Raw genomic sequence first — 72,089 nt, forward strand, 5'->3', positions numbered from 1 at the left:
TTCCAGTGCACGACCGCATCAGCGACTTCTGCGAGAGCTGCTGCACGCCGGCCGCTCAGAGCTTTAGCTCCCTTTGCATCTGGATTGATGCGGAGAAGAAATGAGCGTTACAATAAGCGCACAAGAGCATAGTCTATGCTCAAAATCTTCTCAGTTGAACCTGTTGTGTAGTTTGTTAAAAAAAGCCAATCCCTATGTAAGTTTGGTGTTAAAAGTTTCTGTATCGTGTTCACGCACATGATAACTTGTCATGAAAAGAACTATGGATTTTTGGAGATGATTTAACTGGTTTAGGAGGTACTCCCTCTGTAAACTTATATAAGAGCACTTAGATCACTACATTAGTTTACAGAGGGAGTACTATTTTCCAGTTGACAAAGTCTACATACAGGAAAAATCTCACAAAAAATAGTAATTAAAACCCACTATGGAAGTAAGGAATTCATGTATTTAACCTCACGTTTACCCCTATGGATGTTCACTGATTTGTGCGAAATTTATGTAGTGATTTAATTAGGAAAGTCACGCTATGCAAGCCGGCGAGCTTAATCGGACGCACAAACGGATGTGGAACCCAAGTTTGCAACATTTTAATAGATAGGTGTACTTAACGAACAAAGTTTGATAGGTTGACACATGGCAAAACACATATGGGGGCAATAATTGGGCTATGTTGTGCCTATGCTTGAGTGTGGCTTCCGATTGGGTTTCATAAGTGCATGAGTGTGGCTTATTTTTTTCCTTTTTCTTTTTCCGAAATGGGGGAAGATCGCCCCGCCCTCAGCATCCAAGAGATGCACAAAACCTTTTTATTAGATTATTCACAGCACCTTACAGGAGGAATTACAAAGATCAGGCCGAAGCCACGAAAACTAGCGACAGCTCGCTAATCCTAGAGCACTTATGAAGGCACGAGTCGTCGAATAGGACCAACACCCTGACATAACAACAACGTGCCTCATCTAAAAACAGAAAGCCTCGGCCAGCAGCGAGCAAGTGGCACAACCGGTCCGACAGACCGTTAGCGCATACCGGCGTACACGCTCTAGAAGTCTTCGCCGCCGCCATGTTCCGCATACACATCTTGAGGAAAAATCAATGTAATAACCTTGCGAGGCCCGCCATCAACACCACCATGACGCCAGACGGCACCACCGCCCTACACGCGTTCATCATCCCGCGTCCTTCGTCAAGACCCCGCTGCACCATGTCGCCGAGACTCGGCGTCGTAGATGGTAGATGCCACGCCGCCCCACCATGCTCCCCACCTGACAATCACGTGGAGACCGATGCCCAGCCACCAAGCATTCCACATGACGGTCCAACCGATGAATGTCTCCAAGGATAAAGCCCCCAAGGGGGTGACAACGAAGACGTCGTCATCATCCGATCCAGGAGGCCCCTTCAACGCCTCCAACGAGGGCTAGGACGCCCACGGGCGCCGTCGTCAATGGTGGCCTCCCCCAGATCTGAGGTTTTCCCCGAAAACAATGGAGTGAGGGACACCCCCACCGTCGCCTCCAACGAGGAAATCGACACCCACGAGCGCCACTGTCGATGGTGGCATCCTCACCCACTTGTACATCTAGGCCACCATCTCCTCCTCAACTTGATCCGCCGCCGGGAAGCCACCGCGAGGCAACACCCACCGTCCAGATCCCTTTGGACCGGCGATGAAGACAGCCAATGGTAGAGGAGGTCACATCGCTGCGTGATCAGCGCCATGGCCACACACATGTCGTCCCGAGGCACCCGCTCAAGATCCACCGCCACAGCCATGCCTTCAAGCCGCGACGGAGGGACGCCCCGCCACCGCCATTATCCCCCCACATGGGCTTTTCCCAGCTGGGATCTGGCGGTGGCGGGAGGGGTGGCGGCGGAAACCCTAGGGAGGGAAGAGAGGCGGCTTCTGATTGGGCTTGATGGAAGTGTGAGGCCTGTGACGAAATGAAGCCTCCGCAACGACCTGACATCACTATCATTCAACAACACTGAAGGGCAGAGGCCGTGTGAGCTCACATGAATGGTGCAGATACATTATGCCTATTGTCTACGTGCTGGTAACACACAATAATATGGTGCACGCTTTAGTCAGAACAGAAAATTAAACAACACCCTCTCCTATGCGCATAAACATCCGGAGATGTTACAATTATTTTTCAACAATACAGCTGGTAGCACAAGGAGTCAATAGGTTTTATTTATCATGTTCCAACAACAAAAAGAGACCTACTTTAAGACTTGATTTTGGCAAATTAACATACTCCGCAATGAACAAATAGTGTCTTCATGAGATTTACACACGGAGTTGTTTGACAGATGTCAACTCCTATGCATTTTTCACATGGTGATATTTCACAATATCATCTCATCTTATAAAGATGTCTCGTCGTAATAGAAAATATCAATGGTCATCTGGAACAGACCAATAATAAACATCAAGATTAGGATTAAGAGACGTGGCCTAGTAGGTGGCGCACAACGACACCTACCCAGCCTTGCTACCCTCCACCTCAGAACTCGTCGTGAGGAGAGGGGAGGTGGATGGCGGGGCTAGCTGATGACATGTGGGGCTCTGGCGGAGCGTGAGCCGTGGTGTTAATGAGGGTGGGTGGTGTGGTGTGACGCGGACGGGAGTGAGCATCGACAACGTGTCGCGAGGAAGGGAAGTCATGAGCGCATCAACCAACCAGCACTCACAGCAGCCTTCTCTCCTAGGCATGGGACCCGAGGCTGGGCAAAGACCTGAGATGGGAATCCACTAGTAGAAAATTGGGCTTTGGTCACAGGGCAATATTCACATTAGTCCCGGTTCAGTCACGAACCGGGACTAATGTGAGCATTGGTCTCGGTTCGTGCGGCCAGGGGCCTGCCGGGCCTCATGGGGGCATTGGTCCCGGTTCGTCCGGACCCGTTGGTCCCGGTTGGTGGGACAAACCGGGACCAATGGACCACGCTCCTGGCCCACCACCCTTTAGTCCCGGTTCCTACCACAAACCGGGAATAAAGGGCTGGTCCTAGTTGCGGCCAGTGTTTAGTCCCAGCTCGCCAACCGAAGGGCGCTCACACCAGTTTATAAGCCCGTCCCTCTCTGCCTTGTTGAGCTTCTCTTAAAGTGAAAATAGATGCCCTTATACAGGGAATTTGACCTAAATTCACAGTAAATTTCATAGAAATTTATTATGAATTTAGGTTGAATTTTCTCTATAAGCGCATCTATGTTCATTTTTTATATTTATAAAATAAATAAACCTTAATAAAATAAATAAAACTAAATAAACCTTAATAAATAAATAAATAAACTATAGTAACTAAATAAATAAACCTTAATAAATTAAGTAAAAATAGCAGCAGTAAAATAAATAAAAATAGCAGCAGTAAAATAAATAAAAATAAAATAATTAAAGTAAAATACATAAGTAATTAGAAATAAAATAAATAAGTTTTTTGTTGTAAGTAGAAACAAAACAAAACAAATAAAGCAAAAGAGAAAAAAACAGAGGAAAAAATTATGCCACCTACTGGGCCACCACGGCCTGAATACGACTAGAAACCCATCCATGGGCCAGGATTCAGGCCCGCAGAAGGCCCAGTAGGCCCCACAGGCAAAGAGAACAGTTAGGCCCGAAAGCCTGCAGTTGAGAGGAGTTCGAGAGGGTGGGCGCAGCAGCGCTTATAAACCACTCTCGAGCTCTCTCAACTAGCGAGGTGGGACTAAACTTTTGACGCGGGGCAGCACAAGGCCTTTGGTCCCGGTTGGTGCCACCAACCGGGACTAAAGGGGGCATTGGTCCCGGTTCGTGGCACCAACCGGGACCAAAGGCCTTTAGTCCCGGTTGGTGCCACGAACCGGGACCAATGAGTTCCCTATATATACCCCATCGCCACAGCAGAGCACTCCAGAGTGCTCTGTTTTTTCTGGCCGGCGAGGGGAGGGCATTTGGGTGCTCTAGCTCACCTCCTATGCACATGAGGTGTTCGATGAAATGTCTGAGCCACACTAGTTAATCTTTGTCCTCTCGAAACTCGACCTCCGAGCTCCATTTTCCCCGAGATTTGTCTAGGTTTAGCGGTCCGTCACGTCCCGTCCCCGTCTTCACCGCCGTCGATCGCCCGCGCCGATCTCGTCGCCAGCACCACCGTGGTGAGCCTCTTGTTCTTATCTTCTTTCTGAAAGGAAAAAATTCTTACTTTAGATAGTTACTTGTCTAATTTTGTTACTTTTATTATTCCTTCTTATTACATAGTGCGATGGTTTTGGTATCCGCCCCCGTCGGCCCTCGTCCTGTCTATGATTCGGATGTGGTATATATTATCTTTTTATAACTATTTGGTTCATTTATTGTTTATGACAAATATACCGACCAACGTGACATAGATTTTATTTATCTAGGAGGTGGTTGAACCGGAAATTCTAACCGACCCTATTGTCGAGAGGTTAAATTTAGTTGAAGAAGAAAACAATTATTTGAAGGAAAAAATAAAAAAATTGAGGAGGAGAAGATGATATTGGAGTTGCATGTTGCGGATGTCGTCGATGATCACAAGATCAAGATGGATGCAATGCGCTTGAAGATTAGAAAGATTAGAAAATATGCCATTCATACCGAGGCTTGGTATCATTATGCCGTTGGATCAATTGTTACCTTGGTTGCGATTATGATCGCATTTGTTTTCGCATTGAAATGTTTTACATAGTTTCAATGTATGGTTTAATTAATTAGATGCTCTGGAGAGCTATATATATGTTGTTAGATGAGAACTATGTATGTACTTTGGTTTTAATGTGATGATGAACTTCTATTAATTTGGTCACTTAATTATCTATTCATGATGTTCTGTAATGGTTTTTGACACACTTAATTATATATAATGCACGCAGATGAACCGGCAATGGATGTACGGTGACAGACACACCTCCGAGTACATTAAGGGCGTGCATGATTTTCTCGAAGTGGCTGAGGCAAACAAGCAGAATGGTTTTATGTGTTGTCCATGCCCTATATGTGGGAATACGAAGTCTTACTCTGACCGGAAAATCCTTCACACCCACCTGCTTTACAAGGGTTTCATGCCACACTATAATGTTTGGACGAGGCACGGAGAAATAGGGGTTATGATGGAAGACGGCGAAGAAGAAGAGGACGATGACAACTATGTGCCCCCTGAATACGGTGATGCTGCAACGGGGGAAGCTGCTGAAGATCAAGAGGAACCAGACGATGTGCCCAATGATGCTGCAAGGGGGGAAGCTGCTGAAGATCAAGAGGAACCAGTGCCCGATGATGATGATCTCCGCCGGGTCATAGTCGATGCAAGGACGCAATGCGAAAGTCAAAAGGAGAAGCTGAAGTTCGATCGCATGTTAGAGGATCACAAAAAAGGGTTGTACCCCAATTGCGAAGATGGCAACACAAAGCTCGGTACCGTACTGGAATTGCTGCAGTGGAAGGCAGAGAATGCTGTGCCTGACAAAGGATTTGAGAAGCTATTGAAAATATTGAAGAAGAAGCTTCCAAAGGATAACGAATTGCCCGACAGTACATACGCAGCAAAGAAGGTCGTATGCCCTCTAGGATTGGAGGTGCAGAAGATACATGCATGCCCTAATGACTGCATCCTCTACCGCGGTGCGTACAAGGATCTGAACGCATGCCCGGTATGCGGTGCATTGCGGTATAAGATCAGACGAGATGACCCTGGTGATGTTGACGGCGAGCCCCCCAGGAAGAGGGTTCCTGCGAAGGTGATGTGGTATGCTCCTATAATACCACGGTTGAAACGTCTGTTCAGAAACGAAGAGCATGCCAAGTTGATGCGATGGCACAGTGAGGACCGTAAGAAAGACGGGAAGTTGAGAGCACCCGCTGACGGGTCGCAGTGGAGAAAAATCGAGAGAAAGTACTGGGCTGAGTTTGCAGCTGACCCAAGGAACGTATGGTTTGGTTTAAGCGCGGATGGCATTAATCCTTTCGGGGAGCAGAGCAGCAATCACAGCACCTGGCCCGTGACTCTATGTATGTATAACCTTCCTCCTTGGATGTGCATGAAGCGGAAGTTCATTATGATGCCAGTTCTCATCCAAGGCCCTAAGCAACCCGGCAACGACATTGATGTGTACCTAAGGCCATTAGTTGAAGAACTTTTACAGCTGTGGAATGGAAACGGTGTACGTACGTGGGATGAGCACAAACAGGAGGAATTTAACCTGCACGCGTTGCTGTTTGTAACCATCAACGATTGGCCCGCTCTCAGTAACCTTTCAGGACAGACAAACAAGGGATACCACGCATGCACGCACTGTTTAGATGACACTGAAAGTATATACCTGGACAAAAGCAGGAAGAATGTGTACCTGGGCCATCGTCGATTTCTTCCGACCAACCATCAATGTCGAAAGAAAGGCAAGCATTTCAAAGGCGAGGCAGATCACCGGAAGAAGCCCGCCATGCGTACCGGTGATCACGTACTTGCTATGGTCAATGATTTACACGTAATCTTTGGAAAGGGTCCCGGCGGACTAGCTGTTCCGAATGACGCTGAGGGACACGCACCCATGTGGAAGAAGAAATCTATATTTTGGGACCTACCCTACTGGAAAGAGCTAGAGGTCCGCTCTTCAATCGACGTGATGCACGTGACGAAGAACCTTTGCGTGAACCTGCTAGGCTTCTTGGGCGTGTATGGGAAGACAAAAGATACACCTGAGGCACGGGAGGACCTGCAACGTTTGCACGAAAAAGACGGCATGCCTCCGAAGCAGTATGAAGGTCCTGCCAGCTACGCTCTTACGAAAGAAGAGAAAGAAATCTTCTTTGAATGCCTGCTCAGTATGAAGGTCCCGACTGGCTTCTCGTCGAATATAAAGGGAATAATAAATATGCCAGAGAAAAAGTTCCAGAACCTAAAGTCTCATGACTGCCACGTGATTATGACGCAACTGCTTCCGGTTGCATTGAGGGGGCTTCTACCGGAAAACGTCCGATTAGCCATTGTGAAGCTATGTGCATTCCTCAATGCAATCTCTCAGAAGGTGATCGATCCAGAAATCATACCAAGGCTAAGGAGTGATGTGGCGCAATGTCTTGTCAGTTTCGAGCTGGTGTTCCCACCATCCTTCTTCAATATCATGACGCACGTCCTAGTTCATCTAGTCGACGAGATTGTCATTCTGGGGCCCGTATTTCTACACAATATGTTCCCCTTTGAGAGGTTCATGGGAGTCCTAAAGAAATATGTCCGTAACCGCGCTAGGCCAGAAGGAAGCATCTCCATGGGCCATCAAACAGAGGATGTCATTGGGTTTTGTGTTGACTTCATTCCTGGCCTTAAGAAGATAGGTCTCCCTAAATCGCGGTATGAGGGGAGACTGACTGGAAAAGGCACGCTTGGAGGGGGGACTCAATAATATGCAGGGACGGATATTCTTGGTCTCAAGCACACTACACAGTTCTACAGAACTCTACCTTGGTGACCCCGTATGTCGATGAACACAAGAACAGTCTGCGCTCCAAACACCCGGAGCAGTGTGACGACTGGATTACATGTGAACACATCAGGACTTTCAGCAGTTGGTTGGAAACACGTCTCAGAGGTGACACCACTGTTTGTGATGAGTTGTACTCGTTGTCCAGGGGACCATCTTCGACTGTATTGACTTACAAAGGATACGAGATAAATGGGAATACATTTTACACGATCGCCCAAGATCAAAAGAGCACCAACCAAAACAGCGGTGTCCGCTTTGATGCAGCAACCGAGAGGGGAAAGGACACATATTATGGTTACATAATGGACATATGGGAACTTGACTACGGACATGATTTTAAGGTCCCTTTGTTTAAGTGCAAATGGGTCAATCTGTCAGGAGGCGGGGTACAGGTAGACCCACAGTACGGAATGACAACAGTGGATCTGAACAATCTTGGGTACACTGACGAACCGTTCGTCCTAGCCAATGATGTGGCACAGGTTATCTATGTGAAGGACATGTCTACCAGACCGAGGAAAAGAAAAGATAAGGAAGCGAATACATCATACGATGAGCCAAAGCGCCACATAGTTCTTTCAGGAAAAAGGGACATTGTGGGAGTGGAGGGCAAGACAGACATGTCTGAAGATTATGAAAAGTTTCATGAAATTCCTCCCTTCAAAGTCAAGGCTGACCCAAGCATCCTGATAAACGATGAAGATTATCCATGGTTACGGCGCAATAAGCAAATGACACAAGCGAAGAAAAAGTGAAGACTTTCTCCCGCAACTATTATGATGATACCATGCCAACTTTGTAATAGACGAGTATGATACCATTGTCCGTTTTGTACAAGAAGTGCATCTAGTTTTTGCCGTAACCCTCTCAACTTTCTTGCACATGCTATGTGGATGAAATGATGATACCATGCCAACTTTCAACCTTTTCAGAGTTCATTTGAAATGCTTTTCAATTTTAGGGTCTTATAGCTCAAAATAATTAGTAAATGCATGAAAAATAACAGGCCAAAAATTAAAAATTATGCCACCTACTGGGCCACCACGGCCTGAATACGATTAGAAACCCATCCATGGGCCAGGATTCAGGCCCGCAGAAGGCCCAGTAGGCCCACAGGCATGTACAGAGAGGTTAGGCCCGTAAGCCTGCTTTAGAGAGGAGCTCGACAGCTCAGGCGCACCGCACCTTATAAACAGGTGCGGCTCTCTCTTAGCTAGCGAGGTGGGACTAAACTCACCACCACGCCGCTGTGCAAGGCCATTGGTCCCGGTTGGTGGCACGAACCGGGACCAATTCCACCCTTTGGTCCCTGTTGGTGCCACGAACCGGTACTAATGAGGCTGTGGCCCCACGAGCACCTTTAGTACCTGTTCGTGGCACGAACCGGTACTAGAGTTTCTTACTAAGCAGTTTTTTAGTCCCACCTCGCTAGCTGAGAGGCACTAGGAGCGGTTTATAAGCCCTGAGTGCAGAGACGATGAAGAAGAGGCGCAATGCTCACGTTGCTTAGCTTCAAGCCTTGAGGAATAAGGTAGACTGCATCGAGCTATGTGCAGTGCAGTCTACACTATTCCGAAAGGCTTGAAGCAAATCAACGAGCATTGCGCCTCTTTTTATTTTTAATAACTTATTACAACTCCGGACTTCTTGTGTTCCGACAAAATAAAATAAACTTTAATAAAATTTATGAAACTAAAATTAACAAAGTATTTTCTGTTCAAAACATTATAAGAAACCTCTATTATTATTGAAACTAAAATCATATAAAATTGATGCAACTAAAATTATCGAAGTATTTTCTGTTCAAAATCATTAAAAGCAAAAAGAATTTTCATAAAGAACTTTTTTGATAGAAACTTTAATAGCAAAAAGAATTATCATAAAGTAAAATAAATAAGTAATTAGAAACAAAATAAAATAAAATAAATAAGTTTTTTGTTGTAAGTAGAAACAAAACAAAATAAATATAGCAAAAAATAAAACAAAAAAACTAAATACAGCAAAAAGAATTTTCATAAAGAACTTTTTTTGATAGAAACTTTAATAGCAAAAAGAATTATCGTAAAGTAAAATAAATAATTAATTAGAAACAAAATAAAATAAAATAAATAAGTTTTTTGTTGTAAGTAGAAACAAAACAAAATAAATAAAGCAAAAAAGAAAACAAAAAAACAGGCAAAAAATAAAAATTATGCCACCTACTGGGCCACCACGGCCTGAATACGACTAGAAACCCATCCATGGGCCAGGATTCAGGCCCGCAGAAGGCCCAGTAGGCCCACAGGCATGTACAGAGAGGTTAGGCCCGAAAGCCTGCTTTAGAGAGGAGCTCGAGAGCTCAGGCGCACCGCACCTTATAAACAGGTGCGGCTCTCTCTCAGCTAGCGAGGTGGGACTAAACTCCCACCACCACGCCGCTGTGCAAGGCCCTTTGGTCCCGGTTCGTGGCACCAACCGGGACCAATGCCACCCTTTAGTCCCGGTTGGTGCCACCAACCGGGACCAAAGGCCCACGGTTCCCGCCCTTTGGGCTGCTGAAAAGGGACCTTTGGTCCCGGTTGGTGGCACCAACCGGGACTAAAGGGTGGCATTGGTCCCGGTTGGTGCCACGAACCGGGACCAATGCCCTTGCTATATAACCAGGACTTGTGAAAATTTCACATCTCCCTCGCCTCCCTAGCCAGTTGCCCCCGCCGCCAGGCTGCCCAAATCGCTCGCGCGCTCCTCGTCGCCGTCGCCGCCGCCGGCCGCCATCCCCGTCTCCCCGTGCCCCTGCCCCGCGCCCGAGCCCACGCCGGCCGCCGCCCCGTGCCCCTGCCCCGTCCCCGAGCACGCACGGCCGCGCCCCTGCGCCCCGGCCCGCCCCCACCATTGTCGTCGTCGCCGGCGCCCGCCCCCACTGCCGCCCCTGCCTCGACGCCGCCCCTCCTCCCCGTTCGGTCCGGCTCCGGCGACCCCCTTTCCTCCCTGTCCCCTCGATCCTCTTCATATAATTTTTTTCATATAATTTTTTTTCATATGCATATGTTCATTATATGGATGGATGGATGATGTATATGTTCATTATATGGATGGATGGATGATGTATGCTTTTTTCATATAATTTTTTAGGCAGATTTTTAGAATTTTTTGTGTATGTATGTTATGTTTATATGTATGTATGTTTATATGCAAGGCATATGCAAAGAAAATGTATGAATGGTCATATGCAAAGAAAAATGTATGTATGGTCATATGCAAAGAAAATGTATGTATGTATGTTCATATGAAAGAAAAATGTATGTATGTATGTTCATATGCATATGCAAAGAAAATGTATGTTCATATGCATATGCAAAGAAAATCTATGTTCATATATATGATGATATGTTCATATAAAAAGGAAAATAAGAAGAGGAAGAAAGGAGAAGAAGAGGAGAGGAAGAAGAGGAGAAATAAATAAGAAGAGGAAAAAAGAAGAAAAAGAAGAGGAGAAGAAGAAAGGAATAGAGGAGAGAAGAAGAAAAAATAGAATTTTTTCTATTTTTTCCTTTCTTCTTCTCCTCTTTTTTTTTCTTCTTTTTTTCTTCGATCTTCTCCTCTATTCCTTTTCTTCTTCCTCCTCTTTTTATTTCTTCTTTGTTTTCTTATGTTTTATCGGGTCTGTCGTCGTCGATATACCCCTCTCCCGATAACTTCAACACGAGGGGGGGGGGTCGATATACCCCCTCCCCGCCGATAATATTATTTTCCCATGTACGTATGTCGTCGTTGTCGATATAACCCCCTCCCGATAACTTCAACACGTGGGGGGGGGGGTCGATATACCCCCTCCCCGATAACATTATTTTCCCATGTATGTATGTCGTCGTTGTCGATATATATAACTCCCTCCCAGATAACTTCGACATGATGGACGGTCGATATTTATACCCCCTCTCGACCGTGATAACTTATACCACGGGAGCACCCCCCGGCCCTCTCGCTCGACCAAAACTCTCGAGGACACCCAAACCCTAGAAAAAACGATGTCGGTCTCCTACCCCCTCCCGCCGCGCCCCTACCCTTGAAGCGTTGCCTAGGCCACCCCAAACCCGGAATAAGCTAGGTCTACGTTTGCACTAATATATCCACCTGCTGTCATGTTTGTGTAATAATTGCCATGTTGTAATATTTGCAGAAACAATGGAGCACGGACGAGACGAGCAAGCAGAAGAGGTGTTGGGGGACATAATCTTAGCCGGAGGTGATATCTTGTCGTATCTTAACGACAATGATGGTCTGGAAGAACAGGGTGAAGAAGCAGGCTACGGTGATCGAAGAGTGGAGGAGGAAAGACATGATTATGATGGCTCCGGTGACCCAATGCTGGTGCAAGAAGGAGCCCGTGGTGACGGCTCCGGTGACCGAACAGAGTCCGGCCAGGTAAATATATTAGTTAAGCCTGTGCTGACTAGCTAATTGATGCATTCATTGTTTTGGTATGTACACATATTAATTAACACTCGTCTTTCTTCTTTTTTCTAGCCCTCCGGATCGAGCACAACTGCGGTAAAGAGACGAGGCCCGAAGAGAAAGTTGCGCTCGGATGAAAGGTTTGAGATCACAGCAATCGCGCGCGACGGCCAACCGATTGAACCCATCCGGACAAAGGATGCATTTGCTGCTCAGTGCGGGGTTCTAGTTAGGGACAAGATCCCGATCAGCATCCACCAATGGTATAAGCCTAAGAAGGAAGACCCTGAGGTGTCTTATGTCAATGATATGCAGAAAGATGATCTTTGGACTGAGCTGAAGGCAAATTTCACCCTACCGCCAGAGGAGGATCCGGAGAAGCCAGTTATAGAGCAATTAATCAAGTCTCATGCTCTTAAGAAGATGGCAGACCTATTCAGGAGGTGGAAGAATGAGCTGAAAACGTTTGTCGACAAAGAAGAGACACCAGAATTCATCGGCCGGTATGAGAAGATCAGAGATCACTGGCCCGCATTTGTGGCCCACAAGACATCGGAAAAGAGTAAGAAGATGTCAGCGACAAACAAGAAGAATGCTGCGAAGAAGAAGCTTCACCATCGCACGGGGTCAGGTGGCTACCTCAAAGCCCGACCTAAGTGGGCCAAGGCTGAGAATGATCTGCTTGAAAAAGGGATCGAACCATAGACAATGAACTGGACAGACCGTTGCCGGACTTGGTTCTTCGGGGCTGGCGGAACCTTGGACCCTGTATCAGGGAGGTGCGTTTGGACGAACGAGCTTTTGAGAATACCAGTCAAGAAGATTCAGCAATATATCGATGCAGCGCAGGAAGGGACGTTCGTTCCAGACAGAGAGAACGACGAGCTCACAATGGCCCTCGGGAATCCTGAGCACCCTGGACGGACACGAGGCACACCAGGCTCCGTTCCGTGGAAGGCTGGTTTTCCGGATGCAGGCGGTTATAAAAGCCAGGAGAGGAGGAAAAAAGTGGAGCAGATCCAAATTCAGAAGCTGCACGAAAGGGTTCAAGCGCTAGAGGAACGAGACGGCAATCGACATGCCGAAACTGCCCCCGAAGCTACACCGCCATCTCAGCGGAGAAGCAGCGTGGCTTCCACCGAGCTGCTTCAGCTGGAGCATGCGGCTCCTGCTAGCTACCCCGTGGATGCTATCACGGAGTCTCAACATTGCCACCTTATGGCGGAATGGCAGAACTTCAAAGTCAAGGCGGCTGTTGGCTCTGTTTTACCTCCTGAACCCGGCGCAACCTACTACTGCCGGCCGATTCCAGAAGGATATGCTAGGGTGATGGTGGATGAAATAATGGAGGGATTTGAGGAGCTCCAGCTTGACCACCCTACCGGTGAAGGGGAGACTCGGCTGGGTTCTGCTCTGAAGACTCCATGCCTATGGCGGAAGGAGCTCATCAAGCTTCCGAACTGGACGGCTCCGGCGAGTAAGGGCACTCCGCCTCCTCCTCCGCCTCCTCCTCCGGCGAGTGATCAGGGCACTCAGCCTCCTTCTCCGGCGCGTGGCGGCACTCCGCCTCCTTTTCCGCCAGCGCCGGCGCGCCAGAGCAGCCAGCCTCCTCCTTCTCCGCCTCGTCAGCAAGGGCGGAAGATACCCGCCGCCGCTGCGGCTGCTCCGGCGCGTCGTAGTCCTTCTCCTCCGCCTCGTAAGCAAGGAAAGAAGACAGCCGCAGCCGCTCCGTCTGCTCTGCCGACGTCTAGCAGTACAGCTGCCAGAGGCGGGAGGCAATACAGATTCGGTCCTTCTCTGAAGACTCCAGAGAAGTTACCATATGAGAGGACCGAGGAGGAAACCAGGAAGATCGTGCGAGCCGAAGTGACAAACTTCTTTGAAAGGGTGAAAGCAAAGAAACATCCACCTCCGAAGGAGAAGGTAGATCCGGTGAAAGCAAAGCGCACTCTGGCTGCCCTGACAAAACCACCAAAGTCTCCGCCGAGAGGCAACTATGAGCGCATTCTTGCAAAGACATATGCCGAAGCGGAGCAGTCGGGAAGTACTGTGAGTGATCAAAGGTTAAAAGAACGACGAGTTGGGAAAAAATTGCCCATCTCGGCGAACAAGCGAACCAATCGTGCCCCCCGCTCAAGGTGTCAAAAGACATCGTCGCTAATGATCCGAGTATGGTGCCCGGTTATAGCAATCTTGGAGATTACCAGCCCGACGATGTACATTATGAAATCATGGAGGTGGACGAACACAAATACCATTACGGGAAGCCTCTCGTCAAAGATGAAAGATCTCTAACAACGATGATGCGAAGACTACATGATTGGTACATGAAAACCTGCAGAGAGTCTGATGGGATGAATACTTTGACGCTGAGAGTTAAACCGGAGCATGACCTCGTTGGAATTGATCTGCTGAATGTTCCATTTGAGGATTTCTTCCAGTTTTACAATCAAAAGGCCCTCGATAAAACAACGATCACTTGCTACTGTATGTAAGTAGTACTACTTCTGTCATTAAGTCTCTCTATATAGGTCAGCTCTTTCATTGCATGTATTTATAATTATTCTCACTATATTATGCAGATTGAAGATCGCCGAATTGAAGAAAAGACAAATCGGTGATATTGGGTTCATTAACACAAATCTCATAGATGCATATACGGTTGAAAAACATCCCAAAAAAGCCGAGGCCAACTTGCTACAATCGTTGGTATTAAATCAAAACAAAGATATAATACTCTTTCCTTACAACTTCAAGTGAGTGTTACTGTCTTGTGCATATTCGGTTTTCCTTATTAGTCCAGGTTATGGTAATGTAATTGATGACTTATGCATGCATGCGCAGCTTCCATTATATTCTCCCTGAGATTAAGCTTGAGCAGGGAGTAGTAACCGTCTTAGACTCGAGACGAAAAGATCCCCAGGACTATGCGAACATGACTCAAATGTTCCGCGCATCTCCTAGTGATTCAAGCGCTAGTTTCATCAATACCATTTAGCATGCTTGCTTATCAGTTTGATTGACCTCTATTTCTTGTAAAGTGGTTGTGGCAGGAACCCGGAAATAATTACTGTGGATACTACGTTTGCGAGTCCATCCGCTACACGACCTGTGAGCGGGGCTACACTGAAGAACAATATGAAGTGCGTAAGCAATAATATTCACAATTTTATTTTATTACCATCATTTGTGTTGAGTTTCATTTATTCATATATATATGTATTGACCCCCTTCTTCAAATTAGATGTTTCGGAAGCGGGATGAACTCCTAGCACCAGATCGTATGCGAGGAATTCAAGAGGAATTGGCGGCATTCTTCCTTGACCACGTGATCGCTGAAAACGGAGAATACTATGTGGACCCTGTGTTCCTACAATTTAATTAGGAGATTGTATTGTAAGAGATAATTACTGTATATATGTAGCCGGTAGTGTCGGATAGATATACGAGAACTTGTTGTTCGACCAATATCTCGGAGAAGGAGAGGTGGTCGATATCACTTCTCTCTGTATGCATATGTTCATGACGATCTTCTGTTTCCTTCATTTGATTACTAGCTAGCGTGTCTACTCCTCTCCATACGTATATAGTACGTAGCGTCGACCAAGCACGGAGATAAGAGAGGAAACTTCTCTCTATTAATTAGCTAGCTAACACAATATATGAAACACCTAAATTAACCCCCCAAAACCCCAAAACCACCCCCTTTAAAAAAAAACAAAAACTCAGCTCCTGCCAGCTGCTGACGCGTGGATGCCTATTGGTCCCGGTTGGTGACACCAACCGGGACAAAAGGCTGCCTTTTGTCCCGGTTGGTGTCACCAACCGGGACCAAAGGCCCCCCTGCCTGGCCTGGCAGCAGCGGCCACGTGGAGGACCTTCTGTCCCGGTTCGTGTAAGAACCGGGACTAAAGGGTTAGGGCTTTAGTAACGACCCTTTAGTCCCGGTTCGAGAACCGGGACAAAAGGCCCTTACAAACCGGGGTAAAAGCCCCTTTTCCTACTAGTGATCGGAGATGATCACGGGGGAAGGATGGAACATGTGTTTGTGTGTGTGTGTGTGTGTGTGTGTGGGGGGGGGGGTGGTCTATAGTATTGAGGGGGAGGAAATTGCACAAACCACTAAGTATTGGGGTGGATTTTGCAAAGGACACTTACTCTTCGTTTTTTTTGTGTGTGCATAAAACAACATCTATTGACGTAATTCGTTGTAGCTATCTCTAATCTATCATTTCAACGCCATTGACATGATTCCTGATGGGTGGGTTTTGCTTGTAAGTGCACATGTGACAAATAAAGGGGCCACATCAGCTGACCAACAATCAATTTTTTTCAAAATTAAATGTTTTTGAAAATCCAAAAAAATCACTAATCATATATGTACTGTTTTTTTTTCTATGCATGATTTTGTGTCTGGTCGCTGACCTGGCTGGTCGCCTGGACACAAGGGGGCATTTGAGGAGCAGAACTCTAGATGCTCTATCTCCATGCACAGCGCGGCAGCGTCCGTTCCCAGCGCTTGTACGGTGGGAACCTTGGTGATATCTTCCTCACTCTCGTTGTTCTGTGATGCCCTGCCGCACGCTGATGCCGTAGCCATCTTCACGTTTTTTTGAATGAAAAACGGGAATAGTCAGATACAAAGGAGGAGAAGGCGATGGGTGGCGTTGCTCCCATCCGTCCACACATTTTAAGCGTAACCTAACGGAAGATACCCAGCAGCAAACAAGGACCGAGCACTTGGCCTTATTCTTCTACTGGTTATCACAAATTCACAGCCAATCCATCCACACGTGATAATATTGTCAATGGAGATGATCAATGCTGAGGGTTGGCAAGTCCCGACGTCGACATGACATGAGAGGACAAACAATAAGTCTTCTCTTACGACTTTTCTCTATGACTAGTAGCTTTTGCTATCGCCTTGGACCCGTATAAGTAACAAGGCATGCATCTCATTTCCATCTCATCAGGCATGCATTGGCCGCACGCATACGCGCTCTGTCTGAGATAGCCAAGCCAAAGCACAAGCTCGCTCCCTCGAAATTAAACCAGTCCCGTCCTTTCAAGCATGAGGCCTCAGGTGCTGCTCCTCGCGTTGGCCATCGTCGCCGTCCTCGCAGCTCTGCCCCTTGCACATGGCCAAGGTAACGGACTCTTCTTTCTTTCTCCATCCATTTCGCCGTGTCAAAATGGCTTCTTTCTTCATCCATTTCCTTGTGACAGAATCGCTTCCATTTTCCTCCTCGCCGAGTAAGTCATCAGTTGTACTCCCTCCCGTTGCTAAATATAAGTCCTTTTAAAGATTTCTATATGAACTACATACGGATGTATATAAATGTATTTTTGATGTAGATTCAGTCATTTTGGTCCATATGTAGTTTATATTGAAATCTTTAAAAAGATTTATATTTAGAAACAGAGGGAGTAGCAGTTTAGTGACACTGGGTTGTTACATGTCTGCAGGGGCGAGCCCGTGGCCGTGCTGCGACAAGTGCGGTGTGTGTACCAAGTCCATCCCGCCGCAGTGCAGGTGCCAGGACGTGACGCCGACCGGGTGCAACTCAGCTTGCAAGAGCTGCGTCAGGTCCACCGCCGGCTTCCAGTGCGCGGACAGCATCACCAACTTCTGCCAGCGCCGCTGCACGGCGGCGGCGTGATTCACGGCGGCTCATTTCCTGTTGTTGCTTGCCTGAATAATGCCCGTGCCTTTACTTTTCTCTCACTCGTTCGGAGCTCCCTCTGGATGCATCTTGGTCTGGATGGATGCAGAGAAGAAATGAGCGTTTGATGCTTCCTCGTCGTTTTTTACTACGTCTGAAATAAATAAAGAGCATATTCTATGCTCAAAATCTTCTTGGTTGAATGTTCGGGGTTAAGTATTTCTCTGAGTAAAATGCATCTATGGTCACTGTACTTGTCTCATCTAGTGACTTTGGTCACTGTATTCAAGAATATGGTCATTAAATAAGACTTTTGATGATTATATGGTCACTGACTCATTGTGGAGCTCCGTATTTTGTTTGTGTTGACTAGTCAAACTGATTACGTGCCAAATAATGCAGCCCACATGAACCCTTCCAACTAATTAAACTTGCCTCCGCCCCTCCGCGATTTTCAGCTGGGTGGGGCCAACCCTCGCCATTAATCCAATCACGATTTGCCACTTCAAATCTACCTTGTAATAAGCCCGTGAAGGTCCATCGATGTAGCAAAGCTCGGATGCCACCTGTCGTTGTATGGAAGAGTCAAATTAAGAAAGAGGGAAAAAAGATATGAGAACTGGGAGAGCACCTCTGAAGTTCAAGCAGCTACTAAATATTGTAATTCATAGTAGAAGAGATTCAGTCATGTCACACCCAACATTAAATATACTCAATGCATAAGAATGACAATACTGCTCTCAGGACTGGTGCTTAAAATGAGAAGGTGATGACTCAACAATAAAAGTAAATAACATAAATTTAAATAGATAGAGGCTTCGCAGAGGGAAGCATGGATTTACAGAGGTGCCAAAGCTCGAAACTTAAAACAAGATGAATACATTTCGACAGCTATGCTTCCTGTCACCGTCATGACCGAGGATTTTTAATATCTTCCATGCTAAACACATTATCGGCGGTTCCCAAGCGAAAAGGTAAATTTTACTCCCCTCCAACCATAAAACACAAGCCATGGTTAGCCGAATTCACGGGTGGCCTCCAAACAATCAACCTTTCAGGGGAGCTTGTTTTATTATATATTTTTTCTTTATTTTGATTATAGGATTGAGCATTTCAATTACCAGCCTTTCTTGTGCAATGACAAGTGAATAAACACCCATCGTGAGAATAACCCGCTCTGCATCTTATCAGGAAATGAGAAATCTCCCTTCAAGCAGCTACATAAACCTGGCCCCCCTTCTGACCGAATTGATAATGACTCTAGGTGGCTTAGATCAACAATTGCTCAACATAACTCCTGGCCATTTTCCTTAGTGACGCCAGTCACTCCCAAATCGCGCAGCCGAACGAGCCGCTTTATGTCCTTTACAACATCCTTTCCCCATCGCCCAATGTTCATAACTCCCAGTGTGCGCATGGCTTCCAGTTTCCTCATTCCTCTTGGCACTAGAACACTACTTAGTTCCAGGCACATTAACGCAACAGGGAATATGGAGCAGCAAGAATAAGTGCATATAGCTCGGCACCTCAGGGCATCATCATCACAAAGGCAGTACACAACATGCTATACAACATCCCACCATCAAGAAAAATAGCTTGCATGGCCCGTTCTTCAATACCTTTGTCCAGTGAGGCATGCTCATCCTTCGGCATCATCCCAGCATGAAGATTATTTAGCTTCTGAACCTTGATGGTTGTGTTTTGCACCATCATTATTTTGGTATCTCGAATGTCTAGTGTCTCAAGCTATCTCAGGTTACCCAATGAATTTGGAAGGTGTACAATATGAGCACATTCTCTTAGAGAAAGGTATCTTAGGTGAATAAATTTCCCAATATGCTTAAGGTGATGACCATGTAGACCTGTTGCGTCCTCCAAGTCTAGCACTCGTAGCAATCTCATCTTTTCAGAAATGAAAATGGACTTCCACTTTTCAAAACATGTTATTGAACGGAGACGGGACATGTCCACTATACTCTCAAACTCAGTATTATTTCCTTCCCAGATACTGCTTATAGCCAGGTGGCGCACCGTGGCCTGACTATTTGAGCTGCAATCCTCGAGTGTAAAAACAAGATTTTCTTGCATTAACTTTGAGACACAAATTTCATGGATAAGATTGTGGACTTGGCAGGAATCAATTCCTTTTATACTTTGAATTGATTGTTGAGATGGTAGGATCATACTCATGCTTATAAGTTCCCTGCAGTAGATGTCTGCTATTTCATCTGCAGACCTGCCGCGCAACTCCCTCGAGTAACCCTCTGCAGTCCACCGACATGCCAAGCGGCCCCATCCAATCTTGTAATCTTCAGGAAAGATGGGCATATAAAGGAAGTAAGACTTGAGGTGATAAGGTAAACCATCCTAGCTGCGCATAAGGACAGTTCCAATGGTCCCAAGCTCTGGATTCATCTCCAACTCAACGCTGATATGATCATTTAATTTTCTCCATTCCAAAGATGTTTTTGGTTGGTTCGATAAGAAGCCACCTATGGTGACTATTGCAAGGGGGAGTCGACCGCACCTTCCTAGAATCAATTCTGTCTGTTCAATTAGATCTGGATATTGCAGATCCAAGTCAGTAGTCACCTTGAATACATGAAATTCATGCGGTCTAATTATTTAGTACTATGGAAGTTAAGCCAGATTGGGAACATTATTTCAATATACTTATTGATTTAGCAATATGAAAATCATGAAGAGTACATTTGCTTCCATGTTGTTCAAAGTAACTGAGCAAGTGAAGCAATCAAATTGGCATATACCGGTATGCCAGGATATCGCTAATGCTGGGAGGCATATTTGCAAAACCTATTATCGGGAATAGTGAACTACATTTTGGTTGCAATGCTTGAATTACTACGAGTATAGACCATGGTTGTAGCATGGCCAAAACTGGAGAGAACTGACATGTGTAGATCATGTCACGCTCAAAATAGAGCTGATCATTTAGGTTGAACAACTAGGAGGATGAAAAAATACCGAGGACGCAAAAATATAACTGTGACACGTTAACAAAAACATGATAAAATTTTGTAATTAAGTAGTACATGTTTAGTGAAGAAACATGATAACACTTTGTAATTAAGTACCTTTTAAGTGAAGAGATCGCACTAGTAGAAAAATGGCCTATTGTCCCGGTTGGTAAGGGCCTTTTGTCCCGGTTTTTGAACCGGGACTAAAGGGTCGTTACTAATGCCCTAACCCTTTAGTTCCGGTTCTTACACGAACCGGGATAGATGGGCCTCCACGTGGCCGGTGCGGCGAGCCCAGGCAGGAGGGCCTTTGGTCCCGGTTGGTGGCACTAATCGGGACCAATAGGCATCCATGCGTCAGCATTTCAGGGGCTGGGGTTTTTGTTTTTTTTTTGAAGGGGGGGGGGGGGGTTGGGGGTTTTGCGAGGTTAATTTAGGTGTTTCATATATTGTGTTAGCTAGCTAATTAATAGAGAGAAGTGTCCTCTCTTATCTCCGTGCTTGGTCGACGCTACGTACTATATACGTATGGAGAGGACTAGACACGCTAGCTAGTAAGCAAATGAAGGAAACAGAAGATCGTCATGAACATATGCATACAGAGAGAAGTGATATCGACCACCTCTCCTTCTCCGAGAGATTGGTCGAACACCAAGTTCTCGTATATCTATTCAACACTAATTATCTCTTACAATATAATCTCCTAATTAAATTGTAAGAACACAGGGTCCACATAGTATTCTCCGTTTTCAGCGATCACGTGGTCAAGGAAGAATGCCGCCAATTCCTCTTGAATTGCTCGCATACGATTTGGTGCTAGGAGTTCATCCCGCATCCGAAATTTGAAGAAGGGGGTCAATACATATATATATATGAATAAATGAAACTCAACACAAATGATGGTAATAAAATAAAATTATGAATATTATTGCTTACGCACTTCATATTGTTCGTCAGAGTAGCCCCGCTCACAGGTCGTGTAGCTGATGGACTCGCAAACGTAGTATCCACAGTAATTATTCCCGGGTTCCTGCCACAACCACTTTACAAGAAATAGAGGTCAATCAAACTGATAAGCAAGCATGCTAAATGGTATTGATGAAACTAGCACATGAATCACTAGGAGATGCGCGGAACATGCTACTATAGTACTTACTTTCGGGTGTCTAAATTGCAGCTTCTTCGGCAGTCCCGGAGCTTTTTTGGTGAATTTTCTCCAAACCCTGCCAGACAAAGAAAACAATTACTTGATATCAGGAAATAAACAAAGTTGCTGCTATGGTGGATAATGATCGATTTAACTTACTTCTCGAGCATTTGAGTCATGTCCGCATATTCTTGGGGATCTTTTCGTCTAGGAGAATATAGTGGAAGCTGCGCACGCATGCATAAGTCATCAATTACATTACTATAACTTGGACTAATAAGGGAAACCGAATATGCACGAGACAGTAACACTCACTTGAAGTTGTAAGGAAAGAGTATTATATCTTTGTTTTCATTTATTTCCAACGATCGTAGCAAGTTGGCCTCGGTATTTTTTGCATGATATTTAACCTCAGTTGCATCTATGAGATTTGTGTTAATGAACCCAATACCACCGATTTGTCTTTTCTTCAATTCGGTGATCTTCAATCTGCATAATATAGTGAGGATAATTATAAATACATGCAATGAAAGAGCTGACCTATATAGAGAGACTTAATGACAGAAGTAGTACTACTTACAGACAGTAGCAAGTGATCGTTGATTTATCGAGGGCCTTTTGATTGAAAAACTAGAAGAACTCCTCAAATGGAACATTCAACAGTTCAATTCCAACGAGGTCATGCTCCTCTTTAACTCTCAGAGTCAAAGTATTCCTCCCCCCAGACTCTCTGCAGGTTTTCATGTATCAATCATGTAATCTTCGCATCATCGTTGTTAGAGATCTTTCATCTTTGACGAGAGGCTTCCCGTAATGGTATTTGTGTTCGTCCACCTCCAAGAAATCATAATGTACATCGTCGGGCAGGTAATCTCCAAGATTGCTATAACCGGGCACCATCCTCGGATCATTAGCGACGATGTCGCTAGACACCTTGAGCGGGGGGCACGATTGGTTCGCTTGTTCGCGGAGCTGGGGAATTTTTTTCCCAGCTCGTCGTTCTTTTAACCTTTGATCACTGACAGTACTTCCCGACCGCTCCGCTTCGGCAAATGTCTTTGCAATAATGCGCTCATAGTTGCCTCTCGACGGAGACTTTGGTGGTCTTGTCAGGGCAGCCAGAGTGCGCTTCGCTTTCACCGGATCTACCTTCTCCTCCGGAGGTGGATGTTTCTTTGCTTTCACCCCTTCAAAGAAGTTCCTCACTTCGGCTCGCACGATCTTCGTGGTTTCCTCCTCGGTCCTCTCGTATGGTAACATCTCTGGAGTCTTCAGAGAAGGACCCAATCTGTATTGCCTCCCGCCTCTGGCTGTACTGCTAGACGCCGGCAGAGCAGACGGAGCGGCTGCGGCTGTCTTCTTTCCTTGCTTACGAGGCGGAGGAGAACGACTACGACGCGCCGGAGCAGCCGGGGCGGCGGCGGGTCTCTTCCGCCCTTGCTAACGAGGCGGAGAAGGAGGAGGCTGGCTGCTCTAGAACGCGTGGCGCAGGCGGCGAAGGAGGCGGAGTGCCGCCACGCGCCGGAGAAGGAGGCTGGGTGCCCTGATCACTCGCCGGAGGAGGAGGCGGAGTGCCCTTACTCGCCGGAGGCGTCCAGTTCGGAAGGTTGATGAGCTCCTTCCGCCATAGGCATGGAGTCTTCAGAGCAGAACCCAGCCGAGTCTCCCCTTCACCGGTAGGGTGGTCAAGCTGGAGGTCCTCAAATCCCTCCGTTATTTCGTCCACCGTCACCCTAGCATGTCCTTCTGGAATCGGACGACAGTGAAAAGTTGCGCCGGGTTCAGGAGGTCGAACAGAGCCGACAGCCGCCTTGACTTTGAAGTTCTGCCATTGCGTCATAAGGTGGCAATGTTGAGACTCCGAGATAGCATCCACGGGGTAGCTACCAGGAGCCGTCAAGACATGCTCCGGCTGAAGCAGCTTGGTAGCTTCGGGGGTAGTTTCGGCATGTCGATTGCCGTCTCGTTCCTCTAGCGCTTGAACCCTTTCGTGCAGCTTCTGAATTTGGGTCTGCTCCACTTTTTTCCTCCTCTCCTGGCTTTTGTAACCGCCTGCGTCCGGAAAACCAGCCTTCCACGGAACGGAGCCTGGCGTGCCTCGTGTCCGTCTAGGGTGCTCAGGATTCCCGAGGGCCATTATGAGCTCGTCGTTCTCTCTGTCTGGACCGAACGTCCCTTGCTGCGCTGCTCGATATAGTGCTGAAGCCTCTTGACTGGTATTCTCAAAAGCTCGTCCGTCCAAACGCACCTCCCTGATACAGGGTCCAATTTTCCGCCAGCCCCGAAGAACCAAGTCCGGCAACGGTCTGGCCAGTTCATTGTTTGTGGTTCGATCCCTTTATCAAGCAGATCATTCTCAGCCTTGACCCACTTAGGCCGGGCTTTGAGGTAGCCACCTGACCCCGTGCGATGGTGAAGCTTCTTCTTCGCAGCATTCTTCTTGTTTGTCGCTGACATCTTCTTACTCTTTTCCGATGTCTTGTGGGCCACAAATGCGGGCTAGTGATCTCTGATCTTCTTATACCGGCCGATGAATTCTGGTGTCTCTTCTTTGTCGACAAACGTTTTCAGCTCATTCTTCCACCTCCTGAATAGGTCTGCCATCTTCTTAAGAGCATGAGACTTGATTAATTGCTCTTTAACTGGCTTCTCTGGATCCTCCTCTGGCGGTAGGGTGAAATTTGCCTTCAGCTCAGTCCAAAGATCATTTTTCTGCATATCATTGACATAAGACACCTCAGGGTCTTCCTTCTTAGGCTTATACCATTGGCGGATGCTGATTGGGATCTTGTCCCTAACAAGAACCCCGCACTGAGCAGCAAATGCTTCCTTTGTCCGGATGGGTTCAATCGGTTGGCCCTCGCGTGCGATTGCTGTGATCTCAAACCTTTCATCCGAGAGCAACTTTCTCTTCGGGCCTCGTCTCTTTACCGAAGTTGTGCTCGATCCGGAGGGCTAGAAAAAAGAAGAAAGACGAGAGTTAATTAATATGTGTACATACCAAAACAATGAATGCATCAATTAGCTAGTCAGCACAGGCTTAACTAATATATTTACCTGGCCGGACTCTGTTTGGTCACCGGAGCCATCACCACGGGCTCCTTCTTGCACCAGCATTGGGTCACCGGAGCCATCATAATCATGTCTTTCCTCCTCCACTCTTCGATCACCATAGCCTGCTTCTTCACCATGTTCTTCCAGACCATCATTGTCGTTAAGATACGAAAAGACATCACCTCCGGCTAAGATTATGTCCCCCAACACCTCTTCTGCTTCCTCGTCTCGTCCGTGCTCCATTGTTTCTGCAAATATTACAACATGACAATTATTACACAAACATGACAGCAGGTGGATATATTAGTGCAAACGTAGACCTAGCTTATTCCGGGTTTGGGGTGGCCTCGGCAACGCTTCAAGGGTAGGGGCGCGGCGGGAGGGGGTAGGAGACCGACATCGTTTTTTTCTAGGGTTTGGGTGTCCTCGAGAGTTTTGGTCGAGCGAGAGAGCCGGGGGGTGCTCCCGTGGTATAAGTTATCACGGTCGAGAGGGGGTGCTCACTTTTCTAAAAATCTAACTTTTGCATATATGAACATATATACATAGAGAACATACATACATATATACACTTTTCTAAACATGAAGCAGGTGGATATATTAGTGGCAAACGTAGACCTAGCTTCTCCCGGGTTTGGGGTGGCCTCGGCAACGCTTCACGTTTGTCTAGCTAGTGTCAAAGGATTCAACAAAACCCCTTGGCATTCCTCGACCCTCGACCCCTCGACGACCCTCGCACCTCGAACCCTCGAAGACCCTCGACCCCTCGGTGACCCTCGACCCTCCGCTCTAGTTCCCGACCCGCGACCGCTCGGCGATCCTCGACACCCTCATTCCCGATAAAAAAGAAGAAGAAAAAAAAAGAGGAGAAGAAGAAGGAATAGAGTAGTGCAAGATTTCTTTTTTTTCTTCTTCTTCCTCTTCTTATTTTTTCCGACGTCCCCCCTCATGTCATGTCCGACGCCCCCCCCCCCCGCCTCATGTAATGTCCGACGTCCCCCCTCACTTTAACAAAGAACTACCTTAAAAAAAGACTTGCTTCGCCGCGGGTGCTCGATCGGTGCGACGTGGACTCGGTGGAAACACTTTATGAAAATGCGGTGGTGGCCGGGCCGGGCGGTTTTCTTTTCCTTCTTCATTTTTTCCTTTGTTTTTTCTTATATGTTTGTTTTCGTTTTCACTCTACATTTTCGTACATATGAAAAAAATAAAGTTTCTATATAAAAGTGCACAATTTTTATGAACAAATTACAACATCTAAATTAACTACACATCAAAATAAATATTACTACACATCTGAAATTTTCCTAATCTTAAAACTAAACTAAACATAAACTAAAATAATCTAAAAAACATGTAAAAACATGTAAAAACATCTAAGGGCAGGGGCGGAGGGGCACCGCGGAGGGGCCGGCGCCGGCGCCGGCGTGGCGGGGCGCAGGGGCGCGGGAGTAGGCTGGTGCTCACAGGGGGCGGCGGGGCACGGTGGAGCAGGGGCGACGGCGACGGCAGAGGGCGGCGACGGCGACTCGGAGGAGCAGGGGCGTCGGGGCAGAGGGCGAAAGCGGCGGCGGCAGCGACGTTGAGCAGCCTGACCGCATCCGTGGCGGCGGCGACGGCGACATCGAGCAGCCTGACGGCGTCGGTGGCGGCGGCGACGGCAACGTGAAGCAGGGGCGTCGGGCGGCGATGGAGAGGAGGAGCAGGGGCGTCGGGGGTGAAGAAGTGATGGATTTGGTCGAAACTACTAAGTGCTTGCCTATATATCCAGGGCATTGGTACCGGTTCGTGGCACCAACCGGGACCAATGACCCCTTTAGTCCCGGTTTGTGCCACCAACCGGGACCAAAGGCCTCTTTTCAGCAGCCCAAAGGGCGGGAAGCGGCGGCCTTTGGTCCCGGTTGGTGGCACCAACCGGGACTAAAGGGGGGGCATTGGTCCCGGTTGGTGCCACCAACCGGGACAAAGGCCCCCTTTAGTCCCGGTTGGTGCCACCAACTGGGACGAAAAGCCCTGCACAGCGGCGTGGTAGTGGGAGTTTAGTCCCACCTGCTAGCTGAGAGAGAGCCGCACCTGTTTATAATGTGCGGTGCATCTGAGCTGTCAAGCTCCTCTCTAAAGCAGGCTTACGGGCCTAACCTCTCTGTACATTCCTATGGGCCTACTGGGCCTTCTGCGGGCCTGAATCCTGGCCCATGGATGGGTTTCTAGTCATAGTCAGGCCGTGGTGGCCCAGTAGGTGGCATAATTTTTATTTTTTGCCTATTTTTTTATTTTTTGCTTTATTTATTTTGTTTTGTTTCTACTTACAACAAAAACTTATTTATTTTATTTTATTTTGTTTCTAATTACTTATTTATTTTACTTTATGATAATTCTTTTTGCTATTAAAGTTTCTAACAAAAAAAGTTCTTTATGAAAATTCTTTTTGCTTTCAATGATTTTGAACAGAAAATACTTCGATAATTTTAGTTGCATCAATTTTATATAATTTTAGTTTCAATAATACTAGAGGTTGCTTATAATGTTTTGAAGAGAAAATACTTTGATAATGTTAGTTTCATAAATTTTATTTATGTTATTAAAGTTTTTTTTTCTACTTATATATTTTATTAAAGTTTATATTATTTTGTTTCTAATTACTTATTTATTTTATTTGTTATTTTTCATGCACCATTTTTCATGCATTTACTGATTATTTTGAGCTGTAAGACCCTAAAATTGAAAAACATTTCAAATGAACTCTGAAAAGGTTGAAAGTTGGCATGGTATCATCATTTCATCCACATAGCATGTGCAAGAAAGTTGAGAGGGTTACGACAAAAACTGGATGCACTTCGTGTACAAAACGGACAATCTCTTTCGAAGTATCAGGATTTCATACGGAAACTCGTCTGTTACAAAGGGATTTCATTTTTAAAACTTATTTGAACTCCTGACTTTTTGTGTGTCCAAAATGCACCTTTCAAAGCCACATCATCAATTTTCAACCCTTTCTGACTTCATTTGTTATTTTTTATGCATTTATTGATTATTTTGAGCTATAAGACCCTGAAATTGAAAAGCATTTCAAATGAACTCTGAAAAGGTTGAAAGTTGGCATGGTATCATCATTTCATCCACATAGCATGTGCAAGAAAGTTGAGAGGGTTACAACAAAAACTGGATGCACTTCGTGTACAAAATGGACAATGGTATCATACTAGTCTGTTACAAAGTTGGCATGGTATCATCATAATAGTTGCGGGAGAAAGTCTTCACTTTTTCTTCGCTTGTGTCATTTGCTTATTGCGCCGTAACCATGGATAATCTTCATCGTTTATCAGGATGATTGGGTCAGCCTTGACTTTGAAGGGAGGAGTTTCATGAAACTTTTCATAATCTTCAAACATGTCTGTCTTGCCCTCCACTCCCACAATGTCCCTTTTTCCTGAAAGAACTATGTGGCGCTTTGGCTCATCGTATGATGTATTCGTTTCCTTATCTTTTCTTTTTCTCGGTCTGGTAGACATGTCCTTCACATAGATAACCTGTGCCACATCATTGGCTAGGACGAACGGTTCGTCAGTGTACCCAAGATTGTTCAGATTCACTGTTGTCATTCCGTACTATGGGTCTACCTGTACCCCGCCTCCTGACTGATTGACCCATTTGCACTTAAACAAAGGGACCTTAAATCATGTCCGTAGTCAAGTTCCCATATGTCCATTATGTAACCATAATATGTGTCCTTTCCCCTCTCAGTTGTTGCATCAAAGTGGACACCGCTGTTTTGGTTGGTGCTCTTTTGATTTTGGGCGATCGTGTAAAATGTATTCCCATTTATCTCGTATCCTTTGTAAGTCAATACAGTCGAAGATGGTCCCCTGGACAACGAGTACAACTCATCACAAACAGTGGTGTCAGCTCTGAGACGTGTTTCCAACCAACTGCTGAAAGTCCTGATGTGTCCACATGTAATCCAGTCGTCACACTACTCTGGGTGTTTGGAGCGCAGACTGTTCTTGTGTTCATCGACATACGGGGTCACCAAGGTAGAGTTCTGTAGAACTGTGTAGTGTGCTTGAGACCAAGAATGCCCGTCCCTGCATATTATTGAGTCCGCTCATAGCGTGCCTTTTCCAGCCAGTCTCCCCTTATACCGCGATTTAGGGAGACCTATCTTCTTAAGGCCAGGAATGAAGTCAACACAAAACCCAATGACATCCTCTGTTTGATGGCCCATGGAGATGCTTCCTTCTGGCCTAGCGCGGTTACAGACATATTTCTTTAGGACTCCCATGAACCTCTCAAAGGGGAACATATTGTGTAGAAATACGGGCCCCAGAATTATAATCTCGTCGACTAGATGAACTAGGACATGCGTCATGATATTGAAGAAGGATGATGGGAACACTAGCTCGAAACTGACAAGACATTGCGCCACATCACTCCTTAGCCTTGGTATGATTTCTGGATCGATCACCTTGTGAGAGATTGCACTGAGGAATGCACATAGCTTCACAATGGCTAATCGGACGTTTTCCGGTAGAAGCCCCCTCAATGCAACCGGAAGCAGTTGCGTCATAATCACGTGGCAGTCATGAGACTTTAGATTCTGGAACTTTTTCTCTGGCATATTTATTATTCCCTTTATATTCGACGAGAAGCCAGTCGGGACCTTCATACTGAGCAGGCATTCAAAGAAGATTTCTTTCTTTTGTTTCGTCAGAGCGTAGCTGGCAGGACCTTCATACTGCTTCGGAGGCATGCCGTCTTTTTGGTGCAAACGTTGGAGGTCCTCCCGTGCCTCAGGAGTATCTTTTGTCTTCCCATACATGCCCAAGAGGTTCTTCGTCACGTGCATCACGTCGATTGAAGAGCGGACCTCTAGGTTTTTCCATTAGTGTAGGTCCCAAAATATAGATTTCTTCTTCCACATGGGTGCCTGTCCCTTAGCGTCATTCGGAACAGCTAGTCCGCCGGGACCCTTTCCAAAGATTACGTGTAAATCATTGACCATAGCAAGTACGTGATCACCGGTACGCATGGCGGGCTTCTTCCGGTGATCTGCCTCGCCTTTGAAATGCTTGCCTTTCTTTCGACATTGATGGTTGGTCGAAAGAAATCGACGATGGCCCAGGTACACATTCTTCCTGCATTTGTCCAGGTACATACTTTTAGTGTCATCTAAACAGTGTGGGCATGCGTGGTATCCCTTGTTTGTCTGTCCTGAAAGGTTACTGAGAGCGGGCCAATCATTGATGGTTACAAACAGCAACGCGTGCAGGTTAAATTCCTCATGTTTGTGCTCATCCCACGTACGTACACCGTTTCCATTCCACAGCTGTAAAAGTTCTTCAACTAATGGCCTTAGGTACACATCAATGTCGTTGCCGGGTTGCTTAGGGCCTTGGATGAGAACTGGCATCATAATGAACTTCCGCTTCATGCACATCCAAGGAGGAAGGTTATACATACATAGAGTCACGGGCCAGGTGCTGTGATTGCTGCTCTGCTCCCCGAAAGGATTAATGCCATCCGCGCTTAAACCAAACCATACGTTCCTTGGGTCACCCGCAAACTCAGCCCAGTACTTTCTCTCAATTTTTCTCCACTGCGACCCATCAGCGGGTGCTCTCAACTTCCTGTCTTTCTTACGGTCCTCACTGTGCCATCGCATCAACTTGGCATGCTCTTCGTTTCTGAACAGACGTATCAACCGTGGTATTATAGGAGCATACCACATCACCTTCACAGGAACCCTCTTCCTGGGAGGCTCGCCGTTAACATCACCAGGGTCATCTCGTCTGATCTTATACTGCAATGCACCGCATACCGGGCATGCGTTCAGATCCTTGTACGCACCGCGGTACTGGATGCAGTCATTAGGGCATGCATGTATCTTCTGCACCTCCAATCATAGAGGGCATACGACCTTCTTTGTTGCGTATGTACTGTCGGGCAATTCGTTATCCTTTGAAAGCTTCTTCTTCAATATTTTCAATAGCTTCTCAAATCCTTTGTCAGGCACAGCATTCTCTGCCTTCCACTGCAGCAATCCCAATACGGTACCGAGCTTTGTGTTGCCATCTTCGCAATTGGGGTACAACCCTTTTTTGTGATCCTCTAACATGCGATCGAACTTCAGCTTCTCCTTTTGACTTTCGCATTGCGTCCTTGCATCGACTATGACCCGGCGGAGATCATCATCATCGGGCACTGGTTCCTCTTGATCTTCAGCAGCTTCCCCCGTTGCAGCATCATTGGGCACATCGGCTGGTTCCTCTTGATCTTGAGCAGCTTCCCCCATTGCAGCATCATCGTATTCAGGGGGCACATAGTTGTCATCGTCCTCTTCTTCTTCGCCGTCTTCCATCATAACCCCTATTTCTCCGTGCCTCGTCCAAACATTATAGTGTGGCATGAAACCCTTGTAAAGCAGGTGGGTGTGAAGGATTTTCCGGTCAGAGTAAGACTTCGTATTCCCACATTTAGGGCATGGACAACACATAAAACCATTCTGCTTGTTTGCCTCAGCCACTTCGAGAAAATCATGCACGCCCTTAATGTACTCGGAGGTGTGTCTGTCACCGTACATCCATTGCCGGTTCATCTGCGTGCATTATATATAATTAAGTGTGTCAAAAACCATTACAGAACATCATGAATAGATAATTAAGTGACCAAATTAATAGAAGTTCATCATCACATTAAAACCAAAGTACATACATAGTTCTCATCTAACAACATATAGCTCTCCAGAGCATCTAATTAATTAAACCATACATATAGCTCAATGCGAAAACAAATGCGATCATAATCGCAACCAAGGTAACAATTGATCCAACGGCATAATGATACCAAGCCTCGGTATGAATGGCATATTTTCTAATCTTTCTAATCTTCAAGCGCATTGCATCCATCTTGATCTTGTGATCATTGACGACATCCGCAACATGCAACTCCAATATCATCTTCTCCTCCTCAATTTTTTTTATTTTTTCCTTCAAGAAATTGTTTTCTTCTTCAACTAAATTTAACCTCTCGACAATAGGGTCGGTTGGAATTTCTGGTTCACATACCTCCTAGATAAATAAAATCTATGTCACGTTGGTCGGCATAATTTTCATAAACAATAAATGAACCAATAGTTATAAAGATAATATATACCACATCCGAATCATAGACAGGACAAGGGCCGACGGGGGCGGATACCAAAACCATCGCACTATATAATAACAAGCAATACAATAGTAAGAAAATTAGACAAGTATCTATCTAAAGTAAGAATTTTTTTTCTTTCAGAAAGAAGATAAGAACAAGAGGCTCACCACGGTGGTGCCGGCGACGAGATCGGCGCGGGCGATCGACGGCGGTGAAGACGGGAATGGGACGTGACGGGCCGCTAAACCTAGACAAATCTCGAGGAAAATGGAGCTTTGAGGTCGAGCTTCGAGAGGAGAAAGCTTAACTAGTGTGGCTCGGGCATTTCATCGAACACCTCATGTGCATAGGAGGTGAGCTAGAGCACCACAAAGCCCTCCCCTCGCCGGCCAGAGAAAAACAGAGCACTGGAGTGCTCTGCTCGCGGGCGAGGGGTATATATAGGCACCCCATTGGTCCCGTTCGTCCCACCAACCGGGACCAAAGTGGCCAGATGAACCGGGATCAATGCCCCCACGAGGCCCGGCAGGCCCCTGGCCTCACGAACCGGGACCAGTGCCCCCATTGGTCCCGGTTCTGGACTGAACCGGGACTAATGGGCTGACCCGGCCTGAACCAAAGCCCTCTTTTCTACTAGTCACGTGCATCATTGTGTTCTAGATCTTTGAGCATGTATATATTTTCCTCTCTCTGTGAACAAAGTTTAGCAATATTTTCTTCCCTTGTGGTGACAATGATCTGACTTGTATATTCCATTATGTGGGAAATTGGTATTATCATGTTCCACTCTGAAGTAGAAGAAAAATCATCAGCAACAATTAAGCACCTCTTGGTTTCTATAAGCCTTTTCATCTCCTTCATCAGTTCTGCGAGTGGCATCAATAGTAATGTGTTCTTTGTGCTGCCCAGGATACCCGCCACGTCCGTCTTTTCAGAAGATTCTCTTTCCAGTTGCATAACTAAGCTCCTAAGAAGGCCTTCAAGATTGGAACGACTGTAGCATTTTCATTTCTTCTTAAAAAAAGTGCCTTTGGATGCAAGAATTGCCTTTCCTTGATATTGAACATAATGCATAAGAGGATCCATAAAGAACCATAGAGTTTTCCGAGAAAAACCAGGATACATTATCCCAAAATGTTCCATCTTCCTAGGAAAGTGGATTGGTTCCAGAAAAGTTCCAGAACATGCTAATGGTAAGCAAGAAGATTGTTTACGAAAAAACAAAAAAAAAATCATATTCTGATACATAAGAGTTATATAGGAATCGAAGTAGTCTTTTATTTTCTTTTTGAAAAAAAATGGATTTCATTGAAGTAATAAAACTATTCCAATTAGAATAGTAGTTGAGAAAGAATCGCAATAAATGCAAAGATGGAACATCTTGGATACGGTATTGAAAGAGTTGAAGCATAACAGTCAAGCAAGCACGCTTTTCAAACATGGCACTAAGTTCTTGGTTTTGGTAGATATGTTTGACTAGAGTGGTTTTTCCTAGACCGCCCATTTCCCACACAGTGATCACCTGAAATTCCTGGGTAGGTTGATCTGCAATTAGCTTGATAATCTTAACTTTTTCCTTCTCTCGCCCAACAAGGTTAGATTCTTCCAAAGCAGTCCCATCTTCCTGATGCGGGTGAAGCTGTTCTTTAATGTATATTTTCCATTTGCACCCTTGGATTGGTCTTCCGATATTCCGATGGTGGGCACCGTAGGATTGTTATCTGTACTGGTAATGGCACAGTGTGTGCTTGATTCTGCCTTAGTTAAATATGTTCCATCTTGAGAGACCTTTGCACAAGCGAGCAATGTTTATCCATGTTGAGAAGGCTATACATGAATGAATGTAAAATGATTCTAAATAATAGTCTATAAAAAGGACTGAAATAGTTAAAACACAACTTTCTTGTTCGCACCCAAACTGAATTTTGTTCCGCCCTGTTTCCTGAAGAAACGAGAATCTAAGATACAAGGATGTGCAGGTATACACAGGTTACTACTCAATAGGAGTGTGCATTCAGTTTGCAAAAAGCTAACCTAGAATATGATTATTATTTTTGATGATCATCTTTTACGTAGCGTTGTATATTTTTGTACGGTTTTAAGAATTCAGATATTAGAGATGTGAATGCGAAAGCCACCAAATGAGACGTGCCCGTTCAGGGCGTGTGAACCCGCCCGAATGCATTCCCGGACGTTTGAGGGTCCGGATTTGCCCAGCAACATGCTCTTAAAAGACACGTGGTGGCGAGATCTCTCTCAATCTCCCCACTTTCTCTGTCTCACGCTTGATAAGAGAGAGACACAAGAAACACACGTGGTGAGGCCCCATTCTTGTTTGTCACGACCCTCACACAGATCTCTCTCGATCTTACCTCAAAGAAGATAAAAAGAGGACAGTGACAAACGCGGTGGGCTGCTGAGCCGCCCAATAATCAATCAATCGATCCCCACAGCTGCTCTGCTCTCCACCGCGTAAGCAGGAGCAATGGTCCCGCTGCCATCTCCGCCGCAGCTGTGCGTCCTGGAGAGCGCCGTCGTAGCGCCCCCGCCCGCGCCGGAGACCTCCCTCCCGCTCACCTTCTTCGACGTCTACTGGCTCAACTCCCCGCCGGTCGAGCGCGTCTTCCTCTACCGCCTCACCCCCGGCACCGGCCACGACGCCGTCCCCTCGGCCATCCTCTCAACCCTCAGGTCCTCGCTTTCCCAAGCCCTTCGTGCCTACTTCCCGCTCGCCGGCCGCCTGCGCCTCACTCCCGGCAGTGCTGACCGCTACGAGCTCCACTACCAGCCCGGCGACGGCGTCGCCTTCACCGTCGCCGAGTACGCCGTCGACGTCGACGAGCTTGCCGCCGACGGGCCAAGGGAGGTCGCCAGGATCTTGCCGCTCGTGCCGCCTCTCTCGACGGGGGTTGGCCCGGTGCTCGCCCTGCAGGCCACCGTGCTCCGGGGCGGCCTCGCCATCGGCATCTCCCTGCACCATGCCGCCTGCGATGGCGCCTCCTCCACGCGCTTCCTACAAGCCTGGGCCGCCGCAAGCACCGGCGCCGGCGCGCCTCCTCCCCCGGTCATCGACAGAGGTTTGATGACCAAGGACCCCAGTTTCAGCCACATCTACGACATCTATGTCGGAGATCTCACGAGCACCGAGGAGATGGAGTATGTCGAGTTTTCGAGCGACAAGCTCCTCGCCACCTTCACGCTCTCCAAGGAGGACATCCAGCGCGTCAAGGATGTCGTCGCCGCCGCGGCCGGCGAGGCGGGCGCGCCGCTGCCGCGATGCTCCTCGCTCGTCGCCACCTTCGGCCTCATCTGGTCCTGCTACCAGCGAGCCAAAGACGACGACGAAGCAAGCAGTGGTGACCCGACCTACATCCTCTTCCCCATCGACCACCGCCCGCGGATGAAGCCCGACCCCGTCCCGGACGAGTACCTCGGCAACTGCATCGGCGCCGCCCTGCACGCCGCGCCCAAGGACCAGCTCGCGGCGGCCGACGCCGGTGGCATCCTCGTCGCGTGCACGGCTGTGGCCGCGGCCATCGAGGAGGCGATGGGCCACACCACGTCGCCCGAGAAGATGGGGTCGTGGCCGAAGAAGATTCTAGAGGCCGTCGCGACTGGTGGCGGTGTTCTGAGCGTGGCGGGGTCACCCAGGTTTCGGGTCTACGACGTCGATTTCGGGTTTGGGCGGCCGGCCAAGGTGGAGATCGTGTCAGTGGCGAGGACCGGCGCGATGGCCTTGGCGGAGAGCCGCCGGAGCAGCTCCGGCGGCGTCATGGAGGTGGGCATATCTCTGCCGCCGGCTGGCATGCAGAGGTTCCGAAAGTGCTTCGACGATGCCATTTCGTGGCTTCATCACCATTAGACAAGCTAGTGATATGCTTCAGTTCATGTTTTGTGCCGGCAATCATCTAAATGTATGCGTAATTGGAGTCTTGATATGTATTGTAAATTTGTAATCGGTATTTTCTATTTAACCAGCAACAAAAAACAAATTTATCCATGTGTTTTGCCAAAGGGCATTATATTGATCTTAAAATGACATCAATCACATGCAATCTATGCAACGGCACAACCAACCGCTTACGCCAAAAAATTGATATATTGAGAAAGCACATCGTCAGAGAAGATAAATAGAAGAAAGAGAAACAAAGAAAGTCTCACACAACCAACCGCTTGCAATAGACCAACAACAACGCTGTCCATCGTCAGTGGGGATTTGCTACGCCTACGAAATGGTAGGTTAGGTAATAATGTTTCATAGGTGTAGCATTTTTTGGCGTCTGTGACAACAGGACTACTAAAAATGTTCTCCTAAGACAGGAAAGGTAATGGTGCTCCTCCAGCGTCACTGTCGCGGGATCCAACCATATTGCAGCTCAGATCTCAGTACACCTACCACGTTCTCATGTTTGCTACTTAGCTTGGTCGATTGATCTTTGTTACTGCAAATGGTCCATTGGTCTTGATGATTATCCTAGTGTTGCAAAATTAAAGCTGTTGACGCTGTGCATGTCCCTTCCTACAAGAATTAAGAAATGGAGGAGAGTCAATGAATAGCCACCAGAAAGTAGATAGCAGCCTCCCCATTATTAGTCGGAGTAAGAATGGCCATGTACGTCTAAATTAGTGGTGGTAACCAGTAATTAATTGACGACGTCTAAAAAATGTTAGCAGCGACAAGTGATCATGTCACATCCGAAGAAGCGTACTAAACGTTGTGCCTCATGCTACTATATAGTTAGTGCAGATGTAATAGGAGTAGATATGTTAGGGTAGGAAGCTTATACTCCTTCCTTCGGTTTTTCTTGTCAAGAAAGAAAAGAAAAACCTTAGCCATCTATGATTAGTGGGTGTTGATCTGTTCGGTGGACTTGGTACCAGATTGTGGTACGACCGTCCTCACGTTCTTGTAATGTCAAACAACCCTAATTGTCCACTAAGGTTTTCGACAATTGGGTAGCCAATTTCAACAACCGTGTTGATCCAAACGATCATACAACACGTTGCCATTTTCACTGTCATGGTGTTCATTTTTCTACGACATTTAATTTAATGTCGACATTGCTAGCTATAGCATATTCATGTTATCATGTATATCATGTTACCTTGGTCCGACTAATGTTTATGATTCTACTCCCTTCATTCCAATCAATACTGCACTTACGCATTTCAAAATTAAACTTTGACCGTAAATTAGACCACCAAATGTGTGATATATGTTACAAAAGTTATGTGGTTGAATTTGTATTTAAAAGTAGTTTTCAATGGCATAATGTTTAAGTCAAATTCAAAATGAATTTTGAGATGCATGTGCACCTTATTTATTAAAAAAGAGGGAATACTGTTTGTGATGTTTAATTCTCATACCGGCATATGTCTCCATGCTTGTTTTCTTAGCAGGGAAAAATCCTTTAATTAATTAACGGAACAAATACAGTCGACGTATATAGATGCAGAGATTTCCTGCTAGAAATTTTCAAGGCACACGGTCGTGCGTCCTTGTTCTCTCCGTATCTTAGTTAGTACATGACTCACAACATTTGTGCAACAATGTAGCTTCTCTACCTAAACATTTGTTTTCAGACTAAGTTCATGAATTATTGTTTTTATGTGTTTTTCTATTATTTTCTCTTTATTTTAGTTGTTGATTTTTTTTCTTTTGTGTGTATATCTGGGATGTTGCCTGAGTGCAAATATATACTTGTAAATATTATAAAACAAATGCAAAATTGTACTATTATATGATTTAGGGTCTACGACGTCGATTTCGGGTTTGGGCGGCCGGTCAAGGTGGAGATCGTGTCCGTGGCGAGGACCGGCGCGATGGCTTTGGCGGAGAGCCGCCGGAGCAGCGCCGGCGGCGTCATGGAGGTGGGCATATCTCTGCCGCTGGCTTGCATGCAGAGGTTCCGAAAGTGCTTTGACGATGCCGTTTCGTGGCTTCATCACCATTAGACAAGCTAGTGATATACTCACTCTCTTCCGAATTACTACTTGTCTTAGATTAGCATGATATTGATGTATCTAGACACGTTTTAGTTCGTAGTTGGCCAAATCTAAGAGAAGTAGTAATATGTAACGGTGGTAATACTTGAATTCATCTTTTGTGCCGGCAATCATCTAAATATATGCATGCTTGGAGTCTTGATATATATTGTAAATTTGTAATCGATATTTGCTACTCCCTCGGTCGCATAATGTATGATGTTCTTTGACACTACACTAATGTTAAAAACGTCTTACATCATCAGATGAAGAGAGTAGTATTTAACTAAAAACTAACTACAAATTTGAGATCACTCAATTCTTAAGAAGAGTAGAGAGGCCCAGGCGGGGGCGATGTGGCCGGACCTTGTCGGAGATGGGGACGCCGTCGCGGCTATCGCAAGCGAGGACCATGGTTCACAAGTTCGTGAGGAATTTGTTTCCGTTATCGCTTGGATTAGACATGCAGCGAGCCGGAGCATGGGACGATGCATCGGAGCTGAAAGAGAGGAAGAAGGTCGACCGTTCAGGCTGGGGGAGCTCATTGGTTTATATTTAACGCTACATGAGGACGAAGATGGACCACAATCGTCGCATTTTAATCCAATACCTAGAAAAGTCGACGGAGCATATATAATCATTATAAAATGGAGGAAGTAATATAGTCATCGATGGCGGTAGCCCTTTTAGCACATGTGTTTTGACAAAGGGCGTTTTATTGATATTAAAATGACATCAATTAATCGCGATCTATGCTACCGCAAACCAACCGCCTACCGAAAAAATTGATACTCCCTCCGTATAAGACCTTTTAGAGATTTCACTATGGACTAAATACGGATGTATATAGAAATACTTTAAAATCTAGATACACACATTTTCCTTCGTATGTAGTCTATAGTGAAATCTTTAAAAGGTCTTATATTTAGGAAGAGAAGAAGCATATTGAGAAAGCACATCGTCAGAGAAGATAAATAGAAGAAAGAGAAACAAAGGAAGTTTCACACAACCAACCGCTTGCATGCAATAGACCAACATCAACGCTGTCCATCGTCAATGGGGATTTGCTACGCCTATGATTGGTAGGTTAGGTAATAATGTTTCCTAGGTGTAGCATTCTTTGCCGTCTGTGACAACAGGACTACTAAAAATGTTCTCCTAAGACAGGAAAGGTAATGATGCTCCTCCAGCGTCATTGTCGCGGGATCCAACCGCATGCCAGATCTCAGTACACCTACCAAGGTTCTCATGTTAGCTTGGTCGACTGATCTTTGTTACCTTTACTGTTAGTAGATGTTCAATACTGCAAATGGTCCATATTGGTCTTGATGATTATCCTAGTGTTAGGTCAGTGTTGCAAAATGCTGTTGACGCTGTGCATGTGCCCTCCTACAACAATTAAGATGATGAATTTAGTCAATGAATAGCCACCAGAAAGTAGATAGCTGCCTCTCCATTCACTAGTAGAAAAAGGGTCAAATGTCAAGCACATTAGTACCGGTTTGCTTTTAAGCCGGCACTAATATGTGCATTAGTGCCGGTTTCGACGGCTAGCCGGTCGCTTTCATTAGTACCGGTTTGTGGCCGACCTTTAGCACCGGTTCGTGCCACGGACCGGTACTAAAATGAGTGGTGGCAGGATGTTGTCAGTCCGGGGCCCCTCCAGCACCTTTAGTACCGGTTCGTGGTACGAACCGATGCTAAAGGTCGTCCTACATAAACCCTTCGTCCACCCGAGCTCGCTCTGTTCTTCCCCTTTCCCCTCTCCTCTCTGTTCTTCCCCTCTTCCTCTCGAGCTCATCACACATTTTGCCCAAAAATTGTCAAGATTTGAAGGCCCCCATCCATTCAAATGATCACAAAGGTTAGCAACTTTGTCCTTTCATCTCTCATTGCTAGATTAGCTCTTGCAATGCTTTGTATAGTGATTAATTTATGAGTTTAGTAATTTGGGAGGAAATATATGTGCTAGTATTTGATTTATATGCAATTTGAGGTCAAAAATAACACTTAGTTTGCATATGTAGGTGTGGTTTACTTAGTGCCTTCTAAATCTCCGTCGTAACCACAGTCGATCGCCCGCACCGTTCCGTCGCCGGCACCACCTGATGGTGAGCCTCTTGTTCATGAATGTTTTACATTACCAAATTGATGTTTGTGTGATTTGGATATATATTTACTCGTATAATTATCTTACCCGTACGTTGTTTGTTATACATAGTGCCATGGTTTTGATATCCGTCCCCGTCGGCCCTCGTCCTTGTTATGATTCGGATGTGGTATATTCTCTTGTAAAACTAGTTGTTGCATTTCGTGTTTATGACAAATTATGCCCATCAAGTTGACATAGATATTTTTGTCTAGGAGGTTTGTGAACCGGAAATTCCAACCGACCCTATTGTCGAGAGGTTAAATTTAGTTGAAAGAGAAAATGAGTATTTGACAGAAAAATTGAAAACAATTGAGGGGGAGAAGATGGAATTGGAGTTGCATGTTGCCGATGTCGTCGATGATCACAAGATCAAGATGGAGAAAATGCGCTTGAAGATTAGAAAGATTAGAAAATATGCCATTGATAGTGAGGCTTGGTATCATTATGCAGTTCGATCAATTGTTACCTTAGTTGAGATCTTGATCGCATTTGTTGTTGCATTTAAATGCTTTAGTTAGAGAGTTATTTGTTTGTTGCATTTAAGTCTTGTATGAACTTGTATTAATTTGGTCTTTTCGGTGTTGTGTAATGAAGATGAGCCGACAATGGATGTACGATGACCGATGCTCTCCCGAGTTCATTAATGACGTGCAAACTTTTCTTCTTGCGGCTGAGGCAAACAAGCGGGCGGATGGTTTTATGCCTTGTCCATGTTTAGTCTGTAAGAATGATCACAATTACTCTACGTCAAGAACCATTCACGTCCACCTGTTTAAGTCCGGTTTCATGCCCCACTATAATGTTTGGACCAAGCACGGAGAAAGAGGGGTTATGATGGAAGACAATAAAAAAGAAGAGGACGACACCAACTATCCTGGCCATGGGTTCCCTGAATACGATGATAGAACAATGGGGGAAGAAGCTGAAGAAGAGGCATCAGATGAGCCCGCTGATGATCTAGGTCGGGCCATTGCCGATGCAAAGAGAAACTGCGCAAGTGATTTGGAGAAGAAGAAGTTGCAGCGCATGTTAGAGGATCACAAGAAATTGTTGTACCCGAATTGCAAAGCTGACAAGAAAAAGTTGGGCACCACACTTGAATTGCTGCAATGGAAGGCAGAGAATGGTGTATCTGACAAGGGATTTGGAAAGTTGCTGGTAATGATAAAGAATATGCTTCCAAAGGACAACGAATTGCCCCAGAGTACGTACGAAGCAAAGAAGGTTGTCTGCCCTCTAGGGTTAGTGGTGCAGAAGATACATGCATGCCCTAATGACTGCATCCTATACCACGGTGAGTACGAGGATTTGAACGCTTGCCCGGTATGCGGTGCATTGTGCTATGAGATCAGGCGCGATGACCCTGGTGATGTCGAGGGCGAGCGCCCCAGGAAGAAGATTCCTGCCAAGGTGATGTGGTATGCTCCTATAATACCACAGTTGAAACGTTTGTTCCAAAACAAAGAGCATGCCAAGGCGATGCGATGGCACAGAGAAGACCGTAAGAAAGACGGAAAGTTGAGAGTACCCGCTGATGGGTCGCAGTGGAGAAAAATAGAGAGAAAGTATGGGGAGGAGTTTGCAGATGACGCAAGGAACGCATGGTTTGGTCTAAGCGTAGATGGCATTAATCCTTTTGGGGAGCAGAGCAGCAACCATAGCACCTGGCCTGTGACTCTATGTTTGTATAACCTTCCTCCTTGGTTGTGCATGAAGCAGAAGTTCATTATGATGCCAGTGCTCATCCAAGGCCCTAAGCAACCTGGCAACGACATTGATGTGTACCTAAGGCCATTAGTTGAAGAACTCTTACAGCTATGGAATGGAACAGGTGTATGTGCGTGGGATGAGCACATGGCGGAAGAATTTGACCTAAAGGCCTTGCTGTTCGTGACCATCAATGATTGGCCTGCTCTCAGTAACCTTTCAGGACAGACAAACAAGGGATACCGCGCATGCACGCACCTTTGGATGATATCGACAGTATATATTTGGACAATTGTAGGAAGAATGTGTACCTGGGACATCGTCGATTTCTGCCGAGCAGGCATGCCGTAAGAAAGAAAGGCAAGCATTTCAAAGGTTAGGCGGATCACTGGAGGAAGCCTCGCCACCGTACTGGTGCTAATGTACATGATATGGTCAAGGATTTGAAGGTAGTCTTTGGAAAGGGTCCTGGCGGACAACCTGTTCCGAATGACGCTGACGGACACGCACCCATGTGGAAGAAGAAATCTATATTTTGTGACCTGCCCTATTGGAAAGACCTAGAGGTCCGCTCTGCAATCGACGTGATGCACGTGACGAAGAATCTTTGCGTGACCCTGCTTGGCTTTTTGGGCGTGTATGGAAAGACAAAAGATACACCTGAGGCACAGGAGGACCAGCAACGTATGCATGGAAAAGACGGCATACATCAGGGTCATGCCAGCTACGCTCTTACCAAAGAAGAGAAGGAAATCTTCTTTGAATGCCTGCTCGGTATTAAGGTACCGTCTGGCTTCTCGTCGAATATAAAGGGAATAATAAACATGGCAGAGAAAAAGTTCCAGAACCTAAAGTCTCATGACTGCCACGTGATTATGACGCAACTGCTTCCGGTTGCATTGAGGGGGCTTTTACCGGATAACGTTCGATTAGCCATTGTGAAGCTATGTGCATTCCTCAATGCAATCACTCAGAAGGTGATCGATCCAGAAATCATACCAAGGTTAGAGAGTGATTTTGCGCAATGTCTTGTCAGTTTCGAGTTGGTGTTCCCACCATCCTTCTTCAACATCATGACGCACGTCCTAGTTCACCTATGCGAAGAGATTAACGTCTTGGGTCCTGTATTTCTACACAATATGTTCCCCTTTGAGAGGTTTATGGGAGTCTTAAAGAAATATGTTCATAACCGTGCTAGGCCAGAAGGAAGCATCTCCAAGGGCCATGAAAATGAGGAGGTCATTGAGTTTTGTATTGACTTTATTCCTACCTTAAGCCGATTGGTGTTCCTGAATCGCGGCATAAGGGCAGACTGGATGGAAAAGGCACGCTGGGAGGGAATCAAAAAATATGTATGGAAGGACATTCTCTCACTGAAGCACACTACACAGTTCTACAGAATTCCGCCTTGGTGGCTCCGTATATGGACGAACAAAAGAAGTTTCTACGCTCGAAACACCCGGAGCGGTCTGATGACTGGATTACACATGAACAAACCAGGAGTTTCCTGGTTGCAGACACGTACCATGCATGACGCCTCTATTGAAGATGACCTGTACTCGCTGTCCTAGTTACCATCTTCGAATATAATGAATTTCAAAGGGTACGAGATAAATGGTAATACATTTTACACGATCGCCCAAGATAAGAAGAGCACCAACCAAAACAGTGGTGTCCACTTTGATGCAACAACCAAGACGGGAAAGGAAACATATTATGGTTACATAGAGGAGATATGGGAACTTGACTATGGACGTGTTTTGAAGGTCCCTTCGTTTCGGTGCAAATGGGTCAATTTTACACGAGGCGGGGTAGCTGAAGACCCGCAGTATGGAATGACAACAGTGGATCTCAACAATCTTGCGTATGCAGACGAACCATTCGTCCTAGCTAATGATGTGGAAAGGTTTTCTATGTGAAGGATATGTCTACCAAGCCGAGAAAAAGAAAAGATAAGGAAGCAAATGCATCATACGATGAGCCAAAGCGCCACATAGTTCTTTCTGGGAAGACAAACATCGTGGGAGTGGATGACAAGACAGACATGTCAGAAGATTATGAAAAGTTTGATGAAATTGCTCCATTCACAGTGAATATTGACCCGAGCATCGAGTTAAATGATGAAGATTTTTAGCAATTTTTCTGTTTTTTAGTTATAGAAATATTAGAAATGTTAGTTATATATATAGAAATGTTAGATATTTTAGAGTTAGTTTTAGCTAGATGAATTAGATTAATGTCAATTTTTTAGAATTTGCATATAGGATTTTAGTTATCACAATCCAATCATTTTAAAAATGTTACCTTTTGCGGGCATATAGTATTTGTTCTCGACGATGCCCGGCCCGCATCCTCGCCGTCGACCTGTTCGCCACGACGTCCGGCTGACCCATGTCCGGGACTGGGCTCCGGCGGGCTGGCACTGGGAGGTGCTACCTGGAGGGGCGCGCCACTTGGTGAGGAACCCGGCCTCGGGTCCCGTCGTCGACCCTGATCTCCTTTGGTGGTGTTCGCGTGGGCCACATTCGGTGCAGAGGGAGCCGGCCCCGCCGGAGGTGGTGCGTCGTCGTGTTAGGGAGGAGGACGAGCACGTCCATCGCTACATGGCTGCTATGGACGTCAGGTTCTCCAATACCTGGCAGGTTCTTTGGGCAGATGACCGAAGATATGATCCTGTGATGGTTCCTTGTCTTTGGGTGTCCACCGCCCGCGCCCCAGGAACCGCTAGTGGCCTAGATTCTTCTATAGTATTCGATCTTTATTAGCTACCTAGCCAGTGATATATTCGAGATTATATATTATTCGAGACGATGTATTCGAGATTATATATTATTCGAGACGATGCATATTATGTACTATATGATTCAGTTTTTCCTTATTGATTGCATCCATGCATTGTAATTTGAATACTAAATTGTTTTATATTTCTTCTGTATTAGTTAAATAAAAGCTATGGCGGACAATACCGGCAGAGAGGGAGAAGAGGCCCTGTTCGAGATCTTACGCAACACTAACAGGACAGATGATCTGAATGAAGCAGATGACGGCTCCCAATATCTGAACAATACCGGGGAGGGTGATGATAACATATTCGATGTCGACGACCGAGCTGATGAAGTCATGAAATATGATTATGATTATGATGAGGCAGACAATGATTATGATGACGAATACAATGTTGATCTTGAAATAACAAAGACTACCGGCAAGGTATATTTATATAAGCAGGCATCTAGTGATCATCACATGTTTTTTTATTTGAAGATATATTAATGAATCGATCTTTCTTCTTTCAGCCCTCCGGATCAAGCAAATCTGCTTCTACAGACAGCAGGACAAAGCGCGGCCCAGGCAAAAAGTTGAAGGAGGGTGTGAAGTACAACATCGATTCCATCAAAGCTAGTGGCGAACCCCTCACGCCTAAGAACATTTCGAACAATTTCGTTCATCAGTGCGGAGTTCTTGTGAAGGACCAACTCCCGATCTCCATTCAAGAATGGGAAGAGCCAAAAACTAAACGCCAAGATGTTACTTGGGTCGACGAGAGAACACACAAAAGCTTTGGGAATCTCTGATGGAACATTTCACCCTACCAGATTATTTCACTGATGCAGATGGGCAGAAAGTCAAGGACGCTGCTCTTAAGAAGATGACAATTGCATTCAACACCCACAAGAAAACTGTATGGGCCAACTACCTCGCTGCAGAAAGGAAGACTCCAGAATTCAAGGGAACACTAGAGAAGCAAAGAGAACACTGGCCCGCTTTCGTGAAATTCAAGGAACCAGAATTATCTAAGGAACGGTCGAGAAAAAACAAGGCCAATGCCGCAAAAAAGACACAGTTCCATAGGCTGGGTCCAGGTGGCTACGCGGTGGCAATGCCTAAGTGGGATAAGTCTGAGCAAGAGATGGAGGATGCATGGTTCACTCCGGTTACTAGGAGCTGGCCCCCCAGATGTAGAACTTGGTTCTATGCGCATGGGGGGCGTTGGACCCGACGACAGGCCTGGTTTCGAAGAAGGCAAGTCTAAAAGGAGCGGAACAAAAGTTACTTGACGCAATAGAAGATGCTCGAAAGGGGGTGTTCACGCCCAACAGAGAGAACAACGAGCTTACGCGTACCCTGGGAAATCCTGAACACCCGGGAAGAACACGAGGCAAGGGCGTTATTCCCTTGTATGAGGGCTTTTCGGAATGGAACGACGACTACAGGACCCGTGCAAGAAAGAAGATGGAGGAGGAGAAGTAGAGGAGGCTGGAGGAGGAGCAGAGGAAGCAGGACGGGGAACGCCTTCAAGGCCTAGAAGCAAGGCACGCGGACTTGGCACTCAAATTCCAGCAGCAGCAGCAGCAGATCGACTCACTTAGCCAGGAAAGGGGGTCTCAGCAGCAGCAGCAAGCGGATGATCATCCAGCATTGGATAGCACTGTCCCATCCATGCCGAGAAGCAGCGTTGGTTCCGCCCCGGGCGACGCACTGCTGGATACATACCCTATGGATGACATCATAGAAAACACTAACAGTGAGCTACACTTCAAAATGAAGAACATATCCATGAAGGTGGCGGACGCCGTTGCTTTTACAATTGCCCCCGAAGCAACCTTCCATTGCTCCCCGATTCCAGCGGGCTATGCTCGTGTCTTGGTTGATGAGGTGGTGGACCCATATTCGGGGCTACAGCTTGACATTCCTGGAGGTGACGACGAGCACACACTGGGAGAGGCCATACATCGTATCATCCTATGGAGAAAGGATTGCATCATCTTTCGAAGTCCACCGACACCGCGTCTGCTGACTCCTCCTCGAAGTCCGCCACCGTGTCAGCAGACTCCCGCTCCTCCAAGTCCACGAACGCGTGAGCAGACTCCTGCTTCAAGTCCGGCACAGCGTCAGGCCACTCCTCTTGTTTCAAGTCCGACACCGTGTCAGGCCACACCTCCCGCTTCAAGTCCGGCACAGCGTCAGGCCACACCTCCTGCTTCAAGTCCGACACTGTGTTAGGCCACACCTTCTGCTTCAAGTCCGGCACAGCGTCAGGCCACTCCTCCTGCTCCAACTCAGCCACGTCAGCCGTCTCCGCCGCCTAAGCAATCGCAGAAGAGACACGCCGCAGCTATGGTGCGTAGCGGTACGAGTCGAGGTAGTACAAGAAGTACAGGCGAAGACAAGCGATATAAATATGGTCCAAGCAGCCTCGCTCCTCTTCCTCAGAGGCCTTACGACATGACCGAGGAGCAAAACGATGCCATAGTGCTGGCCGAAGTGGACGCCCATTTTGGACCGAAACCAGCACCGCAGCCGAGGGAGAAAGTGCCTGAGGAAAAGATTGACCACTTTATTCGTATGGCTAGACCACCAGCTCCCAAGCCTGTTGACTCAGACTATGAGCGCCAAATCAGGAAGGCACATCGAGCACGACTACAGAAAGAAGCGAGCTCGAGCTTGAGCCAACAAGCAGCTGTCAAAAAATGCGGGAAAACCGTTCCCCAGCTGGGAGAACAGGCGGCGCAATCGATCCCCGCGCTTGTTGTGCCAACAACACATGAGAGTACGCGCGCCCAATATTATTGTGGGCAAACCGTTTACGTTCCCGAGCTGGGCGATGTGGTAATAACCGAGGACCATATCATGCAGGCTGAAATGCTCAAGATCACTGTTGGACAACTCCTTGATATCGAGCCCATGTCTCCGCTTAGAGAGGAGGAAATAAAACGGAAATATGTCCGGGGCCAACCTTTGGTCGAGCCCGAGGAGGTCAAGAACCTCCCAACGAGAATGTATGAATTGCATGATTGGTACATGAAAATTACCAAGATTTCCAATCGAGAGTCCCTCATGGTGCAAGTCGAGGAAGATCATTACTTCAATAAGAAAGCTCTGTCCGTTGAGTATTCAGAACTATTTCAGTTATTCAATCAAGATGCACTCAACAAATCTATGGACAGTTGCTATTGTCTGTAAGTGATTTCTTTCTGTAATTTAAGTCTCAAGCTAGCTCTAGTGCTCATCGATTGATCATTAATTACCTGTAATTATATATCCTCACTACTTATTCTTTTCTGTGGTATTATGCAGGATGAAGATGTATGAAATGAAAAAAGTTGGACGCTATGGCATTGGGTTCATTGACCCAAATACCGTTAATGAATACACATGGAAATTGGAATGGTGTAGACAAGATGTAGAGAAAAACATGCTAGACTTCTTGAAGCGCCTCAATAGCAATGAAGATATACTATTTCCTTACAACTTCGAGTGAGTCACACTGTCTTGTACTACAAATTCTATTTTTGCTTACTAGCTAGATGTTAATAAGTGTATAGGGTTTAGGGTTATAGTTGATTAGTGTTATGCACATGCCCGCTTAATTTATACATGCAAACGTATGCGCATGCAGGTTCCACCGGATCTTGTTAGACATTAAGGTTAACGAAGGAAATGTTGAAGTACTGGACTCACTATTTAAAAAAGATAGTGACTACAGCATCGTGAAGGGGATAGTCAACAGGTAATTTCAATCATTATTAACTATATCTCTGCCTATTTAGTTCGTCATTTCCTGATATGAACTATTTTAATAACCCCTTTATTAATTTTCTTTGCCGGCGGGCAGGGCTTGGGCAAAGTACATCAAGGTGACTCTAGGAAAATGGCGACAAAAGCTATTTTGATATCGACCCAAGGTAAGTAATTAAGTACTACTAGCTAGCTAGCTATCATCTCTTTAATTCTTGTTTCAATACCATTAATTAATTAACATGCTTGATTAATTATTATCTGATTAAATTCTATTTTCGTAAAGGCCCTGAAGCAGGCGCCGGGGACTGAAGTGTGTGCATACTACGTTTGCGAGAACATTCGCATGATGGCGTCCGAAAGGAGCAGATCTGATAGACAGGACTGGGTACGTTTGCCAGAACACTATTCACAAATCTTACATGATTGTCGATATCTAGTCACACAAATAATACACATGCATATTGATCTCCTTCTTAACAGTTCAAAGACGTGCGGGACCAGCTCCTACCAACAGAGCGCATACGAGCACTTCAAGAGGAAATAGCGGGATTTTTGCTCGACCAGGTCATAGATCCCAAAGGAGAATACTATTACCCGCTACCGCCCCCGTGAACCACTTGTCATCGTGCTCCGAAGGTACCAAGGAAACATGTAGGAGAAATTGAATATATATACATGTGTATGTGTGAATAATTAATGGTGGTTGTGAAACATTCGATTATATATATATATGATCGGTTCTACGAGAAAATCTATTTATATATATGCATAACGTGTACAATATGTAGTATCGTAAAATACCAGCAAACAAAAAAGAATTAAATGGAAAACACAAAATTAATGGAAAAATAAAAATTAAAACCAAAACCCCCCAAACATTTAGTATCGGTTGGTGCTACCAATCGGTACTAATGGTCTACCAGCACCCGGGCCTGGCTCATGCCACGTGGTGGCACTTTACCGCCGGTTCGTGCCGAACCGGTAGTAAGGGGGGGGGGGGGCTTTAGTCTCCACTCTTTAGTGCCGGTTGCAGAACCGGCACTAAAGACCCTTACGAACCGGCGCTAAAGGCCGGTTCTGCACTAGTGATTATTAGTCGGAGTAACAATGGCCATGTACGTCTAAATTAGTGGTGGTGACCAGTAATTAATTGACGACGTCTAAAAACGTTAGCATCGAAAAAGTGTCACGTTCGAAGAAGTGTAGTAAACGTTGTGCCTCATGCTACTATATAGTAAGGGCAGATGTAATGGGAGTAGATATGTTAGTGTAACAAGCTTATACTCCTTTTTTCGGGTCTTCCAGTCAAGAAAGAAAAGAAAAATCTAAGCCGTCTATGATTAGTGGGTGTTGATCTCTTCGGTGGACTTGTACCAGATTGTGGTACAACCTTCCTCACGTGCTTGTAATTTCAAACAACCCTAATTGTCGACTAAGGTTTTCGACAATTGGGTAGCCAATTTCAACAACCGTGTTGATCCAAACGATCATACAACACGTTGTCATTTTCACTGTCACGGTGTTCATTTTTCTACGACATTTAATTCAATGTTGACAATGCTAGCTATAGCATATTCATGTATATCATGTTACCTTGGTCCGACTAATGTTTATGATTCTACTCCCTTCATTCCAATCAATACTGCACTTACGCATTTCAAAATTAAACTTTGACCGTAAGTTAGACCACCAAATGTGTGATATATGTTACAAAAGTTATGTGGTTGAATTCGTATTTAAAAGTAGTTTTCAATGGCATAATGTTTAAGTCAAATTCAAAATGAATTTTGAGATGCATGTGCACCTTATTTATTAAAAAAGAGGGAATACTGTTTGTGATGTTTAATTCTCATACCGGCATATGTCTCCATGCTTGTTTTCTTAGCAGGGAAAAATCCTTTAATTAATTAACGGAACAAATACAGTCGACGTATATAGATGCAGAGATTTCCTGCTAGAAATTTTCAAGGCACACGGTCGTGCGTCCTTGTTCTCTCCGTATCTTAGTTAGTACATGACTCACAACATTTGTGCAACAATGTAGCTTCTCTACCTAAACATTTGTTTTCAGACTAAGTTCATGAATTATTGTTTTTATGTGTTTTTCTATTATTTTCTCTTTATTTTAGTTGTTGATTTTTTTTCTTTTGTGTGTATTTCTGGGATGTTGCCTGAGTGCAAATATATACTTGTAAATATTATAAAACAAATGCAAAATTGTACTATTATATGATTTAGGGTCTACGACATCGATTTCGGGTTTGGGCGGCCAGCCAAGGTGGAGATCGTGTCCGTGGCGAGGACCGGCGCGATGGCTTTGGCGGAGAGCCGCCGGAGCAGCGCCGGCGGCGTCATGGAGGTGGGCATATCTCTGCCGCTGGCTTGCATGCAGAGGTTCCGAAAGTGCTTTGACGATGCCGTTTCGTGGCTTCATCACCATTAGACAAGCTAGTGATATACTCACTCTCTTCCGAATTACTACTTGTCTTAGATTAGCATGATATTGATGTATCTAGACACGTTTTAGTTTGTAGTTGGCCAAATCTAAGAGAAGTAGTAATATGTAACGGTGGTAATACTTGAATTCATCTTTTGTGCCAGCAATCATCTAAATGTATGCATGCTTGGAGTCTTGATATATATTGTAAATTTGTAATCGATATTTGCTACTCCCTCGGTCGCATAATGTATGATGTTCTTTGACACTACACTAATGTTAAAAACGTCTTACATCATCAGATGAAGAGAGTAGTATTTAACTAAAAACTAACTAAAAATTTGAGATCACTCAATTCTTAAGAAGTGTAGAGAGGCCCAGACGGGGGCGATGTGGCCGGACCTTGTCGGAGATGGGGACGCCGTCGCGGCTATCGCAAGCGAGGACCATGGTTCACAAGTTCGTGAGGAATTTGTTTCCGTTATCGCTTGGATTAGGCATGCAGCGAGCCGGAGCATGGGAGGATGCATCGGAGCTGAAAGAGAGGAAGAAGGTCGACAGTTCAGGCTGGGGGAGCTCATTGGTTTATATTTAACGCTACATGAGGACGAAGATGAACCACGATCGTCGGATTTTAATACAATACCTAGAAAAGTCGACGGAGCATATATAATCATTATAAAATGGAGGAAGTAATATAGTCAACGATGGCGGTAGCCCTTTTAGCACATGTGTTTTGACAAAGGGCATTATATTGATATTAAAATGACATCAATTAATCGCGATCTATGCTACCGCAAACCAACCGCCTACCGAAAAAATTGATACTCCCTCCGTATAAGACCTTTTAGAGATTTCACTATGGACTAAATACGGATGTATATAGAAATACTTTAAAATCTAGATACACACATTTTCCTTCGTATGTAGTCTATAGTGAAATCTTTAAAAGGTCTTATATTTAGGAAGAGAAGAAGCATATTGAGAAAGCACATCGTCAGAGAAGATAAATAGAAGAAAGAGAAACAAAGGAAGTTTCACACAACCAACCGCTTGCATGCAATAGACCAACATCAACGCTGTCCATCGTCAATGGGGATTTGCTACGCCTATGATTGGTAGGTTAGGTAATAATGTTTCCTAGGTGTAGCATTCTTTGCCGTCTGTGACAACAGGACTACTAAAAATGTTCTCCTAAGACAGGAAAGGTAATGATGCTCCTCCAGCGTCATTGTCGCGGGATCCAACCGCATGCCAGATCTCAGTACACCTACCAAGGTTCTCATGTTAGCTTGGTCGACTGATCTTTGTTACCTTTACTGTTAGTAGATGTTCAATACTGCAAATGGTCCATATTGGTCTTGATGATTATCCTAGTGTTAGGTCAGTGTTGCAAAATGCTGTTGACGCTGTGCATGTGCCCTCCTACAACAATTAAGATGATGAATTTAGTCAATGAATAGCCACCAGAAAGTAGATAGCTGCCTCTCCATTCACTAGTAGAAAAAGGGTCAAATGTCAAGCACATTAGTACCGGTTTGCTTTTAAGCCGGCACTAATATGTGCATTAGTGCCGGTTTCGACGGCTAGCCGGTCGCTTTCATTAGTACCGGTTTGTGGCCGACCTTTAGCACCGGTTCGTGCCACGGACCGGTACTAAAATGAGTGGTGGCAGGATGTTGTCAGTCCGGGGCCCCTCCAGCACCTTTAGTACCGGTTCGTGGTACGAACCGATGCTAAAGGTCGTCCTACATAAACCCTTCGTCCACCCGAGCTCGCTCTGTTCTTCCCCTTTCCCCTCTCCTCTCTGTTCTTCCCCTCTTCCTCTCGAGCTCATCACACATTTTGCCCAAAAATTGTCAAGATTTGAAGGCCCCCATCCATTCAAATGATCACAAAGGTTAGCAACTTTGTCCTTTCATCTCTCATTGCTAGATTAGCTCTTGCAATGCTTTGTATAGTGATTAATTTATGAGTTTAGTAATTTGGGAGGAAATATATGTGCTAGTATTTGATTTATATGCAATTTGAGGTCAAAAATAACACTTAGTTTGCATATGTAGGTGTGGTTTACTTAGTGCCTTCTAAATCTCCGTCGTAACCACAGTCGATCGCCCGCACCGTTCCGTCGCCGGCACCACCTGATGGTGAGCCTCTTGTTCATGAATGTTTTACATTACCAAATTGATGTTTGTGTGATTTGGATATATATTTACTGGTATAATTATCTTACCCGTACGTTGTTTGTTATACATAGTGCCATGGTTTTGATATCCGTCCCCGTCGGCCCTCGTCCTTGTTATGATTCGGATGTGGTATATTCTCTTGTAAAACTAGTTGTTGCATTTCGTGTTTATGACAAATTATGCCCATCAAGTTGACATAGATATTTTTGTCTAGGAGGTTTGTGAACCGGAAATTCCAACCGACCCTATTGTCGAGAGGTTAAATTTAGTTGAAAGAGAAAATGAGTATTTGACAGAAAAATTGAAAACAATTGAGGGGGAGAAGATGGAATTGGAGTTGCATGTTGCCGATGTCGTCGATGATCACAAGATCAAGATGGAGAAAATGCGCTTGAAGATTAGAAAGATTAGAAAATATGCCATTGATAGTGAGGCTTGGTATCATTATGCAGTTCGATCAATTGTTACCTTAGTTGAGATCTTGATCGCATTTGTTGTTGCATTTAAATGCTTTAGTTAGAGAGTTATTTGTTTGTTGCATTTAAGTCTTGTATGAACTTGTATTAATTTGGTCTTTTCGGTGTTGTGTAATGAAGATGAGCCGACAATGGATGTACGATGACCGATGCTCTCCCGAGTTCATTAATGACGTGCAAACTTTTCTTCTTGCGGCTGAGGCAAACAAGCGGGCGGATGGTTTTATGCCTTGTCCATGTTTAGTCTGTAAGAATGATCACAATTACTCTACGTCAAGAACCATTCACGTCCACCTGTTTAAATCCGGTTTCATGCCCCACTATAATGTTTGGACCAAGCACGGAGAAAGAGGGGTTATGATGGAAGACAATAAAAAGAAGAGGACGACACCAACTATCCTGGCCATGGGTTCCCTGAATACGATGATAGAACAATGGGGGAAGAAGCTGAAGAAGAGGCATCAGATGAGCCCGCTGATGATCTAGGTCGGGCCATTGCCGATGCAAAGAGAAACTGCGCAAGTGATTTGGAGAAGAAGAAGTTGCAGCGCATGTTAGAGGATCACAAGAAATTGTTGTACCCGAATTGCAAAGCTGACAAGAAAAAGTTGGGCACCACACTTGAATTGCTGCAATGGAAGGCAGAGAATGGTGTATCTGACAAGGGATTTGGAAAGTTGCTGGTAATGATAAAGAATATGCTTCCAAAGGACAACGAATTGCCCCAGAGTACGTACGAAGCAAAGAAGGTTGTCTGCCCTCTAGGGTTAGTGGTGCAGAAGATACATGCATGCCCTAATGACTGCATCCTATACCACGGTGAGTACGAGGATTTGAACGCTTGCCCGGTATGCGGTGCATTGTGCTATGAGATCAGGCGCGATGACCCTGGTGATGTCGAGGGCGAGCGCCCCAGGAAGAAGATTCCTGCCAAGGTGATGTGGTATGCTCCTATAATACCACAGTTGAAACGTTTGTTCCAAAACAAAGAGCATGCCAAGGCGATGCGATGGCACAGAGAAGACCGTAAGAAAGACGGAAAGTTGAGAGTACCCGCTGATGGGTCGCAGTGGAGAAAAATAGAGAGAAAGTACGGGAAGGAGTTTGCAGATGACGCAAGGAACGCATGGTTTGGTCTAAGCGTAGATGGCATTAATCCTTTTGGGGAGCAGAGCAGCAACCATAGCACCTGGCCTGTGACTCTATGTTTGTATAACCTTCCTCCTTGGTTGTGCATGAAGCAGAAGTTCATTATGATGCCAGTGCTCATCCAAGGCCCTAAGCAACCTGGCAACGACATTGATGTGTACCTAAGGCCATTAGTTGAAGAACTCTTACAGCTGTGGAATGGAACAGGTGTATGTGCGTGGGATGAGCACATGGCGGAAGAATTTGACCTAAAGGCCTTGCTGTTCGTGACCATCAATGATTGGCCTGCTCTCAGTAACCTTTCAGGACAGACAAACAAGGGATACCGCGCATGCACGCACCTTTGGATGATACCGACAGTATATATTTGGACAATTGTAGGAAGAATGTGTACCTGGGACATCGTCGATTTCTGCCGAGCAGGCATGCCGTAAGAAAGAAAGGCAAGCATTTCAAAGGTTAGGCGGATCACTGGAGGAAGCCTCGCCACCGTACTGGTGCTAATGTACATGATATGGTCAAGGATTTGAAGGTAGTCTTTGGAAAGGGTCCTGGCGGACAACCTGTTCCGAACGAAGCTGACGGACACGCACCCATGTGGAAGAAGAAATCTATATTTTGTGACCTGCCCTATTGGAAACACCTAGAGGTCCGCTCTGCAATCGACGTGATGCACGTGACGAAGAATCTTTGCGTGACCCTGCTTGGCTTTTTGGGCGTGTATGGAAAGACAAAAGATACACCTGAGGCACGGGAGGACCAGCAACGTATGCATGGAAAAGACGGCATACATCAGGGTCATGCCAGCTACGCTCTTACCAAAGAAGAGAAGGAAATCTTCTTTGAATGCCTGCTCGGTATTAAGGTACCGTCTGGCTTCTCGTCGAATATAAAGGGAATAATAAACATGGCAGAGAAAAAGTTCCAGAACCTAAAGTCTCATGACTGCCACGTGATTATGACGCAACTGCTTCCGGTTGCATTGAGGGGGCTTTTACCGGATAACGTTCGATTAGCCATTGTGAAGCTATGTGCATTCCTCAATGCAATCTCTCAGAAGGTGATCGATCCAAAAATCATACCAAGGTTAGAGAGTGATTTTGTGCAATGTCTTGTCAGTTTCGAGTTGGTGTTCCCACCATCCTTCTTCAACATCATGACGCACGTCCTAGTTCACCTATGCGAAGAGATTAACGTTTTGGGTCCTGTATTTCTACACAATATGTTCCCCTTTGAGAGGTTCATGGGAGTCTTAAAGAAATATGTTCATAACCGTGCTAGGCCAGAAGGAAGCATCTCCAAGGGCCATGAAAATGAGGAGGTCATTGAGTTTTGTATTGACTTTATTCCTACCTTAAGCCGATTGGTGTTCCTGAATCGCGGCATAAGGGCAGATTGGATGGAAAAGGCACGTTGGGAGGGAATCAAAAAATATGTATGGACGGACATTCTCTCCTGAAGCACACTACACAGTTCTACAGAATTCCGCCTTGGTGGCTCCGTATATGGACGAACAAAAGAATTTTCTACGCTCGAAACACCCGGAGCGGTCTGATGACTGGATTACACATGAACAAACCAGGAGTTTCCTGGTTGCAGACACGTACCATGCATGACGCCTCTATTGAAGATGACCTGTACTCGCTGTCCCAGTTACCATCTTCGAATATAATAAATTTCAAAGGGTACGAGATAAATGGTAATACATTTTACACGATCGCCCAAGATAAGAAGAGCACCAACCAAAACAGTGGTGTCCACTTTGATGCAACAACCAAGACGGGAAAGGAAACATATTATGGTTACATAGAGGAGATATGGGAACTTGACTATGGACGTGGTTTGAAGGTCCCTTCGTTTCGGTGCAAATGGGTCAATTTGACACGAGGCGGGGTAGCTGAAGACCCGCAGTATGGAATGACAACAGTGGATCTCAACAATCTTGCGTATGCAGACGAACCATTCGTCCTAGCTAATGATGTGGCACAGGTTTTTTATGTGAAGGATATGTCTACCAAGCCAAGAAAAAGAAAAGATAAGGAAGCGAATGCATCATACGATGAGCCAAAGTGCCACATAGTTCTTTCTGGGAAGAGAAACATCGTGGGAGTGGATGACAAGACAGACATGTCAGAAGATTATGAAAAGTTTGATGAAATTGCTCCATTCACAGTGAATATTGACCCGAGCATCCAGTTAAATGATGAAGATTTTTAGCAATTTTTCTGTTTTTTAGTTATAGAAATATTAGAAATGTTAGTTATATATATAGAAATGTTAGATATTTTAGAGTTAGTTTTAGCTAGATGAATTAGATTAATGTCAAATTTTTAGAATTTGCATATAGAATTTTAGTTATCACAATCCAATCATTTAAAAAATGTTACCTTTTGCGGGCATATAGTATTTGTTCTCGACGATGCCCGGCCCGCATCCTCGCCGTCGACCCGTTCGCCACGACGTCCGGCTGACCCATGTCCGGGACTGGGCTCCGGCGGGCTGGCACTGGGAGGTGCTACCTGGAGGGGCGTGCCACTTGGTGAGGAACCCGGCCTCGGGTCCCGTCGTCGACCCTGATCTCCTTTGGTTGTGTTCGCGTGGGCCACATTCGGTGCAGAGGGAGCCGGCCCCGCCGGAGGTGGTGCGTCGTCGTGTCAGGGAGGAGGACGAGCACGTCCATCGCTATATGGCTGCTATGGACGTCAGGTTCTCCAATACCTGGCAGGTTCTTTGGGCAGATGACCGAAGATATGATCCTGTGATGGTTCCTTGTCTTTGGGTGTCCACCGCCCGCGCCCCAGGAACCGCTAGTGGCCTAGATTCTTCTGTAGTATTCGATCTTTATTAGCTACCTAGCCAGTGATATATTCGAGATTATATATTATTCAAGACGATGTATTCGAGATTATATATTATTCGAGACGATGCATATTATGTACTATATGATTCAGTTTTTCCTTATTGATTGCATCCATGCATTGTAATTTGAATACTAAATTGTTTTATATTTCTTCTGTATTAGTTAAATAAAAGCTATGGCGGACAATACCGGCAGAGAGGTAGAAGAGGCCCTGTTCGAGATCATACGCAACCCTAACAGGCCAGATGATCTGAATGAAGCAGATGACGGCTCCCAATATCTGAACAATACCAGGGAGGGTGATGATAAGATATTCGATCTCGACGACCGAGCTGATGAAGTCATGAACTATGATTATGATTATGATGACGCAGATAATGATTATGATGACGAATACAATGTTGATCTTGAAATAACAAAGACTACCGGCAAGGTATATTTATATAAGCAGGCATCTAGTGATCATCACATGTTTTTTTATTTGAAGATATATTAACGAATCGATCTTTCTTCTTTCAGCCCTCCGGATCGAGCAAATCTGCTTCTACAGACAGCAGGACAAAGCGCGGCCCAGGCAAAAAGTTGAAGGAGGGTGTGAAGTACAACATCGATTCCATCAAAGCTAGTGGCGAACCCCTCACGCCTAAGAACATTGCGAACAATTCCGTTCATCAGTGCGGAGTTCTTGTGAAGGACCAACTCCTGATCTCCATTCAAGAATGGAAAGAGCCAAAAACTAAACGCCAAGATGTTACTTGGGTCGACGACAGAGCAAAACAAAAGCTTTGGGAATCTCTGATGGAACATTTCACCCTACCAGATTATTTCACTGATGCAGATGGGCAGAAAGTCAAGGACGCTGCTCTTAAGAAGATGACAATTGCATTCAACACCCACAAGAAAACTGTATGGGCCAACTACCTCGCTGCAGAAAGGAAGACTCCAGAATTCAAGGGAACACTGGAGAAGCAAAGAGAACACTGGCCCGCTTTCGTGAAATTCAAGGAATCAGAATTATCTAAGGAATGGTCGAGAAAAAACAAGGCCAATGCCGCAAAAAAGACACAGTTCCATAGGCTGGGTCCAGGTGGCTACGCGGTGGCAATTCCTAAGTGGGATAAGTTTGAGCAAGAGATAGAGGATGCATGGGTCACTCCGGTTACTAGGAGCTGGCCCCCCAGATGTTGAACTTGGTTCTATGCGCATGGGGGGCGTTGGACCCGACGATAGGCCTGGTTTCGAAGAAGGCAAGTCTAAAAGGAGCGGAACAAAAGTTACTTGACGCAATAGAAGATGCTCGAAAGGGGGTGTTCACGGCCAACAGAGAGAACAACGAGCTTACGCGCGCCATGGGAAATCCTGAACACCCGGGAAGAACACGAGGCAAGGGTGTTATTCCCTTGTATGAGGGCTTTTCGGAATGGAACGACGACTACAGGACCCGTGCAAGAAAGAAGATGGAGGAGGAGAAGAAGAGGAAGCTGGAGGAGGAGCAGAGGAAGCAGGACGGGGAACGCCTTCAAGGCCTAGAAGCAAGGCACGCGGACTTGGCACTCAAATTCCAGCAGTAGCAGCAGCAGATCGACTCACTTAGCCAGGAAAGGGGGTCTCAGCAGCAGCAGCAAGCGGATGATCATCCAGCATTGGATAGCACTGTCTCATCCATGCCGAGAAGCAGCGTTGGTTCCGCCCCGGGCGACGCACTGCTGGATACATACCCTGTGGATGACATCATAGAAAACACTAACTGTGAGCTACACTTCAAAATGAAGAACATATCCATGAAGGTGGCGGACGCCGTTGCTTTTACAATTACCCCCGAAGCAACCTTCCATTGCTCCCCGATTCCAGCGGGCTATGCTCGTGTCTTGGTTGATGAGGTGGTGGACCCATATTCGGGGCTACAGCTTGACATTCCTGGAGGTGACGACGAGCACACACTGGGAGAGGCCAGACATCGTATCATCCTATGGAGAAAGGATTGCATCATCTTTCGAAGTCCACCGACACCGCGTCTGCTGACTCCTCCTCGAAGTCCGCCACCGTGTCAGCAGACTCCCGCTCCTCCAAGTCCACGAACGCGTGAGCAGACTCCTGCTTCAAGTCCGGCACAGCGTCAGGCCACTCCTCTTGTTTCAAGTCCGACACCGTGTCAGGCCACACCTCCTGCTTCAAGTCCGGCACAGCGTCAGGCCACACCTCCTGCTTCAAGTCCGACACCGTGTCAGGCCACACCTCCTGCTTCAAGTCCGGCACAGCGTCAGGCCACTCCTCCTGCTCCAACTCAGCCACGTCAGCCGTCTCCGCCGCCTAAGCAATCGCAGAAGAGACACGCCGCAGCTATGGTGCGTAGCGGTACGAGTCGAGGTAGTACAAGAAGTACAGGCGAAGACAAGCGATATAAATATGGTCCAAGCAGCCTCGCTCCTCTTCCTCAGAGGCCTTACGACATGACCGAGGAGCAAAACGATGCCATAGTGCTGGCCGAAGTGGACGCCCATTTTGGACCGAAACCAGCACCGCAGCCGAGGGAGAAAGTGCCTGAGGAAAAGATTGACCACTTCATTCGTATGGCTAGACCACCAGCTCCCAAGCCTGTTGACTCAGACTATGAGCGCCAAATCAGGAAGGCACATCGAGCACGACTACAGAAAGAAGCGAGCTCGAGCTTGAGCCAACAAGCAGCTGTCAAAAAATGCGGGAAAACCGTTCCCCAGCTGGGAGAACAGGCGGCGCAATCGATCCCCCCGCTTGTTGTGCCAACAACACATGAGAGTACGCGCGCCCAATATTATTGTGGGCAAACCGTTTACGTTCCCGAGCTGGGCGATGTGGTAATAACCGAGGAGCATATAATGCAGGCTGAAATGCTCAAGATCACTGTTGGACAACTCCTCGATATCGAGCCCATGTCTCCGCTTAGAGAGGAGGAAATAAAACGGAAATATGTCCGGGGCCAACCTTTGGTCAAGCCCGAGGAGGTGAAGAACCTCCCAACGAGAATGTATGAATTGCATGATGGGTACATGAAAATTACCAAGATTTCCAATCGAGAGTCCCTCATGGTGCAAGTCGAGGAAGATCATTACTTCAATAAGAAAGCTCTGTCCGTTGAGTATTCAGAACTATTTCAGTTATTCAATCAAGATGCACTCGACAAATCTATCGTCAGTTGCTATTGTCTATAAGTGATTTCTTTCTGTAATTTAAGTCTCAAGCTAGCTCTAGTGCTCATTGATTGATCATTAATTACCTGTAATTATATATCCTCACTATATATTCTTTTCTGTGGTATTATGCAGGATGAAGATGTATGAAATGAAAAAAGCTGGACGCTATGGCATTGGGTTCATTGACCCAAATACCGTTAATGAATACACATGGAAATTGGAATGGTGTAGACAAGATGTAGAGAAAAACATGCTAGAGTTCTTGAAGCGCCTCAATAGCAATGAAGATATACTACTTCCTTACAACTTCGAGTGAGTCACACTGTCTTGTACTACAAATTCTATTTTTGCTTACTAGCTAGATGTTAATAAGTGTATAGGGTTTAGGGTTATAGTTGATTAGTGTTATGCACATGCCCGCTTAATTTATACATGCAAACGTATGCGCATGCAGGTTCCACTGGATCTTGTTAGACATTAAAGTTGACGAAGGAAAAGTTGAAGTACTGGACTCACTATTTAAAAAAATAGTGACTACAGCATCGTGAAGGGGATAGTCAACAGGTAATTTCAATCATTATTAACTATATCTCGGCCTATTTAGTTCGTCATTTCCTGATATGAACTATTTTTAATAACCCCTTTATTAATTTTCTTTGCCGGCGGGCAGGGCTTGGGCAAAGTACATCAAGGTGACTCTAGGAAAATGGCGACAAAAGCTATTTTGATATCGACCCAAGGTAAGTAATTAAGTAGTACTAGCTAGCTAACTACCATCTCTTTAATTCTTGTTTCAATACCATTAATTAATTAACATGCTTGATTAATTATTATCTGATTAAATTCTATTTTCGTAAAGGCCCTGAAGCAGGCGCCGGGGACTGAAGTGTGTGCATACTACGTTTGCGAGAACATTCGCATGATGGCGTCCGAAAGGAGCAGATCTGATAGACAGGAATGGGTACTTTTGCCAGAACACTATTCACAAATCTTACATGATTGTCGATATCTAGTCACACAACTAATACACATGCATATTGATCTCCTTCTTAACAGTTCAAAGACGTACGGAACCAGCTCCTACCAACAGAGCGCATACGAGCACTTCAAGAGGAAATAGCGGGATTTTTGCTCGACCAGGTCATATATCCCAAAGGAGAATACTATTACCCGCTACCGCCCCCGTGAACCACTTGTCATCGTGCTCCGAAGGTACCAAGGAAACATGTAGGAGAAATTGAATATATATACATGTGTATGTGTGAATAATTAATGGTGGTTGTGAAACATTCGATTATATATATATATATATGATCGGTTCTACGAGAAAATCTATTTATATATATGCATAACGTGTACAATATGTAGTATCGTAAAATACCAGCAAACAAAAAAGAATTAAATGGAAAACACAAAATTAATGGAAAAATAAAAATTAAAACCAAAACCCCCCAAACATTTAGTATCGGTTGGTGCTACCAATCGGTACTAATGGTCTACCAGCACCCGGGCCTGGCTCATGCCACGTGGTGGCACTTTACCGCCGGTTCGTGCCGAACCGGTAGTAAGGGGGGGGGGGGCTTTAGTCTCCACTCTTTAGTGACGGTTGCAGAACCGGCACTAAAGGCCCTTACAAACGGGCGCTAAAGGCCGGTTCTGCACTAGTGATTATTAGTCGGAGTAACAATGGCCATGTACATCTAAATTAATGGTGGTGACCAGTAATTAATTGACGACGTCTAAAAACGTTAGCATCGAAAAAGTGTCACGTTCGAAGAAGTGTAGTAAACGTTGTGCCTCATGCTACTATATAGTAAGGGCAGATGTAATGGGAGTAGATATGTTAGTGTAACAAGCTTATACTCCTTTTTTCGGGTCTTCCAGTCAAGAAAGAAAAGAAAAATCTAAGCCGTCTATGATTAGTGGGTGTTGATCTCTTCGGTGGACTTGTACCAGATTGTGGTACAACCTTCCTCACGTGCTTGTAATTTCAAACAACCCTAATTGTCGACTAAGGTTTTCGACAATTGGGTAGCCAATTTCAACAACCGTGTTGATCCAAACGATCATACAACACGTTGTCATTTTCACTGTCACGGTGTTCATTTTTCTACGACATTTAATTCAATGTTGACAATGCTAGCTATAGCATATTCATGTATATCATGTTACCTTGGTCCGACTAATGTTTATGATTCTACTCCCTTCATTCCAATCAATACTGCACTTACGCATTTCAAAATTAAACTTTGACCGTAAGTTAGACCACCAAATGTGTGATATATGTTACAAAAGTTATGTGGTTGAATTCGTATTTAAAAGTAGTTTTCAATGGCATAATGTTTAAGTCAAATTCAAAATGAATTTTGAGATGCATGTGCACCTTATTTATTAAAAAAGAGGGAATACTGTTTGTGATGTTTAATTCTCATACCGGCATATGTCTCCATGCTTGTTTTCTTAGCAGGGAAAAATCCTTTAATTAATTAACGGAACAAATACAGTCGACGTATATAGATGCAGAGATTTCCTGCTAGAAATTTTTAAGGCACACGGTCGTGCGTCCTTGTTCTCTCCGTATCTTAGTTAGTACATGATTCACAACATTTGTGCAACAATGTAGCTTCTCTACCTAAACATTTGTTTTCAGACTAAGTTTATGAATTATTATTTTTTTGTGTTTTTCTATTATTTTCTCTTTATTTTAGTTGTTGATTTTTTTTCTTTTGTGTGTATATCTGGGATGTTGCCTGAGTGCAAATATATACTTGTAAATATTATAAAACAAATGCAAAATTGTACTATTATATGATTTAGGGTCTACGACGTCGATTTCGGGTTTGGGCGGCCGGCCAGGGTGGAGATCGTGTCCGTGGCGAGGACCGGCGCGATGGCTTTGGCGGAGAGCCGCCGGAGCAGCGCCGGCGGCGTCATGGAGGTGGGCATATCTCTGCCGCTGGCTTGCATGCAGAGGTTCCGAAAGTGCTTTGACGATGCCGTTTCGTGGCTTCATCACCATTAGACAAGCTAGTGATATACTCGCTCTCTTCCGAATTACTACTTGTCTTAGATTAGCATGTTATTGATGTATCTAGACACGTTTTAGTTCGTAGTTGGCCAAATCTAAGAGAAGTAGTAATATGTAACGGTGGTAATACTTGAATTCATCTTTTGTGCCGGCAATCATCTAAATGTATGCATGCTTGGAGTCTTGATATATATTGTAAATTTGTAATCGATATTTGCTACTCCCTCGGTCGCATAATGTATGATGTTCTTTGACACTACACTAATGTTAAAAACGTCTTACATCATCAGATGAAGAGAGTAGTATTTAACTAAAAACTAATTACAAATTTGAGATCACTCAATTCTTAAGAAGAGTAGAGAGGCCCAGACGGGGGCGATGTGGCCGGACCTTGTCGGAGATGGGGACGCCGTCGCGGCTATCGCAAGCGAGGACCATGGTTCACAAGTTCGTGAGGAATTTGTTTCCGTTATCGCTTGGATTAGGCATGCAGCGAGCCGGAGCATGGGACGATGCATCAGAGCTGAAAGAGAGGAAGAAGGTCGACGGTTCAGGCTGGGGGAGCTCATTGGTTTATATTTAACGCTACATGAGGACGAAGATGAACCACGATCGTCGGATTTTAATCCAATACCTAGAAAAGTCGACGGAGCATATATAATCATTATAAATTGGAGGAAGTAATATAGTCAACGATGGCGGTAGCCCTTTTAGCACATGTGTTTTGACAAAGGGCATTAAATTGATATTAAAATGACATCAATTAATCGCGTTCTATGCTACCGCAAACCAACCGCCTACCGAAAAAATTGATACTCCCTCCGTATAAGACCTTTTAGAGATTTCACTATGGACTAAATACGGATGTATATAGAAATACTTTAAAATCTAGATACACACATTTTCCTTCGTATGTAGTCTATAGTGAAATCTTTAAAAGGTCTTATATTTAGGAAGAGAAGAAGCATATTGAGAAAGCACATCGTCAGAGAAGATAAATAGAAGAAAGAGAAACAAAGGAAGTTTCACACAACCAACCGCTTGCATGCAATAGACCAACATCAACGTTGTCCATCGTCAGTGGGGATTTGCTACGCCTATGATTGGTAGGTTAGGTAATAATGTTTCCTAGGTGTAGCATTCTTTGCCGTCTGTGACAACAGGACTACTAAAAATGTTCTCCTAAGACAGGAAAGGTAATGATGCTCCTCCAGCGTCATTGTCGCGGGATCCAACCGCATGCCAGATCTCAGTACACCTACAGGGGTTCTCATGTTAGCTTGGTCGACTGATCTTTGTTACCTTTACTGTTAGTAGATGTTCAATACTGCAAATGGTCCATATTGGTCTTGATGATTATCCTAGTGTTAGGTCAGTGTTGCAAAATGCTGTTGACGCTGTGCATGTGCCCTCCTACAACAATTAAGATGATGAATTTAGTCAATGAATAGCCACCAGAAAGTAGATAGCTGCCTCTCCATTCACTAGTAGAAAAAAGGTCAAATGTCAAGCACATTAGTGCCGGTTTGCTTTTAAGCCGGCACTAATATGTGCATTAGTGCCGGTTTCGACGGCTAGCCGGTCGCTTTCATTACTACCGGTTCGTGGCCGACCTTTAGCACCGGTTCGTGCCACGGACCGGTACTAAAATGAGTGGTGGCAGGATGTTGTCAGTCCGGGGCCCCTCCAGCACCTTTAGTACCGGTTCGTGGTACGAACCGGTGCTAAAGGTCGTCCTACATAAACCCTTCGTCCACCCGAGCTCGCTCTGTTCTTCCCCTTTCCCCTCTCCTCTCTGTTCTTCCCCTCTTCCTCTCGAGCTCATCACACATTTTGCCCAAAAATTGTCAAGATTTGAAGGCCCCCATCCATTCAAATGATCACAAAGGTTAGCAACTTTGTCCTTTCATCTCTCATTGCTAGATTAGCTCTTGCAATGCTTTGTATAGTGATTAATTTATGAGTTTAGTAATTTGGGAGGAAATATATGTGCTAGTATTTGATTTATATGCAATTTGAGGTCAAAAATAACACTTAGTTTGCATATGTAGGTGTGGTTTACTTAGTGCCTTCTAAATCTCCGTCGTAACCACAGTCGATCGCCCGCACCGTTCCGTCGCCGGCACCACCTGATGGTGAGCCTCTTGTTCATGAATGTTTTACATTACCAAATTGATGTTTGTGTGATTTGGATATATAATTACTCGTATAATTATCTTACCCGTACGTTGTTTGTTATACATAGTGCCATGGTTTTGATATCCGTCCCCGTCGGCCCTCGTCCTTGTTATGATTCGGATGTGGTATATTCTCTTGTAAAACTAGTTGTTGCATTTCGTGTTTATGACAAATTATGCCCATCAAGTTGACATAGATATTTTTGTCTAGGAGGTTTGTGAACCGGAAATTCCAACCGACCCTATTGTCGAGAGGTTAAATTTAGTTGAAAGAGAAAATGAGTATTTGACAGAAAAATTGAAAACAATTGAGGGGGAGAAGATGGAATTGGAGTTACATGTTGCCGATGTCGTCGATGATCACAAGATCAAGATGGAGAAAATGCGCTTGAAGATTAGAAAGATTAGAAAATATGCCATTGATAGTGAGGCTTGGTATCATTATGCTGTTCGATCAATTGTTACCTTAGTTGAGATCTTGATCGCATTTGTTGTTGCATTTAAATGCTTTAGTTAGAGAGTTATTTGTTTGTTGCATTTAAGTCTTGTATGAACTTTATGTATGAACTTGTATTAATTTGGTCTTTTCGGTGTTGTGTAATGAAGATGAGCCGACAATGGATGTACGATGACCGATGCTTTCCCGAGTTCATTAATGACGTGCAAACTTTTCTTCTTGCGGCTGAGGCAAACAAGCGGGCGGATGGTTTTATGCCTTGTCCATGTTTAGTCCGTAAGAATGATCACAATTACTCTACGTCAAGAACCATTCACGTCCACCTGTTTAAGTCCGGTTTCATGCCCCACTATAATGTTTGGACCAAGCACGGAGAAAGAGGGGTTATGATGGAAGACAATAAAGAAGAAGAGGACGACACCAACTATCCTGGCCATGGGTTCCCTGAATACGATGATAGAACAATGGGGGAAGAAGCTGAAGAAGAGGCATCAGATGAGCCCGCTGATGATCTAGGTCGGGCCATTGCCGATGCAAAGAGAAACTGCGCAAGTGATTTGGAGAAGAAGAAGTTGCAGCGCATGTTAGAGGATCACAAGAAATTGTTGTACCCGAATTGCAAAGCTGACAAGAAAAAGTTGGGCACCACACTTGAATTGCTGCAATGGAAGGCAGAGAATGGTGTATCTGACAAGGGATTTGGAAAGTTGCTGGTAATGATAAAGAATATGCTTCCAAAGGACAACGAATTGCCCCAGAGTACGTACGAAGCAAAGAAGGTTGTCTGCCCTCTAGGGTTAGTGGTGCAGAAGATACATGCATGCCCTAATGACTGCATCCTATACCACGGTGAGTACGAGGATTTGAACGCTTGCCCGGTATGCGGTGCATTGTGCTATGAGATCAGGCGCGATGACCCTGGTGATGTCGAGGGCGAGCGCCCCATGAAGAAGATTCCTGCCAAGGTGATGTGGTATGCTCCTATAATACCACAGTTGAAACGTTTGTTCCAAAACAAAGAGCATGCCAAGGCGATGCGATGGCACAGAGAAGACCGTAAGAAAGACGGAAAGTTGAGAGTACCCGCTGATGGGTCGCAGTGGAGAAAAATAGAGAGAAAGTACGGGAAGGAGTTTGCAGATGACGCAAGGAACGCATGGTTTGGTCTAAGCGTAGATGGCATTAATCCTTTTGGGGAGCAGAGCAGCAACCATAGCACCTGGCCTGTGACTCTATGTTTGTATAACCTTCCTCCTTGGTTGTGCATGAAGCAGAAGTTCATTATGATGCCAGTGCTCATCCAAGGCCCTAAGCAACACGGCAACGACATTGATGTGTACCTAAGGCCATTAGTTGAAGAACTCTTACAGCTGTGGAATGGAACAGGTGTACGTGCGTCGGATGAGCACATGGCGGAAGAATTTGACCTAAAGGCCTTGCTGTTCGTGACCATCAATGATTGGCCTGCTCTCAGTAACCTTTCAGGACAGACAAACAAGGGATACCGCGCATGCACGCACTGTTTGGATGATACCGACGGTATGTATTTGGACAATTGTAGGAAGAATGTGTACCTGGGACATCGTCGATTTCTGCCGAGCAGGCATGCCGTAAGAAAGAAAGGCAAGCATTTCAAAGGTTAGGCGGATCACTGGAGGAAGCCTCGCCACCGTACTGGTGCTAATGTACATGATATGGTCAAGGATTTGAAGGTAGTCTTTGGAAAGGGTCCTGGCGGACAACCTGTTCCGAATGACGCTGACGGACACGCACCCATGTGGAAGAAGAAATCTATATTTTGTGACCTGCCCTATTGGAAACACCTAGAGGTCCGCTCTGCAATCGACGTGATGCACGTGACGAAGAATCTTTGCGTGACCCTGCTTGGCTTTTTGGGCGTGTATGGGAAGACAAAAGATACACCTGAGGCACGGGAGGACCAGCAACGTATGCATGGAAAAGACGGCATACATCAGGGTCATGCCAGCTACGCTCTTACCAAAGAAGAGAAGGAAATCTTCTTTGAATGCCTGCTCGGTATTAAGGTACCGTCTGGCTTCTCGTCGAATATAAAGGGAATAATAAACATGGCAGAGAAAAAGTTCCAGAACCTAAAGTCTCATGACTGCCGCGTGATTATGACGCAACTGCTTCCGGTTGCATTGAGGGGGCTTTTACCGGATAACGTTCGATTAGCCATTGTGAAGCTATGTGCATTCCTCAATGCAATCTCTCATAAGGTGATCGATCCAGAAATCATACCAAGGTTAGAGAGTGATTTTGTGCAATGTCTTGTCAGGTTCGAGTTGGTGTTCCCACCATCCTTCTTCAACATCATGACGCACGTCCTAGTTCACCTATGCGAAGAGATTAACGTTTTGGGTCTTGTATTTCTACACAATATGTTCCCCTTTGAGAGGTTCATGGGAGTCTTAAAGAAATATGTTCATAACCGTGCTAGGCCAGAAGGAAGCATCTCCAAGGGCCATGAAAATGAGGAGGTCATTGAGTTTTGTATTGACTTTATTCCTACCTTAAGCCGATTGGTGTTCCTGAATCGCGGCATAAGGGCAGACTGGATGAAAAGGCACGCTGGGAGGGAATCAAAAAATATGTATGGACGGACATTCTCTCACTGAAGCACACTACACAGTTCTAGAGAATTCCGCCTTGGTGGCTCCGTATCTGGACGAACAAAAGAATTTTCTACGCTCCAAACACCCGGAGCGGTCTGATGACTGGATTACACATGAACAAACCAGGAGTTTCCTGGTTGCAGACACGTACCATGCATGACGCCTCTATTGAAGATGACCTGTACTCGCTGTCCCAGTTACCATCTTCGAATATAATGAATTTCAAAGGGTACGAGATAAATGGTAACACATTTTACACGATCGCCCAAGATAACAAGAGCTCCAACCAAAACAGTGGTGTCCACTTTGATGCAACAACCAAGACGGGAAAGGAAACATATTATGGTTACATAGAGGAGATATGGGAACTTGACTATGGACGTGGTTTGAAGCTCCCTTCGTTTCGGTGCAAATGGGTCAATTTGACACGAGGCGGGGTAGCTGAAGACCAGCAGTATGGAATGACAACAGTGGATCTCAACAATCTTGCGTATGCAGACGAACCATTCGTCCTAGCTAATGATGTGGCACAGGTTTTCTGTGTGAAGGATATGTCTACCAAGCCGAGAAAAAGAAAAGATAAGGAAGCAAATGCATCATACGATGAGCCAAAGCGCCACATAGTTCTTTCTGGGAAGAGAAACATCGTGGGAGTGGATGACAAGACAGACATGTCAGAAGATTATGAAAAGTTTGATGAAATTGCTCCATTCACAGTGAATATTGACCCGAGCATCCAGTTAAATGATGAAGATTTTTAGCAATTTTTCTGTTTTTTAGTTATAGAAATATTAGAAATGTTAGTTATATATATAGAAATGTTAGATATTTTAGAGTTAGTTTTAGCTAGATGAATTAGATTAATGTCAAATTTTTAGAATTTGCATATAGAATTTTAGTTATCACAATCCAATCATTTAAAAAATGTTACCTTTTGCGGGCATATAGTATTTGTTCTCGACGATGCCCGGCCCGCATCCTCGCCGTCGACCCGTTCGCCACGACGTCCAGCTGACCCATGTCCGGGACTGGGCTCCAGCGGGCTGGCACTGGGAGGTGCTACCTGGAGGGGCGCGCCACTTGGTGAGGAACCCGGCCTCGGGTCCCGTCGTCGACCCTGATCTCCTCTGGTGGTGTTCGCGTGGGCCACATTCGGTGCAGAGGGAGCCGGCCCCGCCAGAGGTGGTGCGTCGTCGTGTCAGGGAGGAGGACGAGCACGTCCATCGCTACATGGCTGCTATGGACGTCAGGTTCTCCAATACCTGGCAGGTTCTTTGGGCAGATGACCGAAGATATGATCCTGTGATGGTTCCTCGTCTTTGGGTGTCCACCGCCCGCGCCCCAGGAACCGCTAGTGGCCTAGATTCTTCTGTAGTATTTTATCTTTATTAGCTACCTAGCCAGTGATATATTCGAGATTATATATTATTCGAGACGATGTATTCGAGATTATATATTATTCGAGACGATGCATATTATGTACTATATGATTCAATTTTTCCTTATTGATTGCATCCATGCATTGTAATTTGAATACTAAATTGTTTTATATTTCTTCTGTATTAGTTAAATAAAAGCTATGGCGGACAATACCGGCAGAGAGGGAGAAGAGGCCCTGTTCGAGATCTTACGCAACCCTAATAGGCCAGATGATCTGAATGAAGCAGATGACGGCTCCCAATATCTGAACAATACCGGGGAGGGTGATGATAAGATATTCGATCTCGACGACCGAGCTGATGAAGTCATGAACTATGATTATGATTATGATGACGCAGACAATGATTATGATGACGAATACAATGTTGATCCTGAAATAACAAAGACTACCGTCAAGGTATATTTATATAAGCAGGCATCTAGTGATCATCACATGTTTTTTTATTTGAAGATATATTAACGAATTGATCTTTCTTCTTTCAGCCCTCCGGATCGAGCAAATCTGCTTCTACAGACAGCAGGACAAAGCGCGGCCCAGGCAAAAAGTTGAAGGAGGGTGTGAAGTACAACATCGATTCCATCAAAGCTAGTGGCGAACCCCTCAAGCCTAAGAACATTGCGAACAATTCCGTTCATCAGTGCGGAGTTCTTGTGAAGGACCAACTCCTGATCTCCTTTCAAGACTGGAAAGAGCCAAAAACTAAACGCCAAGATGTTACTTGGGTCGACGACAGAGCAAAACAAAAGCTTTGGGAATCTCTGATGGAACATTTCACCCTACCAGATTATTTCACTGATGCAGATGGGCAGAAAGTCAAGGACGCTGCTCTTAAGAAGATGACAATTGCATTCAACACCCACAAGAAAACTGTATGGGCCAACTACCTCGCTGCAGAAAGGAAGACTCCAGAATTCAAGGGAACACTGGAGAAGCAAAGAGAACACTGGCCCGCTTTCGTGAAATTCAAGGAATCAAAATTATCTAAGGAACGGTCGAGAAAAAACAAGGCCAATGCCGCAAAAAAGACATAGTTCCATAGGATGGGTCCAGGTGGCTACGCGGTGGCAATGCCTAAGTGGGATAAGTCTGAGCAAGAGATGGAGGATGCATGGGTCACTCCGGTTACTAGGAGCTGGCCCCCCAGATGTAGAACTTGGTTCTATGCGCATGGGGGCGTTGGACCCGACGACAGGCCTGGTTTCGAAGAAGGCAAGTCTAAAAGGAGCGGAACAAAAGTTACTTGACGCAATAGAAGATGCTCGAAAGGGGGTGTTCACGCCCAATTGAAAGAACAACGAGCTTACGCGCGCCCTGGGAAATCCTGAACACCCAGGAAGAACACGAGGCAAGGGCGTTATTCCCTTGTATGAGGGCTTTTCGGAATGGAACGACGACTACAGGACCCGTGCAAGAAAGAAGATGGAGGAGGAGAAGAAGAGGAAGCTGGAGGAGGAGCAGAGGAAGCAGGACGGGGAACGCCTTCAAGGCCTAGAAGCAAGGCACGCGGACTTGGCACTCAAATTCCAGCAGCAGCAGCAGCAGATCGACTCACTTAGCCAGGAAAGGGGGTCTCAGCAGCAGCAGCAAGCGGATGATCATCCAGCATTGGATAGCACTGTCCCATCCATGCCGAGAAGCAGCGTTGGTTCCGCCCCGGGCGACGCACTGCTGGATACATACCCTGTGGATGACATCATAGAAAACACTAACAGTGAGCTACACTTCAAAATGAAGAACATATCCATGAAGGTGGCGGACGCCGTTGCTTTTACAATTGCCCCCGAAGCAACCTTCC

At 45.5% G+C, this 72,089-nt stretch overlaps 3 protein-coding genes across 3 annotated transcripts in view; all 3 read left to right on the top strand.

Annotated features, from left to right (window-relative positions):
• LOC123162526 (uncharacterized) overlaps positions 1 to 236 on the top strand; it is a 702-nt gene extending 466 nt beyond the window's left edge. The window contains exon 2 of the mRNA XM_044580307.1: positions 1 to 236. This exon is cut by the window's left edge and continues 152 nt beyond it. Within this exon, the coding sequence (XP_044436242.1) occupies positions 1 to 132 (132 nt within the window). The 3' untranslated portion in view covers positions 133 to 236.
• A 16,670-nt stretch (positions 237 to 16,906) lies between these two features.
• LOC123162537 (Bowman-Birk type trypsin inhibitor-like) lies at positions 16,907 to 17,870 on the top strand. Its single transcript, XM_044580318.1, has 2 exons — positions 16,907 to 17,070; positions 17,390 to 17,870. The coding sequence occupies exons 1-2, from the start codon at positions 16,995 to 16,997 to the stop codon at positions 17,581 to 17,583; spliced, it is 270 nt and encodes an 89-aa protein (XP_044436253.1). The 5' UTR covers positions 16,907 to 16,994; the 3' UTR covers positions 17,584 to 17,870.
• Positions 17,871 to 34,309: 16,439 nt separating this feature from the next.
• On the top strand, positions 34,310 to 35,939 carry LOC123179880 (malonyl-coenzyme A:anthocyanin 3-O-glucoside-6''-O-malonyltransferase-like). Its single transcript, XM_044591777.1, has one exon. It carries the CDS (start codon positions 34,397 to 34,399, stop codon positions 35,771 to 35,773), a length of 1,377 nt encoding a protein of 458 aa, XP_044447712.1. The 5' UTR covers positions 34,310 to 34,396; the 3' UTR covers positions 35,774 to 35,939.
• Positions 35,940 to 72,089: the final 36,150 nt, after the last annotated feature.

This window comes from Triticum aestivum, chromosome 1D (genome assembly GCF_018294505.1).
Source record: "Triticum aestivum cultivar Chinese Spring chromosome 1D, IWGSC CS RefSeq v2.1, whole genome shotgun sequence".
Lineage (NCBI taxonomy): Eukaryota > Viridiplantae > Streptophyta > Magnoliopsida > Poales > Poaceae > Triticum > Triticum aestivum.

Excerpts from the sequence above, each read along its gene's own strand:
- LOC123162537 (XM_044580318.1), top strand. The coding sequence starts at position 16,995 with ATGAGGCCTCAGGTGCTGCTCCTCGCGTTGGCCATCGTCGCCGTCCTC. Across the intron at positions 17,071-17,389 it reads GCCCCTTGCACATGGCCAAG|GGGCGAGCCCGTGGCCGTGC; the intron begins GTAACGGACTCT and ends ACATGTCTGCAG.
- LOC123179880 (XM_044591777.1), top strand. The coding sequence starts at position 34,397 with ATGGTCCCGCTGCCATCTCCGCCGCAGCTGTGCGTCCTGGAGAGCGCC.